The following is a 72,089-nucleotide window of genomic DNA, read 5'->3' as shown; positions in this document are numbered from 1 at the left end:
TCAACATTTAATTCTACTATGGAAGTGAGAACCTTATATAAACATACCAAAATAGCAGCTGTGGTGATTTTAAACCAGTCCAAGTGGGCATTGAATACAGTAGACCCTCAATTTAACAGACCCCAATTTAATGGACATCAGAAATAACAAACCTCCCTCCGACCCACAGTAAATAAATAAATGCCGGTGACACACCAGAGCTGCCAGGGCAAGAGACACCAGCACTGGAACCGCCCGGGCTGGAGAAGCTGCCAGGGCCACTGCAGCAAAGCCGCCAGGGCCAGAAGAGCTCCCAAGCCTGCCAGTTCTGGAGCCACCATGAGCTCTTCCTACCAGGAGTGGGAGAGGCTCATATGCGAGTGTCACCTGCCCACACATACATGCCCCATCGCCAGTGAGAGGAATGCACGGTGGCTCCAGAGGCCGCACCAGATCTGGCAGCTCCTCCAGCCCCGCTGGCCCTGGTGGCTTCTCCGGCCCTGGTAGCCCCAACCACTCTGGCAGCTCCTCCAGCTCTGGCAGCTCCAGCAGCTCTTGTGAGTCACCAGCATTTATTTGGGGGTGGGGGCCAGGGCTGGGGGAGCCAGGCTGGTGGGGGTGGGGGGGAGCGCCGTGGCAAATACTGTTGTGTACAGTGCAGTAAACCATCATTCTGATTTACCAGACTTTCAGCATTAACGGACACCCCTTTCCCCCATTAGTCCATCTACTCGAGGGTTTACTGTGAGTGGCTGTCACTTGTTTCACTGGCACCGATGTTTCCATTTAGGACATATTTTTTAACCAAAATAGTTAAAGTGGAGAAAGCCACAGTGTGAATGCAGTTATACAGGTGAAAAGGCAAACTACATTGGTATACTTTAGTCTGCTTCTTGAAATGGAATAAACTATTCTTTGATACCAGCACTGATATTCTACTAGCATGACTATACCCAAGCAGAAGAGGTTTCTTGCTTTAACTATACCAGTGTAGTTTAAGCAGCAAAACTTTTCAGTGTTACCTTCCTTTTGAAGACATAGGAGAGCAGAGCACAAACACAGACATTTTGATGAACATGAGCATGATTTAATAGTCAAAACACAGAGCTGTGCTTTTTTGTGCTGTTACACACCAGTATGGCATACTGGCACCCTTAATCAGCGTGCCCAGCCAGGATCCTGTGACTGGGGCTGCTGGCAGGGCTCTGCGCCCCAGCTAGCTCCCAGCCAGGGGGCTGCAGTGTCCCCGTGCCCCAGGCCAGGATTCCGTAGCTAAGGCTTCTCGTGGGGCTCAGCCCCCTGAGCCAGCTCCCAGCTGCAGTTCCCCCCACAGCCAAAGCCAGGGATCCTCTGGCTGTGGCTGCCGACGGGGCTCCACATCCCAGCTGTCTGCCTGTCCCCCACACCCCAGGCAGGGTATGAGTACCGGCACCTTTTTTTTTTTAAATACAAAAGAACAGCATTGATACAAACATTCCTGTTCTGAAACTTACTGCTTAGCATGATGGGAGCAATAATATTTCTAAACTGTTGTTTCTATTTGAACTCTGAAAACTGCAAAATATCCTTTTTTCAGCATTTCACCTTTCAGTGTTTAGGGCCAAAGAGTAAGAGCTTATCTTTCCTTCTGAGGGAAACCAGCTCCATGCATCCTTTCCTGGATTCATTCCCGTTTGGCTGGGGAAGGCTATCAATCATGCAACCTAATCAGTGTCTGCTGCTGTTAGCAGCTGTGAGTGGTATCAGAAGTGTGTCTCATGCATACTAATCTCATTTTATTTAAATCTTTAAACAAATATGATAGCTGCTGGAGAGACTGAGAAACAGGAGACAAGTCATCAGGGTTAATTATAATAAATAAGAGTGGTATGTGCGGTAGTCTTGTAATGAAACATCTTTTAATCATTGTCCAGTTTCTGGTTCCTCATGAAGAAACAATGACACAAAGTTAATAAAAGAGATCCAAGCACACCAGTAACTCCAGCTTCCCTTCAATAAATTATGACCAGTTTGATATTTCCCTCCTGTAATTGCTGATACTGTATATAAAATATTAATCAGCTTAGGCTCATACTTATCGAGCTGGACAGCTGGGGAGCCCTGAACAAAAATGCTCCAACAAGATTCAGGTCATTTTCCAAAGATATCTCTGGGGACTTGTCTAAGTAGTTCAGAGCTGCAGGACAAATGGGATAAGACAGTAGAAATTAGAGTGATTTCATTGGTTAAGTCAGCTGAGAGAGGTGGCTTGCAGGCGGCACATTAATTCCTGTGCTGCCTTCAGGTCTGTCAGTTGAAATTAATGACTCACTCCAAACTACAAACGATTGTTTTGTGTGTGGTGTCATAAGACAAAATAGCTTTGCAAGGTCACTGTGTGTAAGCGCCCTATACTTCATTAACCTCTGACTGGACTAATCAGTGGTAACAAATAAAATACAAACATGGGCACACAATAAAAATACAGCAGGATTCCGTTATATTGAGGGGGGGAGGTGGAGACAGAGAAATGTCCGTAATCTGTTCATTTGTGTGAGCCAAACTCTGTCCTTAAATAAACACTCCCTACCTCAGCTGAAGTCAGAGGTAGTTGAATGTATTTACTTGAGGATGGAATATTACCCTCTGGTATTAATGTTGTACAATGCAAGCTACAGCTATTCAGGCATATCTACAGAATGAACAATGAACAAAAAATCAAGACCCTGGTATGCAGCATAATGGACGGTTCTAGTAAGAGAGACAGACCCCACAGAAAATGGGTGGATGATATAGTAGATTGATGTGGAGCTAGTCTGCAGAAAATAACCCACTCCACACTGGCCAGGAAAAGATGGAAGGAAATAGAGAGGGAGGCTTCAGACGCCAACGAGCACTGAGCCCAGGGTTGTTGATGATTAGCGTCATAACAATTGTTAAAAGAATTATTTCTATATTAATTACAAAACAGACTCTCCTTGGAAGCCTTTACTAATTTTCCTACCATTTTTGAGTCAATCTTCCTTACTCTGTAAAATGAGGATAAGATTTTTTTTCTCACTTTTTGTCTGTCTTGTCTATTTAGTGTATAACCTCTTCAGAGCAGGGACAGTCTCTTCCAGCATGCATGTACAGTGCCTAACACATTGTAGTGTGATCTTTTTGAAGCCTCTAAGTGCAAATGTTTGATAAAGATTAATTAATCATATTCACTGTTCATCTGAAGATTGTGATACACTTGACCACATTAACTACAGGTTGAACTTCTCTAGCCCTACACACTTGGGACCTCACTGACACCAAATGAGAGAATTTGCTGGACCACAGGAAGTCAGTGTTGTCTAGTAGCATTACCAGTGCTACCACTGCTTTTTGGGCTCTTACAAGACATTTAGGGGTAAATTAAAGCTAAATAACAGCACAGAACCCTGAAAGCCACAGCTGGTGGCTGTAAACAAATGTCACAGGACTATGGGAAATGTGGTCAAACCCATGATAAGTGGTCATCCGTCTAACTAAAATCACACTGGATTCCGGGTGTTGCCAGATGAGAGAGTGCCAGATTAGAGAGGTTCAACTTGTAATTAAGTCCTAAAACACCCTTGTGAACTGCAGCAGGAAATTATTATTTTTCTCATTTTACAGATGGGGAAATTAAGGTATGGAGGGACTAACCCATGAGTTCAGTATCAGATAGTGACCGAGTGTCAGCTTTGGGCACAGAAGGGAGAAGGTAATGCTGACTGAATTAAGTTCTGAGGCATGTATGGATTATACTGTAGAAAAGGAAAGTCAGAGTGCTGCATGCTTGTGGGTGGGACACAGAGTTCTAGAACATAAAAGTTACATTCCCTTTCTAAATGACATGAAATATTAAGAATCCAGAATAGTACAGAGTCTGTTATAGAAATGAAAAAAATATGTTGTTCAGTCTCATTTGCCAAAGTAGTGATTTTTCCTGAAAAGTACCATCAGTACTGGCACAAGCAAGTCTGGGGCTTCATATAAGCTTACAAAAACAATGAGGAGTCTTGTGGCACCTTAAAGACTAACAAATTTATTTGGGTGTAAGATTTCCACTGCGTCTGACAAAGATTACATTTTCAAGGTGCCACCAGACTCATTGTTTTTGCTGAAACAGACTCTGAAACTTGCTGATACACTTATAATTAGATCTATGATTCCATAATTATGTAGACAGACACAGGGAAAAACAACAAGAGAACAGAGTCTAACCAGACCAGAGAAGGACCACACACTCCTAATACTCAACTGATATATAAGTTCAAGGCATGAAAAGGAAAATCTCCACACTGATCTCATCACCTTTTACCCAACTGCAAGCACTGGTAGGCACGGATGGTAGTTTTCATTATTTATTTCCATATGCCTTGATTTTCAGGCTGTAACATGGTTAATCATGCAGAGCATCTGTAAGACTTCTCAGGTTGGTGAGGTCTGAAGGGAGAAAATGTATTTCCTGTTATGCTTAATTGTATTAACTATCTTCAGAGTCCAAGCTCTGATGTAGAAAAGCTGTATGTTTTGGCTAGGGTGAATTAGTGCATCCTTATTTTTTACCAGATTTTAGTATTTAATTTAATCCCCTTCCAAAAAAATCTATGACAATTAAAATATAGGACAGTGTACCACAGAATCTTTGAAGTAAATGACATAGGAACACAACACTGAACTCAGGGTTGCCTGTTCCAATGTTGTTTAACAGTGAACAGAGACTTCCATGGAGCTGGGTTTGATTCGTTTCATTTGATTAAGTAACTTTTAAAAGGGCACAACCAGATTACTCAACCAAGAGGGAAATTTATCTGGGTGTGAAGGCTCTGTGCATCATGTTGCTGCGATGCAGATGAGAGGACTGGCCATATACGAGAGTTGCTATTTGTAAGGAAGTGATGTTTCACACTAGCGATGAATAAACCAGCACGAAGGAAGACTTTGTAGGTAGACTGAGGTAAGGCTCCAGGATCTGTTCCCCCAGGAAAATCATGGGCCTGTGAACTCCTCAGGAAGAGCGTGGAGCAGGAGTCAGCTACCAAAATAGCAAGAACAACCATTTTTTTCCAATTCAGTAAAAAACTCAATAATTCAAAAGCTGCAATGCATGTGAATACGAGACAGCCCTTAATAAATAACATGAAGCCATACTTTTTATAACCCCTGTGCACGGACAATTTCTAATGCAATACATGTTTACATGTTTGCAGCAGGATATTTACAAACTTTTACATATTCTGTTTCCTCATATTTTATGTGTGTTTTCCTGTGTTTTACCACTGTCTTCCTGACTTTCATTCTGGAACCTTTCCAGAGAGGTAGCTGTGTTAGTCTGTATCTTCACAAAACAAAAAAGCAGTTGTGTAGCACTTTAAAGACTAACAAAGTAATTTATTAGGTGACGAGCTTTCGTGGGACAGATCCACTTCTTTAGATCTGGAAATTCTGATGCAAGTTAAACTGGAGAAATGGTCTGAGGTCATTAGGCTAAGTTCAAGGAGGACAAACATGAAGTACTCCAGTTAGGGAGGAACAATCAGTTTCACACATACAAAATGGAAAGTGACTGTCTAAGAAGAAGTACTGCAGAAAGAGATCTAGGCGTCATAGTGCATCACAAACTAAAAATGAATCTGCAATGTGACCTATCATTCTGGGATTCATTAACAGTATTGTTAGGAAGACACAAGAATTCTTGTACTCTACTCTGCGCTGATTAGGTCTCAACTGAAGTGTTGTGTCCATTTCTGGGCATCACATTCAGGAAAGATGTGGGGAAACTGGCAAAGGTCCAGAGAAGACAACAAAATTAATTAAAGTCCATGACCTATGAGGGATGACTGAAAGAATTGTGTTTGTTTAGTTTGGATAAGAGAAGACTGAGAGGAGCTATAACAGCTTTCAAGTACCTAAAGGGGTGTTACAAAGAAGAGGGGAAAATTTATTTTCCTTAATCTATGATGATAGGACAAGAAGCAATGGATTTAATTGCAGCAAGGGATGTTTAGGTTGAACATTAGGAAAAACTTCCTGTCAGGGTGGTTAAGCACTGGGATAAATTGTTTTAAGAGGTTATGTAATCTACATCATTGGAGATATTTAAGAGCTGATTAGACAAACATCTGTGACGGGTGCACAAAGTGTGGGGAGGTGCACCTTCCCAGAGGACTGTAACATTGTGTAAGGGGGGCACAGCATGATGTGCTTCCTCCTCTCCTCGTGGCTTCTGCTGCCTCCCCTGTGACCCCAGACACCTCTGCCACAGCCTCCATTGCCTCCCCTCCTTCCCCCAGGGTCTCCACGGCCACTGTTGCAGAGGGAGTGCTGTGACCAATGGGAATATCATCCCACCTGCTGCAGCATCCTCTGGGCCAATCAGAATGTATAGAGGCATCACCTGCAAGCCCTGTGTCAGGCAACGGGGACATCTGGTGAGCTTCTGGCTTGGTAAGGTGGCCAGTCTGGTCTCCACAGGTGGCTAGCACCCAGGATCCCTTCCCCTGCTTCCCGAGATACCTCTGCAGAGCAAGTGCTGCTGCCCAATGATGGGGGGCGGGGACAGGGGCAGGATGATGCAGCTGTACCATCCCACCCACACACAGCATGGCTTGGGATCACCTCCCTTCTCTTCAGTGGTACCACCGCTGACAGTAAAACAGCAAGGGCAATACCTACAAGGTGGAGATGGTGGTGCAGGTGAATGTCCTGAGCCCTTCCTGCCCTGCCCCCGAGCGTTCCTCCCCCCTTCAAGTTATCCCATGTGCCCCTCCCCCTTTGGGGTACTCCTTGTGCCCCCCACATAATCTCCTGGGGGTCTTCTGAGCATCTCTCCCCCTTGGGGGAGCCCCTGGTGTCCCCCAGATCCTCTTTCCCAAATGCACCTGCCCATGTCCCATCCTGTGGTCCTCCCTCTGGTTGTGGGGGCCCAGCTAATTGCGGGGATGAAAAGTGGGACCCAACATAAAAAGTTTTCTCACCCCTGATCTTAGATGGTGTTTGGTCCTGCTGTGAGTGCAGGGGACTGGACTCAGTGACCTCTCATGGTCCCTTCCAGTTCTAGTATTATTATGATTATGATTCAGGTCTGTTGTGGCTGAATCACAATTAATGGATGCCATAAATCAATATACTTGTAAACTACAGCATTATTTTTGGGGTTGATAAAGAATACTTAGCTGTTGATAGCAATGAACCGGAAATTCAAAACATTTTACTTCTAAATTGAAAAATATATTTCAGTGACAACTATTTCCATAAAACATCTTTTCAAAGAAATAGTGAATGCTTCCAGTATCTTCTCTTCTTTCTCTTAATATAGCTTTGTTACAGAGAATCTGTCAGGTACTTTATTACATTGTAAAGTAGACAAACAGACTTGGTGAATTGGACTATGGTTCCTAAATTGCAACATGACAGCCTATTTTGTCATTTTTATCAACTGACAAAATAGTGGAGGGTTTTTTTATATATCCATTGTTTAAGGATACAGTATATTTTCCATATGTCTATTTTTATAGGAATGACATATTTTGCCCAGTGCACAATTAAGCCTATTGCAGAAGTTTAATGGCTTTTCCCATTATCGCACCATCTCCTAATTCTCTGTCAGCCACAGGGCATGTAAGTGCAAATGTATCAGAATGTCAGAATAATGCCAGGCATGCTGATTCTAACCAATTCTAATACCAAGTGTTTTGAAATTTTATGCTGTGAATAAGCAGTAGGTGACAACAGAACTCTTCATCTTTCCCCCATCTGCAAATTTTTCCTCACTGGAACAGTTTTTAGAGGGCTGATCCTCCTTTTCTATTACAGAATCAAACTTTTTTTGCTGAAAAGAATGTTCTTGTTGCTCTGTTGATAAATCTGTCAGTTACCTGGTAGCAAGATGGCACCTTGAGTGAGAAAAAAGTCAAATCTCTCCTTGATATCTGGCCAGATGTGCATAATGTTTCAATTCACAACCTGTGAGCTGAATCTTTGTCTGGAGGAGTCCTTGGTGAAGCCCAACAGGCAAATACTCATTTTAGTCACAAAATTCCCTGCATTCCACACACAGGTTGTCCTCAAATTTACTGCTGGAATGTATTTACATCGGAATCAAGAATCGTGAAAGCAATGTGTCACACTCTCTGGAATGGCTTGCAACAGTGAGTTCTTCCTTCAGGGCACACTATCAAAAACAGGGCAGATACCTGAAACTGGGGTTATGTTCCATAATTAGATTTTGCCAAAGCAGCAAAAAATGTGAACCCTGGGATCACTATCATAGTCTTTCTATGGTGCCACAGATAGTCCCCTGGGACTCTCCAGTCTAGTTCTCCACCCAGACACACTGGACTTAGTGATAAATGCCCACTTATTCACAAAATTCTGCCTCCACCCCCATGCTCTATTTCAGTTGTATCTAGTGCCAAGCACCTTGTCAGGTCCCTGCATTCTACACACGTTGTGCCCTCATATTAGCTGTTGAAGATTATTTACATGAGAAACAAAGAATTGTGAAAGTAGGAGGGTAGTTGTTTATAGGAAAAAAATAAATTTGATCCAATGTGAAGTTTAATAATTTGTGTCCCTCATAATTAACCTTTGTTACTCATTGTATCCTATATTTAGGCCTTGATAGTTGGAGATTATCACTGTTCACTTATAAGGGGAAGTGTGACGGTAGCTTTTAAATAAACTATTATGAGGTCTCTTTATGAAAGTATCTTTTGAGGCAGACACCTTTGTTAACTACTGACCTGTTTCTGACCTTCTAACCTTTAATATTTCAATAAGAGTTCACTACATATAAAACTTTTTAATTTCTGTATTTTTTCTTGAGTTTATATGTGGAGACTAGAAGATAACAGCAATGGGTATCACTAAAATCTAAAATTAAATGTGAATTTCACTGTAAGCTGGACGCTAGACTGTACTGACAAGATACTGAGACATTCAGAGGAGAGCGCCATGATGTCATCACTATTTCAGAAGTGTAGTGTCAGGGTTGTGGTGGCACAGAGAGTGGCTACTCAGTCATTCTGGAGTAAGGACACTTTGGCTGCGTCTACACTTGCATTCCTCTTTCAAAAGAGGTATGCAAATGAGGTAAGTCAAAAATGCAAATGAGGTATAAAAAGCAGCATCCACACTAGCTTTTTTTCTTTTGAAAGAAGCTCTTAAAATTAGAATATGCAAACAAGGTGCCAAATATGTAAATGTATGCCTCGTTTGCATTTTTGATTCACTCCATTTGCATAACTCTTTCGAAAGAGGAATGCAAGTGTAGACACACCCTTTGAGGCTCAGAAAATGGCAAAGCAACTCATATAAACAAGCCCCAGGCTCCTCAGCCTGGTTTCCGCGGATTCTGTCCTTCCTCATGCCCAAATGCTTAGAGAGGGATTGCAGTCTGCTGAGGGACTTCTGGATTTCTGCTGGGTCTCTGCTTGCAAGGGGAAAATGACTGTCCAGGAACTGGTTATAGTTACTTTAGGTACTACTTGTACTTTAGTACATACAAGTTTCAGACAGAGACTTGACTATGTCCTTTTAAGGTACCTAGAAATTACAATGATGGGGTTTTAATAAATATGCGCATACTAATTAAATAATATTATTAATATACCTTCTGATTTTCTCCTGCCAAAGACTCTGAGCCCCGCGAGCTATTCAAGGATTGCCTCACTGCACTGCACTCCTAGCAGAGCATTTAACTGAATAGAGATTGAGAAAGTTCTGTTGCCTGGCATTTGTCTAATACATTTCCTGAGTGTACAGATGGATCCTTAGAATGAACTGTGCTAGAGATGATGGTGGTTTTCTGCCTATTTGGAGAGGTCTAACCTCACTCTTCTCCCCGTCATGAGACGTTCCTTCTCTTCCCCACTTCATACTGAGTATGATCCGCTGACCTTTTGGGATGGTTCCTTACCATTCATCAAGTCAGGAATCAGCAATGAGAAGGAGGCTGACAGGTGGTGAGTAAAGCTTACATGGAGCTCAAAGCAGGCCAATGCAGGGAAGAGATACTAGCAGTCAAGGGAGGGGAGTGTTAGGGAACTGAGAAATTTGCACAGGGGAGGGTGACCCAGAACTTGGCTTGTAAGCAGAGTCAAGGAGATAAGAAAGATTGGAGGGGCCATATGTTGCTCAAGGGAGATGAGCAGGAGCCCTTGGTAGTGAATGATGACTGAAAAGGAAATGGAGATGAATTAACAAGAGGACAAGTTTACTCATCTTCAGTATCCTAGGGGAAAGCTTACAGTCCACATTTAAAAGCCCCTCAGCTGTCATTCTGTGCTAGCTCCATGCTCCAGTGAAGTTCATGGTACCTGTAATGGTGATGTCACAATGCAGCTGCTTGGGTGACTCTGGGGAGAAGAATATTTTCTCATTTATATTCTCATTGTCCACTGTCCCAGTCTGATAGAGGACACCATTGTCCAGCACTCACAAATACATATAGTCCTCATACAGAGGAATAATCCTTGATGCCACCTCTTGTGAGTAAGGACTGTTCTGATGAGTAAAGGTGACATGGCTGAGCTCATATCTCCACTGTTTATCCCAAATAATAATCCATCTTTGAACTCAATTTTGCACATAGTGGAAAGAAAGTGACATCTTCTGGTCAGAGGACAAGATGCAGCGTACCCAGACATTTTTATTTGTACCTAGAATGCAACATGGTTAAAGAGGGGAAGTTTTTAGAATTATATAACAAACATAATATGCCATTAATATCTTTACTGCTATTTTTCTTTGAATTTTTCCCAAAAAATTTGTTTTTGACTTTTAATTATTTTATTCTGGTATCCAATAATGGATAATTATAATACCCTACCATTCTCTATTTTTAGCCCTGACATTTTAGAACCAGATTGCATTAAACAAGTAAATATTTGAGAAGTAAAACTGTTATTTTTTTCAAAAGCTTTTGCCTTTAAAGGGCATTTTATGAAAATTCAGGTTATGGGACCAAACTAATAATCTATTTGAAATGATAAGATATGATAATTCAATTTTAATCTAGTAATCCTATCCCAGTTGCCTTGCTGGATGCAATCTACAAGTGCTCAGCATGAAACAAAAACTAGCATTCAAATCAGTGCAATGTAATGTCACCCAGATAGCAAAGTCTAACTCCCACTCTTCTTTCTACGCTACAGAGTCTGGAAATTAGTGGATAACCTAGTTTGGATAATTCATTTCAACTTTCCTTTATGAGTTTTTAATCCAGTTTTCATAGCCTTGTGTTTTCAGAAACCGTCTACAAAAATACTCATTGAAATGACACCTAGGGGTGCATCTACATTAGCTGGCTACTTCCAAGTAGCTGGCACAACATCGAAATAGCATGTGTGGCATCTACACACGCCGTGCACTATTTCAACGTTGAAATCGATGTTAGGCAGCAAGACATGGAAATCGCTATTCCTATCCGAAGATGGGAATAGCGCCCTACTTTGACATTCAATGTCTAAGTAGGGCGTGTGTAGTAGATCCGCATCCCGCTGCATCGAAATAGCGGGGTCCTCCATGGTGGCCATCAGCTGAGGGTTTGAGAGACACACTATCCAGCCCCTGCGGGGCTCTATGGTTGCCGCGTGCAGCAGACCTTAGCCCAGGGGTTCTGGCTGCTGCTGCTGCTGCTGCAGCTGGGGGTCCATGCTGTGTGCATGGGGTCTGCAACCGGTTGTCGGCTCTGCGGACCTTGTGCTGTACAGGCCGAGCATGTCTGGGAGGAGCCCTTTAAGGGAGCGGCTTGCTCTTGCCCCAGAAGGGCTAGTCCAGCCTGTGACCCTGCCCAGAGGCTTTGCTGGCCCCTTATTTCGATGGGGAGCGCTTGTGTGTGTGGATGCTCTGCATTTCCTTCTGGGGTGGCTCCTTTCGATGTTCCCTGTCACTACTTCGATGTTGAACATCAACGGCATCAGCCCTGGAGGACGTGTAGACAATATGCGTCGAAGTAGCCTATTTCCATGTTCTTACTTCGAAATAGGCTAATTCAACATAGTGTGCTAGTGTAGACATAGCAGGATGTGTCTACACTTGCATTCCTCTTTTGAAAGAGGTATGCAGATGAGGTAAATCAAAAACACAAATAAGGTACAAATTTGCATACCTGACACCTCATTTGCATATTCTTATTTCAAAATAGCTTCTTTCAAAAGAAGAAAACCAGTGTAGATGCTGCTCTTTCGAAAGTAAACCCCATCTTCAGAAGAACCCTTCTTCCCTTTTTTTATGGGAAGAAGGATTCTTTCAAAGATGGTGGGTTTACTTTTGAAAGAGCAGCATCTACACTGGTTTTCTTCTTTCAAAAGAAGCTGTTTCGAAATAAGAGTATACAAATGAGGTGTCAGATATGCAAATTCGTATCTCATTTGAATTTTTGATTTAGCTTATTTGCAAACTGCTTTCGAAAGAAGAATGCAAGTGTAGACACAGCCCTACTGTTGTGGACACTGGCAGATGGAATTACTGGTGAGAGCAGAGGGAATTCAGTTGCTTTTTTTTTGCTGTTTGAGTCAAGCAACAGCTCCACCTTATACTCTTTTTGGTCTACAGAAACTGCCCTCCTGGAAAGCTGCTAGTATCTTTGAGGTGCCCTGATACTCAGTAACTCAGAAAAATTGATGATTTACTCTAGGGCACCTGCACTTGAATGGTGGCCACTAAAGGAGAAAACTTGGCATTTTTTTTCTTCTCACAGCTAGAATAAATAGTCAAAACAAAAAGCAGTCAAGTAGCACTTTAAAGACTAGAATAAATAGGAGTGTTAGTGGTCAAGATGACCCAAAATCACTTTAGAAAAAGAAAACTGTGTTCTATTCTTTATAAAAGATAATAACATACTATACCTCAATCCCATTTAAATCAATGGGAGTTTTGCCATTGACTTAAATCCAGCAGATGTCCTAGCTAAACATCTGCTTAAGGGAAATGTCCATTAGTCAGTGACCACTGCACTAAAAGCTAATTTCTTTCAGGAATCATTTCTGCTCTCTTCTGTTCAACAGTAAGCTCCCTTTGCCCTCCCTTTGCTGAACTCTTGCCTAACAGGGCATGTTTAGGCTTGCTGTTACAGAAGCATGGTGGCACTGCTGTAGCGCTTTGTTGTAGATGTTATCTGTACCAACAGGCAATTCCCTCCTAGGCTATGTCTACACTAAGACACTACAGTGAAGTAGCCTTTTTCAAAGTAACATCATCGAAATAGGCTACTTTGACGCATACCATCCACACATCCTCTGGGGCTGGTGCCGTCAACGTTCAATGTCGAAGTAGCAATGGGGAATGTTGAAAGGAACTGCCTCAGAAGGGCTACGTCTACACTAGCCCAAAACTTCGAAATGGCCATGCAAATGATCATTTCGAAGTTTACTAATGAAGCACTGAAATACACATGCAGTGCCTCATTAGAATGTGGGTGGCCGCGGCACTCTGAAATTGACGTGGCTCACCGCCGTGCAGCTCATCCAGACAGGGCTCCTTTTCTAAAGGACACCAGCAATTTCGAAATCCCCTTATTCCTATCTGTTGTTGGCCATTTTGAAGTTTTGTGCTAGTGTAGATGAGGCCAAGGAAAAGCAGAGAGTCCACATACACAAGCACTCCCCATCAAAATTAGGGGCCAGAAAAGCCTGCGGATGGGGTCACAGGCTGGACTAGCCCTTCTGGGGCAACAGCAAGCCACTCCTAGACACACCCAGCCTGCACAGCACAAGGTCTGCGAGAGTGTGACCGATGCACAGGAGCTAGGGACCAGCAGCAGCAGCAGCAGCAGCAGCACCTGGAAGCCTTCCAGGTAGTCACCCTGGGAGCAAGCACCCTGCTACGTGCTGCATGGGAGGCTGCCCAGCAGCTCCTGCCAGAGAAGTCCTCCCAGGGGGCAGATGGGGACACCCCGATCCCTGGGCTACCCTGTTCCTTCCCCCGACGGGTGCTCCGCCTCCTCTGGAGCTACCCCACCAGCTCCAAGTGGTGGGAGCAGCTGGTCACGGGGGAGTGGACAATGACCAGTGGCTGCGGAACTTCTGCATGCACCGGCAGACCTTCCTGGAGCTCTGCCAGTGGCTAACCCCCATACTGAGGCACCAGGACACATGGATGCGGCGTGCCCTCCCCGTCGAGAAGAGGGTTGCAATAGCTGTCTGGAAGCTGGCCACTCCAGACAGCTACCGCTCCGTGGGACACCAGTTTGGAGTGGGAAAGGCCACGGTCAGGGCCATTGTCATGGAGGTAAGGAGGCCCGGGCATGCACCCACTGGAGAGCGGGGGACCAGGGAGGGGGCCGGGTGTGGAGCTGAGGAGGGAGAGGTGCCAGGGAGGGAGGGGCTGGGTGGGGGGTGCCTGGGGAGATGCCTGTGAGGGGGGCTTGTGGGGAGGGGTCTGGGGCACCCTGCACACCCTCATGGGCCATAGTGGAGAGCCGGGGCTGCTTCCAGATGTCTACATGGGCTGGCCTGGCTGTACACATGATGCCCACGTTTTTAGGAATTCAGGCCTGTGCTGCTGGCTGGAGGCGGGGACATACATCCCCCAGAGGGAGATCCCTCTGGGGACACCACTGTGCCCCTCTGCCTCATGGTGGATGCGGCCTACCCCCTCCAGCCCTGGCTCATGCGCCTGTACACCAGCCACCTCACCACCAGCCAGGAGCACTACAACGCCCAACTGAACCACGCCTGCCAGGTGGTGGAGAGGACCTTTGGCCACCTGAAGGGCTGCTGGCGCTGCCTCCTGGCCCTGACGTTGGCCTCCAGAACATCCCCCAAGTTGTGGGCGCATGCTGCATGCTCCACAACATTGTTGAGCGCAAGGGGGAGACCTTCGTCCAGGGGTGGGCAGCTGACACCAGCATGGGCTTCCCCCAGCTGGCCACTGCACCCAGTCACCAGTCCAACTGCGAGAGGGTACAGGTCTGTGAAGCCCTGTGGGCCCATTTTGATCAGGGAGACCCCTGAGCACCTCCCTGGCCTTCCCTGGAGGGCCTCCCACACACTGCTCCCACTGCCCCCACACCCCCCCCACTGCCCGCACACCATTCCCCCAACAAGCACATGTCTCAGGTTCTTTGGAAAATAAAACTGTAGATTATTGAATACTCCTAAAACTGTCTTATGTGCACAACCAAAACTGGAACCAATATACAAAGGGAACACCTATATACAAGGGGGGCAACTATATACAAATGGGGGGGCCAGTGGATGGCTCAGCCATTGGCCCATCAATGTGCGGTAGGGGTAGAGGGGCATGACCCCCCGGCGGATACGGATTGTGGTCCCCTCTTTGTCCGTGGTCCCTGGCGCGGCCGGCTGGGAGCCGGGAGGACTGGCAGGTACAGCCAGGATGCCTCCACCGGCCGATCTTCAGCCCCAGTGGGCTCTGGTCCTGGGAAGCTGGCAGGCAGAATGGCAGGTGGTGAGGCAGGTGGCGAGGCAGGCAGTGCAGCAGGTGGGGTGGCAGGTGAGGCTGGTAGGGCAGCAGGGGGGCAATGGGTGGAGTGGTGGGGAGGGTGGTGGGGAGGCGACGGGGGGTTTGAGCCAGGAGACAACCTCCCAGAGTGACCTGGCTATGTCCTGGAAGACGCCTGGTGCCAGGTGGACTCCTCCCTATCAAAGTGGAGCCTCTTCTCAGCCACCTCCATCTGCCGCAGGAGAGGTGCCAGGAGCTGGGGGGGTCCATGGAGCCATCCCCTGGGTCTGGCAGTGGTGTGCACGTCCCACTGGCCTTGGAGTTGTCCCCAGGTGCTGGGGATGCTTGACCTCTGGTGGGCTCTCGGGGACCACAGAGGGTGCCTGGCTGTCTTGGGCCTTGGATGGTGCAGCTGCAGAGAGGGAGGGGAAGGCTGTTAGTACTGTGCCCTGGCCCGTGGCCCATTCCTCCCCTCCCCCCTTGGGTGCTGGGTCTCTGTCCCCCATCGGTGGGTGCGGTGTCCCTGTTGGGTGGCCCCCTTGCATGGTTCCCCCGCCCCTGGGGTTAGGGCACAGTGCTGTCAATGGGTGTCGGCACTGACGGGTGTTGATGGCCATGATGACATTCTGGGACCATGTTGTGTCTGGGCAATTGTGGGTGAGGGTCTGCTGGGGGTGTGTGGGGCTCCTGGTCATGTCTGGTGCCCCCACCCTCTGTCCCGGGGATGTGTGCCTTGTGGGGTACGTACCTGAGCATCCACTGCCACTGTCAGGGGAACCCCAGTGGGCAGATGCCTGGCTGGTGCTCCAGGAGGGGAGGTCTATGAGGAGCTCCCACCTCCTTGCTGCTGGTTCCCTCCTCCACCGTCCTGATGGGTCATCCTTGGGTGGACCCTGGGGTGCCAGGCTGGCCTCTGGGCCAGACTCTGGCTCCGAGGCCTGCTGGGACTCCTTGGATGCGGTGTCCAATGTGGCCTAGGGGCAGGAGGTGTCCTGGGGGCCCAGGCTAGCCATGAGCTTCCTGTAATAGGGACAAGCAGCGGGGGCAGCCCCAGACCAGCTGGCCAAGCCCCAGGCCCAGGCGTAACCCTGCCACAAGTCCTTCACTTTGCTCTGGACGTGATCTGGAGTGCGGGCAGGGTGACCCCGGGTGGCCAGGCCCTCGGCCAGTCAGGCAAATGCTTCCGCATTCCACCACTTGAGCCCCATCACATGGAGCACCTCCTCCTCACCCCAGATCCCCAGCAGTTCTCAGAGCTCTGCCTCTGATCAGGAGGGGCCCTGCCACTTTTTGGCCCCCGATTTGGCTGACGGGGGTCCCTGGGTCCCCTCGGGGGGGAGCCTTGGGGGCACTCAGGGGGCTGGCTCGATGCCATGGTACTGCGTGGTCGGGTTGGGGTCCGTAGAGGGCGTGCAGGGCTAGCACATGAGTGTGCTGCTGCCTGCATGCTCTCAGCTTCCTGCCACAGGAAATCTGGGTCCGTGGGTCTTTAAGGGCTGCTGCACATGGTGATCATATAGCCCCGCAGGGGTTCGACAGCATGTCTCAGCCACTCAGTTGATTGCCGCCATAGAGGACCCCACTATTTTGAAGTAGTGGGACACGGATCATCTACACACACACTACTTTGACATTCAACATTGAAGTACGGCGCTATTCCCATCTTCGGACAGGAATAGCGATTTTGACATCTCGCCACCTAATGTTGATTTCAATGTCGAAACAGCACACAGCGCGTGTAGACATGATGCATGCTATTTCGACGTTGTGCTGGCTACTTCGAAGTAGCCAGCTAGTGTAGATGCACCCCTATTGGTGTAAGTAATTCACCTCCCCAAGAGGTGATAGTGAGGTTAATGGAAGAATTCCATCAACCTTGTGCTGTCTACACAGGGACTTAGGTCAGTTTAACTTTTTCAGATCCCTGAATGACATAGTTAAATTGAGCTAGCTTTGTAGTATACACAAGGCCTTAGATAGAGTTTTACAATATGTCTTGTCTTACATTTGGGAAAGGGCAGATTATCTCTTTGAAGTGATTTTCTGTGACTCCGTCTGACCCTTATGTGTTATGATTATTATTAATCATTTATGTTATGGCAGCATTAAAAGCCCTCAGTTAGAATGGAGGCTACAGAGTTCTTTAACCAGTCCAAAAGAAATAAATTTTTAACCCAGTGAAAGCCTGTCTCATTCAGACAAATCTCAGCTGCCGTGTGACCCTTTCACAGCTGTCTGCAGTCTCCTGTGCCCCACTCCATTTGCAGGCCATCACTCCTCAGTTGTGCCTGATCTTCCTGGATCCTTCAGACTCACCTCAGAGTGTCTGCTCCTCTGCACTTCCAACCTTTTATCAGGCCCCTTCCCAGAGAAAGGGCCACTCTTCTTTGGGGTCTCTTCCTTTCAGACCATCTTTTCCTCCTCTGCTAATTCCATGTGCTTCACCTGATCATGTTCTCCTTAAGTACCTAGGGTTGCCATGACTGAAGTTATTCCAGGAGATTTTTTTTTCACAATATGATGAACCATTTTCTTGAAATATCCTATTAACATTTCCAGGATTGATGTCAGCGGTCACCAGGAGATTGATGCTGACTCTGGGAGATGGCAAGCTGATCCTGGAGGGATGGCACTTCTGTTAGTACTATCTAAAAATAACCCACCAAACCAGGGGGAAAGGCTTTCCTATAAAATCTCTCTAACAGCTAAAAGAAAAGGGAATGATGGATATTGTTAAAATGAAAGCCTGACTTATTACTTTATATTTCAAAGTTTTGACTGTTTATCTTTCTTTTCCCATATCTTTAATTAAAGAATTTAAAAAATGTAGTGGTGTTTGGTACAATGAGGGTTGCTAAGAATACCTTGGCACAGAATTCTGGACCATACTTAATTGTTTAATGCTGTAGCAGTGAATACAGGTATTATTGGTATTTAATGCCCAAATAGGCCAAAGGTACTCTCTTGTCAAGACAACAGGCTGCAATAGCAGCCTCCATCATTAGTTCTGACTTGACTTAACTTAAATCCTTGTATAGCATCTACAATTCTCCTCCGTTTCACTCTGTCTTGGGACAAAACTTCTAAATAACCCCAGGAGTGCCCCATTGTTGTCCTTCAGTCTCAGTAGATCTTCTCTGCGTTGTCTGAGGTGTTCCTGTTTTGCATTTACCTTGCAGGTTCCATGAAAGAACTTGACAGTTTATGCTGGATGATGGTTTTCTGAGGGTGTGGCCTAGCCATCCTCACTTTCGTGTCTTGATTTGAACTTCAAGTGGTTCTTGTCCTGCTCTGTTCCAAAGCTCCTCATTTGTGACCAAGTCTTGCCATTTGATGCAAAGGATATATCTCAGGCATCTGTTTATTACTGTCTGTAGCTTGTGATTTGAAGACTTTTTAGTACTCCAGGTCTCACGTCCATACAAGAGCACACTCTTCACATTTATGTTGAAGATGCATAGTTTTGTCTTCGTAGATATTATTTGTGAGGGCTATTGAACTTCTCTAGCAGCAAGTCTCATGTCTCTTCAATGTACTCTCATTTAGACACTTACTGACAAAATATAGACAACAATTCATCAGCACGAGATAATTTAAAATGGTTCAGAAATCTGGAGAAGTTTTCAGTACCAGCTCAGAATATTATTTAACTCCCTTATTGGAATACTTTATTACTTGTGATAATGGAGAAGATCACTAGGACTATTGTCAGCTATAGCTATTTAGTTCATCATCAAAAATGGCACCTGTACTTCTGGGGATTATTTTAGACACCTTGCCATTTGTTCTGTCTAGGCCAATATAATATATATCAGGACCAGTGTCTCCTCTAAGCTTTTCTACCCCTGAGCAGAACGAATTCCCTTTTGTGCACTAATGTGGAACTGATGTACAACACATCATTTTCATATTGGTGTACATAAAATTCATGTGGTGGGGTGGGGACAAGGAATTCTGAGTGCAGGAAGAGGCTCAGGACGGAGGCAGAGAGTTGGGGTACAAGGGCTGTAGCGATGGGTGTAGGCTCTGAGGTGGAGGTGGTCATGAGGATATGAGGGTGAAGGAAGGGGGTCTGGTTTAGGAGAGGGGCTTGGGGCTGTGGGTTGGGATGTAGAAATGGGGTACTGGTGCTGGGTTGGGGGTGTAGGCTTTGGGATGAGGCTGGGGATGAGAACTTTTGGATGCAGAAAGGTGTTCAGGCCAGTGGGAGCTCAAGGTGGAGTTTGGGATTGGAGCTCGCACTTACCTGGGTGGCTTCATGCTGGGCCCAGTAGAAAAGGGCTCCCCTCTACTGGCCATGGCTGCTCCCTGCTGGGGTTGGCAAGAACTGGCTCCATTCTACCAGCCCCAGCAGCTTCAGGGCTTGGGGAGAGATATCAGCTCTGAGCCCCTGAGTGGAACCTATTGGAAAGCTGTGTGGCTATACTTTTATAATTATGATCAGGACATTGCTATCCAAAATCCATATCCAGAGTAACTGATCTCATAGGCTTCGTCTACACTATCCCAAAACTTTGAAATGGCCATGCAAATGGACATTTCGAAGTTTACTAATGAAGCGCTGAAATACATATTCAGCACCTCATTCGAATGCCAGCAGCTGCAGCACTTTAAAATTGCTGTGGCTTGCCACGACACAGCTCGTCCAGATGTGGCTCCTTTTCGAAAGGACCCCGGCAACTTCACTATCGCCTTATTCTTAACAGCAGATAGGAATAAGGGGATTTCAAAGTTGCAGGGGTCCTTTTGAAAAGGAGCCCCTCTGGGCGAGCTGTGCAGCAGCGAGCCACGTCAATTTCGAAGTGCCGTGGCTGCTGGCATTCTAATGAGGCACTGAATATGTATTTCACCACTTCATTAGTAAACTTCGAAATGTCCATTTGCACGTCCATTCATGCAAATGGATATTTCTAAGTTTTGGGCTAGTGTAGATGTAGCCAATAGGAATAAGGGGATTTCGAAGTTGCCGGGGTCCTTTCAAAAAGAACACCCGTCTGGATGAGCCATGCAGCAGCGAGCGATGGCAATTTCAAAGTGCTGCGGCTGCCGGCATTCTAAAGAGGCGCTGAATATGTATTTCAGCGCTTCATTAGTGAACTTGGAAATGGCCATTTGCATGGCCATTTCAAAGGGTTGGGATAGTGTAGACACGGCCGTAGAAATGCTCTTATTTTTGACTCTGACACATATGATGCCCATATTATTTATTTATTTATTTGGTATTAGTTTTCAAATATTATGTACACATAAAAGAACAGAAAGAGGCCAGGAAAAACATCTAGATGCAGCCCACTTGTTTGAACTGGTGTATAGCACAGGATTTTCTTACTCCTAGTATTTCTCTTTCTCATTTTAAACTGCTTCAGTCCACCTTGAATCTCTCTATATAGATTTAACTTTAGGTTCCTGAAGTTAAAAATGTTGGCCATAAAAACACTAATTCTACACCAGACCTTTCATCCATAAATATGATATTGTCAAGGGAGTATTCTATAGTTTTTATCCAATGTACAGCATTTATTGCACTGCTGCCAGCAGTGGTTTATGTCTATTTTCTGAGCTCTGTAGAAGGGATTTGTTTCAAAATTTCTTGAATGGTATTAACGTAAGCTGCCAGATTGTTTGTTTGTACTGGGCATTACTTTCAATAGATAGATAGATAGATATTTGCTTTCTTCAGACCAATGTGCACCTCAGTGAGGCTGTCTTCATCACTATATCATCACTAGTAATAAAGAATATAGACCTGTAGGGAGCAGGTGTGGCCACTCCCTGAGGCAGAAGGGAAAGAATCCCTCCCTGCACCCTGGGGGAACAGAATTTAGTCCCTCTCCCTTAACTGCCTGGAAGGCAAGGGGTGGGGCTACCAGTATAAACCCCCTGGCCCAAAGCTCAGTAGGGTCCCAGCCCCCAGTGAGGCCAGACTGAAGCTCTGGGCTAGGAGGATACTTTGCTCTGGGAGGCTGAGGACTGGCTTGGACCACTGGGACCCCTGCCAGATGACCTTGAGGAGAAGCTCCCCTTTGTGGCTGAGGCACTACAGCCCCCAGAGGGGCCCAACCAGTGTTAACCAGGAGGCTGAGAATTGGCCCAGGCCACTGGGACCCCTGCTGAAAGACCTGGAGGAGAATCTAGTCATGGTGGCACCTTGCTGGACCTAGAGAAGCTGACTGGCATTGATATGAAAGGGGGAGATACGGAAGTGGCAGAGGAGTCAGTGGGTTTTGGTGTGGAGCCCTGCTGACCCTGGTGGCAGGTCACTGCTGCCAACAGGGCGCTGGGCTGGGATGCAGTGGAGTGGATGGGCCTGTGTCCTCCCTGCCACCCCTAACCTGTGGGTGGTGTCTCTCTCCCCTCTGCCCCCCACTAGTCCAGGCACATGCCTAGGTGGCCCTGCTCTCTTTCTGCTTGTGAGGGCCTGGGCCTGGTTTGTATATTGTCTGTTTGTTCACTGTCCCTGCCCAGCACCACAGCCTGGGCTTTCATATTCTCTTGTTCAATCGCCTGCCTTATTCCAGGGCCTGGGCATAGATTTGGGACTTTGTAGGGACTGGTTGTTGGTTGCCCAGTCCTGCACCTGGCCTTGGGCCATTTGACTTTAGGACTAGGCTAAATGTGGTGCTTGCCCAAAGAGCTTGGCTTTGGTCCACTGAGCCCTGAATACAGGACTAAGCCCCATGACTAAATCATGTAGGGAGCAGGTGTGGCTGCTCCCTGAGGTAACTTGTCTGCAAGACTCCATTAATCTTCTCTGATGGAATAATGAAACTCCTTGGCCGTGTCTACACATGCCCCAAACTTCGAAATGGCCATGCAAATGGCCATTTCAAAGTTTACTAATGAAGCGCTGAAATGCACATTCAGCGCTTCATTAGCATGCGGGCTGCCACGGCGCTTCGAAATTGATGCGCCTTGCCGCCGCGCGGCGCATCCAGACGGGGCTCCTTTTCGAAAGGACCTCGCCTACTCCGAAGTCCCTCATGAGCTCATGGGAATAAAGAGACTTCGAAGTAGGCAGGGTCCTTTCGAAAAGGAGCCCCATCTGGACGCGCCGCGCAGCGGCAAGGCGCATCAATTTCGAAGCACCGCGGCAGCCCGCATGCTAATGAAGCGCTGAATATGCATTTCAGCGCTTCATTAGTAAACTTCGAAATGGCCATTTGCATGGCCATTTCGAAGTTTGGGGCACGTGTAGACATAGCCCTTGACTCCCTCTACTGTTGTAATATTCCCTAGCACTTCCTTTTTGTAGCTTCTACTGTATATTGACTTCATAGAGATGTACAGCACAAGATATTCCAAAGATGTCTCTCTCTAACCTTTTCCATCTCAAATCTGCTCTTTGATCCTGTGTTGCATATCCTGCACCTGTTCAGAGTGTAGAATTCCTACTGATGTCAAGTGGCCTCATTTTATGCCTACATTGTTCCAATCACCCAAGAAAATAAGTATCAAAGAAATAGCCATGTTAGTCTGTACCCGCAAAAACAATGAGAAGTCCTGTAGCACCTCACACACTAACAGATTTATTGGAGCATAAACTTTCATGGCAAAGACACACTTTGTCAGATGAAAGAACATAGAAAGACACACAGAAAATGTGAAAGGATGTACTGTTAGGCTGAAGTAGCTATGGACCTTTTTCTCCATGCATGAACAGCTGAGTGGCAGGTAGATCTTTAGTATCGGAGGGGTAGCCGTGTTAGTCTGGATCTGTAACAGCAACAAAGGGTCCTGTGGCACCTTATAGACTAACAGAAAAGTTTTGAGCATGAGCTTTCGTGAGCACAGACTCACTGAAAAAGTGAGTCTGTGCTCACGAAAGCTCATGCCCAAAACTTTTCTGTTAGTCTATAAGGTGCCACAGGACCCTTCGTTGCTGTTGTAGGTAGATCTTAGTGTTGCATCTCTAGCTGAGAGAGTTTTACAGTTGTATATACCTCAAAGAAGTGGTCAAGACCAAGGGGTCACAACTTATACAAACTAGGTCAGTTCTAGCCTTGAACAATGAGCCAATATTTATATCTGTGGTTATTACAAGATGATACATATCAATTTCCAGCCATCATTTGATGCTCTTTATTTTCTGAGTCACTTGATGGCATGTAAAATACCCTTTGAAAACTGATGTACAGCTGATTTTTGTCTTGTTGGTTACTGAATCCTGAGATTAGTTGTGATATATTTAGTATCATGTGCTGTATTGTCTGGTGGAGAACATCCACACCTGATAGTTAATAACTAGAGTTGTCTGAAAAATTTGTAATGATTTGTTAGATGAATTGTCCATATTTCACATTAGTGAACTGTCTATGGGCAGATCTGTATTTTCTCTGAGTTTATACTCCATTATTCTCAATTACTCAGTGACATTTGTTGCATATTTTGTTCAGAAATGGCTTCCATAGTTGAAATTTGAGCTGGATCTCACTGTTGGGTAATCTCACAGTATCATTCTGATGTCTGACAGGATGAGCAGAATATGGGATTTAGGACAAGTCTGCAGTGATTGGGACAATGTATAAAATCAGCTTCTGCTTCCTCACCATCTTCCATTCACCTCCATTTTTAAGGTAGCATCATGGAATTTAAGACCAGTAGGGAGCACCAGGTCATCTAATCTGAGCTCCTGTCTCTCACAGGCTATCATCCCCACCTGTTCCCTGTACATGAAATTCAGCAACCAAAAGGAGGAGACCCTCTCCAGGAGAGGAAACCTTGGAGAGACACCTGTTGGTCTTGAATGGGGAGCAGACTGTGGTGAACAGATGACCTAGATGCAGTCTCCAGGAGGGGAAACCACTTGAGTAACTATAGAGAGGGCACCAAGACAGGACCCTGCTAAGCGTGTATCCTGGAAGGGGCTGGATCACACTTGAAGCATGCCTCAACTGGAGGGCTGACTAGCCAAAAAGACTGAGTATGTGCAGGCACGCACTCAGACAGACTGGCACTCAAAACAAGTGACTGCCACCCCATTACAAGAACCTGTCGTAAAGAGGAAGTTAGTGTTTCATACCCATACTTATGGGTTATGAGAAACTTCTGGGTACGGTAACAGCTCCGTCGTCCAGCACCCAGGTAACAGTAGATGCAGTTAACTAGCATGCTGCGGAACCAGCAGAGCAGGCCAGCTGGGGCCACTGGAGCAAGGCCATATGCCTGTTGCAGAGCAGAGCCAGCTGCCAGCCCCATTTTGAAAATCTGGCACACTTTTTAATAAGAAAAGCTTTTCATGTAACTTTTTGAATTGTAAACACTGCCACCTACTGGTAGACACTATGTAGTAGCGCTCAAACCAATAGTACAAAAATAGTGTGGGAGAATAACAGTAGTTACTGTCTGAACACTAATTCTGAAAGCAGCTTGTCAGTACATACCATGCATTTACACCATCCCCTAATATAGTCTTCATGAGTGTGCAGCTGTGACTAACGCTTTACGGTTATGTTGCCTCAAACTGTGATTAGGCAGTTGTGACGGAGGGAGGAGGGGAGGCCTACTGGAAATGGTTTTGCTACTGTGGTAAGAAAAAGAGGAAATGAGATTGTCTCCCCCAGTGAGTACAGAAGGAAGAAATTGTTTCTTTCAAGCAATCAGGGTACATAAAAGGTTCTGGGAAAATTACCTTTAAAATTCAATCATTAAAATGATTGGCTGAAATGGGACACGTTCCTTGTGCTCTACTGCAATAGTGTCTTCTCAAAAACAATATGCCATCGTTCAACATAAAAGCCTTAGCCCATCAGTTAGTCTGATTAGAATGTTGTGTGGCTGCTTGATTGAAATTGACTGTGTGGCCTTTGAGAGGCTGTGTGCTGAGCTTAGTGCCTGCTATGCTGGACAGCCAGCTTCCTAATGAAGCTCTAGCCAGCCATCCTTTGAGCCCTTATCCCTTCAGGATTCCTTAGCAAGGAAGAAGGGCTATTCAGGAAGAATAGGAGTTTAAAAAGCCAGCTTCAAAGTGACAAATGACTTGGAACAGCAAACAAGGAAGTTCTGCAGAGCAGTTTAGGGAGGGAGCATGAAAACCACATACAACGTTATTGTCTAAATTTAGGCCAGTAAAGATCCTTCCTCTTCACATGCCCTGCTAAAACAATGAAACAACAGCAAACAAATGCAAAAGTCAAAATGCCAACAGCAGAGTAGGTTCTGTCCAGTTTATTGCACTAAACATAATGTGTATGCTTATCTGTTTGGTGGACAAGCAACCTGTGTACATTCGCTTCCAGTAGCTCAACACCTTCTGAGACTGAGTATGACATCTGGAAACCCGAGTGGCTGAACTGAAGGAGCTGAGGGCTTGAGTACCTGACCGCCAGATGCTGGACTCAACAGTATGGTGTAGCTCACTGAGGAATTGCTCCATTCTCTTCATTCCCTCTAAAGTATCTGGTATCAGCTAGTGGCAGAAGACAGGATACTGGGCTAGATGTGCCACTGGTCAGTCCCAGTATGGCTGAACTTAAGTTTATTGGTATTGTATTTGTACCTTCAATTTGGGTGATTTTTTTTCCAGAGAACTAGATACACATTATGCAGCCTTCTCAACTGTATAGACAGTACTGTCACTTGTCAATACCTGTGTTTCAGTTTTTTCTTGTTGCAGGTCCAATCAACATATCAGAAATAAATGTTCACTATATTACATGTGCCATATAGCTGAGGAAATACAGTAAAATGCAGATGTGACTACAGACCTACATTCAAGGGCTATGTCTATACTAGAGGGTTTTATCGGCAAAATGGCCATTTTGCTGACGAAATTTGAATAGCAGCCAGATTCCCAAGGCGTTCTGTCAACGGAATGCAGCACTTTTGTTGACAGCTGTACCCCCCTCCCCACAAGGAATAACACCTCTGTCAACAGATCTCCTGCTAGAAAGAGGGTCTGGATGTTCCAGGGGCCCTCTGACAGACAGGGCTTCCAGGACACTGGGCAGCCCTGTGGGCTGTGCTTCTTGTTGGCCACTTTGATGAGAGAATGTCTGGGCAGTCCAGCCACTCTCTGTCAACAGAGTGAATTGTTCTTGCTATCTGCTTGACAATTTAGCAGCAATCTGGCGGCAGAAGTTTTGTCAGAAGATACCTTATGACAAAAACTTCTGTCGACAAATCCCTGTAATATACACATAGCTGAGATGTATAATAAGGCATGATAAATAACATTAGACTTAATAATCCTTGAACCAAAAAAAAATTTGTTTTATAGTCGTTTCCTCTGAAACAGGTAAACAAAGATATTGCAAAATACAAAACTGATCTGAATAAAAGCATAGTGTATGAATCACTTCCTGCATAATTTACTGTCAACTTGAAGCATTAATCTAAAAATTGGTCATTTGGTTGTAATGTCATCTGTTGTGCTTTCCCCATGGAGTCATAGTTAAACACAACAGAAGTCTCTTTTATTAGCAAAACACTTTCCAATGAAAAAACACTAGAGTTAGAACAATAGTGCAAATTTCAAGTTTTATAAGCAAATATTTAATAATTTAGAAGGAAAAACAAACTTTTAAAATTGTTAGCAATGGTGAATTCAAAGGACAACTCCCTGGAGTGAAAAATTTTGGGGAGGATTATAGATGTGGACTTCTAATACTATAATTAGGATGGGATCATACCAAATTCAGTCTATTTTGGTCAATTGAACAGTCAAGATTTTAAAAATCATAAAGTTCATTATTCCAGCTATTTAAATCTGAAATTTCAGTGTTGTAATTTTAGGGGATCCTACCCAAAAAGGAGTTGTTGAGGTGGGGTTCACAAGGCTATTAGGAGGCGGAGAAGTTGCATTACTGCTGCTGTGCTGGTGCTGCCCTCAGAGCTGCGCACCGGGAGAGCAGAAATTGCTGACTGAGATCCCAGCTCTGAGAGCAAAATCACCTCCATCAGCAGTGCAGAAGTAAGGATGGCAAGGTATGGTATTGTCAATCTTACTTCAGCATTGCTGATGGTGGGGTGCCTTCTTCAGAGCTGGGTGCCATGCCAATAGCCACTGCTCTTTGAACACCCAGCTCTGAAGGCAGTGCAGAAGTAAAGGTGGCAATACAGCACTATCCATAAAAAATAAAACAAAACCTTGCAACCCCTTTTAGATCAGGACCCCTTTTTAATAAATGCCGCTCACTTTCTCCTACCCCCTGAAGCTAAAATAGTATACATAAGAACATAAGATCATAAGAATGGCCATACTGGGTCAGACCAAAGGTCCATCCAGCCCAGCATCCCATCTGCCGACGGTGGCCAATGCCAGGTGCCCCAGAGAAGAACAGAAGACAATGATCAAGTGATTTATCTCCTGCCATCCATCTCCTGCCCTTGTTCTGAAGGCTAGGGCACCATACTTTATCCCTGGCTAATAGCCATTTATGGACCTAACCTGCAAAAATTTATCAAGCTCTTTTTTAAACCCTAATAGAGTCCTGGCCTTCACAGCCTCCTCTGGCAAGGAGTTCCACAGGTTGACTGTGCGCTGTGTGAAGAAAAATTTCCTTTTATTAGTTTTGAACCTACTACCCATCAATTTCATTTGGTGTCCCCTAGTTCTTGTATTATGGGAAAAGGTAAATAATTTTTCTATATTCACTTTCTCCTCACCATTCATGATTTTATATACCTCTATCATATCGCCCCTCAATCGCCTCTTTTCCAAACTGAAAAGTCCCAGTCTCTCTAGCCTGTCCCCATATGGGACCCGTTCCAAGCCCCTAATCATCTTAGTCGCCCTTTTCTGAACGTTTTCTAATGCCAATATATCTTTTTTGAGGTGAGGAGACCACATCTGCACGCAGTACTCAAGATGTGGGTGTACCATAGTTTTATATAGGGGAAGTATGATATCTTTTGTCTTATTATCGATCCGTTTTTTAATAATTCCTAACATCCTATTTGCCTTACTAACTGCCGCTGCACACTGCGTGGATGTCTTCAGAGAACTATCCACTATAACTCCAAGATCCGTTTCCTGATCTGTCGTAGCTAAATTTGACCCCATCATGTAGTACGTGTAATTTGGGTTATTTTTTCCAACATGCATTACCTTACACTTACCCACATTAAATTTCATTTGCCATTTTGCTGCCCAATCACTCAGTTTGCTGAGATCTTTTTGTAGTTCTTCACAATCCCTTTTGCTTTTGACTGTCCTGAACAACTTGGTGTCATCTGCAAACTTTGCCACCTCACTGCTTACCTCATTTTCTAGATCATTAATGAACAAGTTGAACAGGATCGGTCCCAGGACTGACCCCTGGGGAACACCACTAGTTACCCTCCTCCATTGTGAAAATTTACCATTTATTCCCACCCTTTGTTTTCTGTCTTTTAACCAATTCCCGATCCATGAAAGGATCTTTCCTCCTATCCCATGACCACCTAATTTACATAAAAGCCTTTGGTGTGGGACCGTGTCAAAGGCTTTCTGGAAATCTAGGTATATTATGTCCACTGGGTGCCCCTTGTCCGCATGTTTATTAACCCCTTCAAAGAATTCTAATAGATTAGTTAGACACGACTTCCCTCTGCAGAAACCATGCTGACTTTTGCCCAACAATTCGTGCTCTTCTACGTGCCTTGCAATTTTATTCTTTACTAGTGTTTCTACTAATTTGCCTGGTACTGATGTTAAACTTATCGGTCTATAATTGCCAGGGTCTCCTCTAGAGCCTTTTTTAAATATTGGTGTTATATTGGCCGTCTTCCAGTCATTTGGTACCAAAGTGGATTTAAAGGATAGGTTACAAACCACTGTTAATAACTCTGCAATTTCACATTTGAGTTCTTTCAGAACCCTTGGGTGAATGCACCCAATAATTGATGGTAAAAGCACAAAAGACCAAATTTCATGGCCCATGACCTTTTTTCATGGCAGTGAATTTGGTAGGGCCCTAATTATAACAAACTACCAAGGAGGGTTATGCAAAGATCAGTTATAATAAATTGCAAATGTATGATTGGTGGGGACAGACTAATCCTGCAGTAGATCTGCTGAGCCCATTAAAGATGGTACAAAATAATGAAAATTGCCAAGGCTCTAACATTTATGCCTTATCCACATACACACAGCCATGAAACATGTTTTGCATTTGTGCATGTAAAAGCTAGCGCAGCTATGTAAGTTGTTTTCAACCACCATTAGGTGCCTCCTATAGAAATAAAAGTATTAATGGCAGGCTTCAGTGTAAACCCTCTTTCTTCTTCCACTCAGTGACTATGTCTACACTAGCCCCAGAAGGTTGAAAGGGGCATGATATTGAACCTCATTGAAAGGTGCTAATGAGGTGTTTCCATGAATATGCAGTGCCTCATTAGCACAATGGGAGCCACGGCACTTCAACAGTGCTGCTTTCAATCGTGCATGGCTCGTCTACGTGGAGATTTCGAAGTGTGTGGGGTGCTTTTGAAAAGGGCCCTGTGTAGACGAGCTGCGTGCGATTGAAAGTGGCACTTTCGAAGCGCTGTGGCCACCATTATGCTAATGAGGCACTTTATATTCATGACAACACCTCATTAGCATCTTTTGATCAGGTTCGTTATCATGCCCCTTTTGAAGTTCTGGGGCTAGTGTAGACATAGCCAGCATGTTGTTAAACCATCCTGGATTAGCAATGGCCTATTTTTAGAACCCAGGGAGTATTTCATAAGAATTGAGCTTTCAAAGGTGGCAATAGCCCTAACAGTCAATTCTGAAACTGTCTCATCTCATAGCAGTTGGTGCTCATTCAACATAGAATAACATGGGCCAAGACTTCTCCTCCCATAGAGGAATCTACAGAATTAGGGAACAAGGGTGCAGGAAAATTCCATGAGGTTCCACCTGTGGTAGCTCCTGAAAATCTTTTCCTTTAGTAGGAGATATTTGAGACACTGCTGGTTGGAGATGAGGCAACAGAACATCTCTAGTGAATAAGATAAGATTTGGGTTTAGAGAACATGCTGTATCCAAGACTAGGCAGTAGTCACAATTATCCCATAAACACGTCAACTATTACAGCTAGGTCCAAGCATAAGGATTTGAGGAATTAAATGCCTACAATTAGAACTATGTGTAGGTTGTATTTTAAGGGAAATTGATTAAAGGATGGGTTTGGCTTTCATTCTGTATTGCATGCTTCTCATTACGTGGAACTAGAGAAGTGTTCTTTTCATTGGATTCTTGTCCTTGATGGCGTCTTTAAGGTCAATATTGCAAAACTGGTGATCTAAACTGCCCTAGGTAAACTTAGATTTGCATGTTAAATTGGTATGCACGGGGAACCATTTTTGTGTATATAGAAATTGGCTTGTTCTTTCCATGGAATATCCAGTTGTCTATATCCTGCACTTACTGGATTTCTGATTCGTAGACTAAATGCATCATGATATTTTGCCTGCAGCAACGGTTCTGCATTCTGAAAGGGTACTCTTGTGTCAGATTATAGTGGACTAGAAAACTGAGGTGTTTGAATGCTAGCAACACCCATTTTTCCTGGAGATTCTTCAAGATGTGAATCCCACTTTCTCAAAACTGCACTGTCATTTCTCGATAATGGATCGCATCCTGAGAGGTGCTAAGCATGAGACACAGTCCTGTGAGGTGCTCTACTCTTAGCAAAGGCAAAAGGATTGCAGGTGCTCAGTCCTCTTTGGGATTTAACCTAGCAATTTTAATACTGGGTGACGCTACAACAGCAGTTATAATAAACAGGCACTGTCACCTGGGGGAACATAAACAATATTGTTCTTTGGGGTTTTACTCACAACCGTCATCACCATGATTTTTTTAAACATTTCTAGGCATTTTCTAAAATGCAGGCTATTCTAAAGTATACTGCAAACACACTATAAATTTTTTATTCAGTAATTTTGCATTAACTTGTCTCCCAGTCTCTTTTCCCGACGTACTGGAGGAAGTGTGAAATGTAGTATTTATGCATTTTTGATGCAAAAAATTTTAACCATGAAATTTCCATTAGCCTTAGCACAAATTTCAGACTGAAGCCCCATAGTTCAAATTCAAATTTATACCATTGATGTAAATACTGTTATTTGTTTATATTCAGGACATATCAATTATGTATAAGGTAAAAATTTAGAGGGATTCACTTTGATGGAGAAGGGAAAACCAGACATACAGTGTAATCGTTCACCATAAACCTCTCTTTCAGGTACTGTCTTAAATTGTCTTGCCTGGATGCACTCCTTTATAGGGACACTTGCAATTGTATAACGCAAACTCTGCATGTTCGGTGGTTGTGCTGCGAGTGTCTCGGAGACACAGCATGTAATTATATGGCAATATGTTAAAATTAATGTTTAAAAGCAGAAAAGCTTCTTTTGTATTATTGGTTATATTCTTCTCCAGGAGACATTACTCCCACTGATGTTAGTTTGGGAATTGAAAGCCAGTATCAATGGTATAGTATTAACATATCAGAGACCCAATAGACACAGTGGGTCAGATTTTCCAATGTTTGGATTATACTCCTAGCCTCACTCAGATCAAAGACAATGGCAAAATCTAATCGACTTTAGTTGGAAGTCTGGTGGAGGGGTTGGTAGGATTTCACTCCTTAACTCCAAGGGAATTTTGAATGCACCAACAATGTGGGACTGGATCCTGCATAGAACAGTTTACTGCCATGAATAATGGTCCTTATCCCTAATGAATGGCTTTTTCAATCTCATGGAGATTTAATCACCCAGACATTTGTTGGGAGACCAATACAGCAGGCAAACAATCCAGGAAGTTTTTGGAGAATGCTGGGGATAACTTCCTGGTATAAGTGCTGAAGGAACCGACCAGGGGCCATGCACAGCTTGACCTGCTGCTCCTAAACAGGGAAGAAATAGTAGTAGACATAGAAGTGGGCGGCAGCGTGGGCTGCAGTGATCGCGAGATGGTAGATTTCAGGATTCTGACAAAAGGAAGAAAGGTGAGCAGTAAAATACAGACCCTTCACTTCAGAAGAGCAGACTTCTACACCCTGAGAGAACTGATGGGCAGGATCCCCTGGGAAGCTAATATGAAGGGGAAAGGAGTTCAAGAGAACTGACAGTATTTTAAAGAGGTCTTATGGAAGGAACAGGATCAAATAATCCCAATGCTCAGTAAGAAAAGCAAATATGGTAGGCAACCAGCTTAGCTTACAAGGGAAATCCTTGGTGAGCTTAAACTGTAAAAGGATGCATATCAGAAGTGGAAACTTGGACAGATGACTAAGGAGGAGTATAAATATATGGCTGGAGAATGCTGGGGGGGCGGGGTAATAAGGAAAGCGAAAGCACAATTGGAACTGCAGCTAGCAAGGAACATGAAGAGCAACAAGAAGGGTTTCTACAGGTATATTAACAATAAGAGGGTTATGACAGAGGGTGTGGGGCCATTACTGGATGAGGGAAGTAACCTAGTGACAGATGTGAGAGAGGCTGAAGTACTCAATGCTTTTTTGCCTCAGCCTTCAAGGACAAGGTCAGGTCCCCAGCTATGGCAGTAGACAATGCACTATGGGGAGGAGGTGGGCAGCCCTCAGGGGGTAAAGAACAGGTTAAGAGCTATTTAGAAAAGCTAGATGCACACAGATCCATAGGTCTGGATTTAATGCATCCAATGGTACTGAGGGAATTAGCAGATATCACTGCAGAGCCTTTGTCTATTATCGTTGAAAACTCATGGGGCTTGTCTACACTAGCTCCCTACTTCAGAGGGAGCATGGTAAGTAAGGGGTCGGGAGATTAATGAAGTGCTGCCTTGGATATGCAGCACTTCATTAAGCTAATTCTCCCCTATGAGAACTCCAAAGTGTTAAACTTCGAAGTGTCGGCTCACATGTAGCCGCGGCTAACCCACCGGTACTTCAAAGCACCTGGGCAACTTCCAAGTCCCTTTACTCCTTTTGAGTAAATTTTGAGGAGTAAAGGGACTTGGAAGTTGCCCAGGCACTTCGAAGTACCAACAGGTTAGCTGCAGCTACACACAAGCTGGCACTTCGAAGTTTAACACTTCAAAGTTGCCACAGGGGAGAATTAGCTAAATGCGGTCCTGCATATGCAGCACAGCACTTCATTAACAACCTCCCAACACCTTACTTACCACGCTTTCTTCAAAGTAGGGAGCTAGTGTACACAAGCCCATGGAGATTGGGAGAGGTCCCAGATGATTAAAAAGGCAAATGTAGTGCCCATCTTTAAAAAAGGAAAGAAGGACAATCCAGGGAACTATAGCCCAGTCAGCCTAACCTCAGTCTCCAGAAACATCATGGAGGGAATCCTCAAGGAATCCATTTTGGAGCACTTGGAAAAGGGGAAAGTCATGAAAAGTAGTCATCATGGCTTCACCAAGGGCAAGTCGTGCCTGACCAATCTGATTAGCTTCTATGATAAGGTAACTGGCACTGTGGACATGGGGAAGTCAATGGATGTGATACACCTTGACTTTAGCAAAGCTTTTGATAGCGTCTCCCACAATATTTTTGCCCACAAGTTAAAGTATGGATTGGATACATGGACTGTAAGATGGATAGAAAACTGGCTTAACAGATGGGTCCAACGGGTAGTGGTCAATGCCTCAGTGTCTGGTTGGAGGTCAGTTTCAAATGAAGCGCCCCAAGGATCAGTTCTAGGGCCAGTACTGGTCAACATCTTTATTAATGACCTGGATGAAGGGATGGATTGCACCCTCACCAGATTTCCAGCTGGAAGTAAGCTAGGGGTCAGGTGGATACATTGAGGGTAGGAATAGGGTCCAGAGTGACCTAGACAAATTGGAAGACTGGGCCAAAAGAAATCTGAGGTTCAACAAGGAGAAGTGCAGAGTCCTGCCCTTGGGACGGAAGAATCCCAAGCACTGTTACAGGCTGGGGACCAACTGGCTAAGTAGAAGTGGAGCAGAAAAGGACCTGGGGATTACAGTGGATGAGAGGCTGGATATGAGTCAACAGTGTGCCCTTGTAGCCAAGAAGGCTAATGGCATACTGGGGTGCATTAAGAGAGCATTTCCAGCAGATCTAGAGAAGTTATTATTCCCCTCTACTTGGCTGGGGTGAGGCCTCATCTGGAGTATTGTGTCCAGTTCTGGGCCCCCCCAGTATAGAAGGGATGTGGACACATTGGAGAGGGTTCAGCAAAGGGCAATGAAAATGATTAGGGGTCTGAAGCACATGACCTATGAGGAGAGACTGAGAGAGTTGGGCTTATTTAGTTTGCAGAAGAGAAGACTGAGGGGTGATTTGATAGCAGCCTTCAACTTTCTGAAAAGGGGCTCTAAAGAGGATGAAGTGACTTTTCTCAATGGTGACAGATGACAGAACACGGAGCAATGGTCTGAAGTTAGAGGGAGAGGTGTAGGTTGGATATTAGGAAAAACTATTTCACCAGAAGGGTGGTGACGGACTGGAATGCATTACCAAGAGAGGTGGTGGAATCTCTATCCCTAGAGGTTTTTAACCCCTGGCTTGACATAGTCATGGCTGGGATGATTTAGATGGTGTTGATCTTGCTTTAGGCAGGGGGCTGGACTAGATGACCTCCTGAGGTCCCTTCCAGCCCTAGAATTGTACAATTCTGTGATATTTTCTTAATTAGAATATTATGCATGGCAGTATTTTGTTGCAAACAATATATTCAGTCTACATTATACAGTATCTAATAAAAAGCTGTGTAATTAATGTGGAAGCCATCTTACATAGAACCCATTTCACATTTCTTATTTCTGCACAAACACAAGCGCTTAAACTTTTTCTCACCTATTTGGGAATGGCAGGGAGGATGAGCTCTATGTAATGCGTTAATGAACTGTTTGGATTTGGGGCTCCTGCTCCCTGACACCTGTTCCTCCTTGCTGATAACAGTTTTCTCTCTGAAAATGATTTATGTTTCTCTAACTAATTGCCTCTGACGTTGGACTTGTTTGTGTAAGGGTATAAAATACTAGAGTTAGCTGCATCAAGCAGCCTTGCTGGATCTGGTTTTACCATTGTCCAGTTTGGCTCATCTGTTGCCTTACTGAATTCAATAAAGCTGAATGCTAGCCACCTAAACACAGAAGTCTTTTGCTTCAACAATCATCATACTTTTAGCTGCTATGCTTTCTAAAATAAGCCATATTAGACTATCATATTTTCACATGATCAATACACAAGAAGTCAAATATTTTCTTTAAGTTGAATATACATTTACTTGTTCTAATAATAAATGCAAATCTACCCACAATAAAATTTCACATTAAAACCTGTAATTAAGTTTTGGCTTCATGTGCAGGGCACAGAAAGTTTGAGGCTGAGTGTAATTATGCACAATATCTAGACAAGGGAAATCTTTATCAGTGATCAGTCTTTATCCAAGTATTTCATCTTCTGCTCCGCTCATTGTTTTTACTTTGGCTTTTATACATGTGCTGATTAGGCTACAAATCGCTGGACTCATATTCTGTACTTTCATTTAAAAACAAGTCAGACTGGATATTGATTTACAACAACCCACAATGCCATCAGCAGCTTCAGTTTCCAGACACATGAAGATTGTAAATGAGGCTATATTCCTTTCGAATCCTCTGGCTTGTTTTTTAGGCTGGGTCTACACAGCACGGCTTTCCTGGCATGCCCATGCTAATGAGCAGCCTCAAAATTGCAAATGGCTGCCCATTAGCATGGTCCTGTGGCTGATTAGCATAGCTGCGCAAGAGCTCAGTCTCAGCAGATGGGAGTGCTGGCAGTGAAGAAGCCGTGTGGACGTGCCCCTGCCGGCAAAAAGCCTCTCTGTCGCCATCCCCTTATGCTGTGCTTCTTCCTTCTGGAGGAGTATTGCACCAAAAAATAAAAATTCTGTGTACTATATTAAAATTCTGAAAAATTCTGCATATTTTATTAGTTAAAATAATACCATATCATATCACTTTTCATTATTTTGGTAATTTATTTCAAAATACTTGTCAGCAAGGATGTCTGTAACAAGACAGACAACAAAACTCAGGAAATATTTTTGACAACTAGATTTCTTACTAGGTATATTAAAACAAAATGCTGAGTAATTATGTTAAACTACAATTCAGAAGCAGTGCAAAGGGTTGGGGGAGTCAGGAGTAACCAAGGAGCTGAAGGAGAGGGGAGTAATTGCTAGGAAGGAGCCTAGGAGTGAACCTTGAGGACTGTTGTGTGTGGGTGGGTGAAGTACCGAACAGAATTTTTGGGGGCAGAAGGGGGGAGGGATTGTTGGGGTGTTGGGAAGCCTCCCTCATGCTGATGATGGCTGAACACCAGCCACTCCCATTCTGTCAAGCACATCTGCACTTGTCCTAATGGATCCTTGCAACCCTCATATTCTCATGTGTCCTGGCACTCCCACTCCCATTCAGACCTGGGCTCATACTGTCACTTCAGTAGTTCCTGTGCACCTGCCTCAGTCTGTTCCCTCCCCTAAACCCTTCTATGTGATTGTTCTCAGCAGCCCCATGTGCCGTTTTTTTTGTTTTTGTTTTTTGGTCTTCCCTGTGTCCTGTGCCTTCTCAGCTGGCCCCACAGGCAGGAAACTATGAGGAAGGCTGTCTGCCTGTCTTCAGTCTGGCTGCTCTAGCCCTGAGCTGTCTACCTTATCTTATGGTGACACCCCTGGTGGGCAAACGATGTAACTGCAGCATCTGCCCAACAATCTATTTTCTGTGGGTAGAAGAAAAATCTGTGGCGACATGAATTCTGAAGGTATGCAGTGGCAAAGAATCCCCACAGGGGAAGATCCTGCCAATCTTATTAATTAAGTGGAATTAAACCTGTGCTGTACTCAAATGGGTATCTATCAAACAATAGTCAGGATTCTGCAGCACAGAGGTAGCTACAACTCTAATCCTTGGAAGTGCTGTCCTTTAGATAACAAGAGTGGGGCCCTGTCAATTTGTAATCACTGAAGACTTGATGGCATTTTGGGTAAGAGTAAGAAAATTAACCCAAATGTTCTGGTTACATGCAAATTTGTGTGATTATGTTCCACCTAGATAACAGAATATTCTCCCCTAGATTTGAAAATCATAAAAGGTTATTATTCTATTATGATACTTTATTTCACATTGTTTATTTTCATTCACTTTCTGCCCTAAATACGCACTTTGAGATTCTTTGGGATGAAAGGGAATATGAAAATATGTGTTCCACTAAAAGGACCAACGTATATGGTCACTTAAGGTATTCTTGTCTTCTGAAAAAGACAGAGAAGAACTGAACCCATTTCATGTGATGAAATTTTGTCGAAACGTGAGGTTGCCTACTCAGGGCAATCTCATAATATATAAGTCAATGGTAGGACCTTTCAACATCAGTCTTATGTACTCATTTTTTAAATAATGTATAAAGAACAAAATGTCACATTATTGTACCAAAAAATGGCTCTGCATTAGGACAGGAAATCTTAAGGCAATGTGTATCATCTTAAAGTTCCAGAGTTCACCATCTATTTTTTCTTAACTGCAACTGATGCTAAACAAATTTGGGTTCAAGAATCTTACTACAAGAAATGATAAACCCCTTAATATTTTGTTAGAAATATGATAAAGATCCCCCTTTGATTTTTTCTTTTGGTGTAAAAAATGGGTTTTGTGTGTTTATATATGCTTTGTCTACCAATAGGCTATTTTCTCTGTTGTAAGATGTTGTGAAGCTAAACTTACATTTTGAAACTTACTGTCAGCTTACTGGTCCTGATCTTGCACTATCTGTTCACTCTCAGTGAAGTCAACAGGGGAGTTGGGTGACCTATTAATGCAGGATCAGTCCCAATGTAGGAAGCAAAAATTACAGGCTACAGTTACATTAGCAAGTTTGGCTGGCAAAACCCTGGTTTTGTCAACAAAAGTCATGGAGTGTGCACACACAAAATGCGTTTTGTTGACAGTATCTGGGCAAAACACAGCACTTTTGCTGGCAGCATTCTGTTTCAAAGTTTTGAGGAATACAGCTGTTGCCAACAGATTCTATCATCAAAAAAGCTATGTGGCTGCTCTGGTGGGGGCCTTCTCTTGACAGACAGGGCATCCAGAACAATGGGCAGCACTGTCTGCTGTGCTGCCAGGTGCCTGTTACGTTAAGTGAGCAGTCAGACAATCCGGCTGCTTTGTCGACAGAGCTAAGCGCTCTTCCGATTGGCTTTTGTGGGTGGCCGCACTCTGTCAATAGACGTTTTGTTGGGAAATATCTCCTGACAGTAACTTCTGTTTACAGAGTGCTGTAGTGTAACTGTAGCCATACAGGTTAGTCTTCTAAGAGACTGGATGGAGGCCGGAAAGTCTTGAGTAGCATAAAGATTGACTCTTACCAGTACGGCGACACAAACACAACAATGGACATTTCAGAGTACATATGTGTAATATCAGAATACAGTATAATCTTTATAGAATATATTGGGCAAAGAGGCAGTTTTATGTGTATATTTTAAAAGCAGAAGAGGAGATCTTCATTATTTTGTTACAAGTCTAGTGAGCCCTAATTAAAAGCATTGTAGATATTTGAAATGCATAGCTGTGTACATCTTCCTGAAGTTTTGTGATGGTCAAATGATATTTCCTTTTTGTTGGCTTAAAGTCTCCTGAATTAAACAGAACATACAGATTATTGTTTATTGACACAAATGCATTCTATGAATTACTTTATGCCTATCGTTTCCATTCTCTAATTTCTTTATTTGCTCTCCAACTTCATTCTGACTCAGTGTTGGATTGTGGTAAAAGTATTTAAAGAAGCCCAAGTCCCATTTTACAAAGTGATCTGGGCCCTTAGGAGCATTCAAAAGCTAATGGAGGACTTGAGATCCTAAATCAGTCAATACATTTTTGAAAATTGTATCTTTAATCCCCTTCTCCTCTGATCCAGATGTTACTCACTTCCCAATCCTCAAACACACAGGGTAGAAGCTTGCCACAAGTCCTCTGCTACTGGAGAAGAGCCAGTAAATGTACAGCCAGGAGAGCCACCTTGAATGCCAACCTCCCAAAAAGAGACTTATATCACAGAAGGCATATCAGATACAGGGAGGGGTGAACAGGCTGAGTGCATACTATGGTCTCCAGCTGGCAGAGAGTCCTTTAGGAAAAACTGCCAGCTGGCGTAAGTTCAAGTAGTCTGTACCAGGACTGTAATTAGGAGACAGAATCAGGCAGGTGGATTCCTTTGCTGAATTTTCTCTTTCTCTGAACTGCCATTTGCACCCTTTCAGCATTACCCACTCTTGTCCTCTACACCTTGCATCACTTCTTTCACAGTGACCAATTTGTTGTTTTCTCTCTCATATAGTTCTTTACTTCCCTCCCAGTCTTTGCTCCCTGTTGCTGATGCCATGTCATCTGCTTTGAACTCTGTTTTTCCCACTGTCCTTGGCTTGTTCATTCCCTACCATCATGGTGCTAGTTACCCCTATTGTTTTGAGGCCTAATCCTGCAAAATCTTAGTACGTGAGTAGTCCTTTTACAAGCGAGCAGTCATGTTATCTTTCATGGGAACTGCTGATATATTTAAGGACCACCCACATAACTAAGGCATTTCATATTTGGGCCCAATTGTTTTAAAATTTTGAGTAAATTTACAATGCTGCATAAATGTAGTAAAGTAAAAATGATGGTGATGATGATAAAAATGAGTTAAAATATAGCACTCAACATAGCACTGAACTTTGATATCTGAGTTCAATGCTAATGGCCTTCATTTCTGAATTAGATGTCCATATTATCTGGCCCTGTTCTATGCCACTCCCACATAAAGTCTACAGAAAATAAACAAGATAAGGACACTAGAAAGATTATTTTTGTCCTTTGAAATCTTCTGCTTCATAATGCATCTCTAATACATCTTCTCTTTTACTTACCTTCCTTTAGGAACTGACTTAAACTTTTCGGTGTCTGGTGGTGCTGTTTTCCACACCATTGCTATCTTCTGATTTACTGAAGAAAGAAACAAGTTTAAATCCAAAACTCCAAATAAGCTTTTAACATACACAGCCTGTACAATAAAAATCATTATATTTATCCCAATTCAATGATCTGATTACCTAGTATACACTAAAACCATTTTAAATTTTTCCACTGTGGTGTTACCTGGAAGCATGAGAAAAAGGGAAAGAGCAAATGTGTATCTTTACATTAAAATATGATTATAGTAAATAGATTCAGTCCTGTAGTTAGACACAGTCTCTCTTGAATATCCAGAGTAATCTGAAGGATTCTGCCACATGTTATAAATATTTAAAAGTTTAACATTTTGGCCACTTTTAAACCCAAAATACCAAAAACTGATGAACTATACCGACCAACTGCAAAGTAATTTAATATCAGTATCTTATGTTTTATTTATGTGTGATTTTAATTTTCTTTTACCTCAGCTTGGCTACGTCTACACTAGCCAAAAACTTCAAAATTGCCATGCAAATGGCCATTTCAAAGTTCACTAATGAAGCACTGAAATACATATTCAGTGCCTCATTAGCATGCGGGCGGCCGTGGCACTTCGAAATTGATCCGGCTTGCCGCTGCGCAGCTCATCCAGACAGGGCTCCTTTTTGAAAGGACCTCGCCTACTTCAAAGTCCCCTTATTCCTATGAGCAGATAGACACTATCTAAGGAGCCCCGTCTGGACGACCCATGCAGCGGCGAGCCACGTCAATTTCGAAGTTTTTGGCTACTGTAGACGTAGCCAAGCTGAGGTAAAAGAAAACTAAAATCACACTATTATAAATAAAGCATAAGATACTGATATTAAATTATTTTGCAGTTGGTCAGTATAGTTCACCAGTTTTTGGTATTTTGGGTTTAAAAGTGGTCAGAATGTTAAACTTTTAAATATTAATAACATGGGGCAGAATCCTTCAGATTACTCTGGATATTCAAGAGAGATTGTGTCCAACTACAGGACTGAATCTATTTAGTGGCTATTTTTCTAAAGGATATTAAAAATGAATTGTTATTTTTTAAGTGGGGAGTGAAATCTATTATTATGAAGAATGACAAAGAGGCAGTCCTCAAATCCAGACCTGTCTCTTAAGTATATAATTACACTACAAGCCATGAAAATACATGACTTCCAATGTATCCAACAAATTCTTGAAGCACCCCCTAAGGGAGAGTGTGTACTTTATTCTCCATAGTATTTATTCCTTAGCCTCTCTCTAATGACTGCTAAAATGAGGAACATGAGCACCAAATGCTCACACTTTTTTGTGTGATGGTAGGAAAATAACTAAACCTATCATTTAATATAGTCTCTCTTTACAATCCCTATAGCTATTAGAAAGGAACTGCTATTGGTTACCACAGACCTAGGCTAGATTTAGCTAGCAAAACCATGAAATGTTCTGCTGCTCCCATTACTTACTCCTGAACCACCCAATACTTTTTTTTGATGAGGCTATTATTTATGTCACCAGCCAAAAGTATTCAAAGCAGCAATACACTTTATAAAAAGTTAAGAATCTGATGATATAACTCCAAAAACAAAATTCTGGGCCATCTGGTACATAAGTCTGTGCATTAAACAGCTATTAATATATATACTTTTAATTCCAGAGAGCTTTAGTAATCAGGCAAACAGTACACACTTTACTAAAACTCCCTAACTGTGTGTTTATCCAGTAGGGTAGAATGCCAACCTTAGAAATAAATCACGTATTAAATAAAGATCAAATGGCCTCAAAGGAGCCATTTAGACTTCCCACTGAAAATAAAGTGTTTTTTCTATAGCACGAGTAAGAACTTACTTTGTTCTCTTTTAAAAATAATACACCTTAGTTTCTGAAAGAGTCTTTGTGACGAAAGTATGGCAATGTGATGCTAAGACCACTACTTAATCCTCACTATAAAACATGCCTACGCTATCCCAAAATACTTTCAAGGGTAATAAACATAATAACAGAGCTAACTAAACAGCAGTGCTGAAGAGCAACTAAGGAGTATAATCAAGGGAGAAAATACATATTTTTAACTGGCTTTGGAAATGAGCAGGAGGGGGCAGGATGGAACAGGAGGCTCAACAGTGTAGACATCATACAGCAAGACAAGGAGGAGATCAAGCTCTTGATGAATGGAAAGAGCAAGGAGGGGAATAGAGAAGAACGAAGTACATGAGAACCTAGAGCTGGGGTGGGGAAGGTACACACAGCCTGCGGGCTGCATTCAGCCTATCAAGCTGCTGGATTCAGCCCACAGACCACACCGCTGGGACCTTCAGGCACACAGCTTAAAGAAGCATGGGGAAATGGGAAGCCAATGGAAGAGTGTAAGAGCAAGTGACTGTGCTTTTTAAGGTTAAGTATAGCTTATTTCAATAACCTAGTATATTAATTCTGGTACAAACAAAGATGTTAAGAAAAGCTAAACCTTGTCTTTATTGTGCAAGTGGAGTTCTGTAAGCCCCTGATAGAGGGAATTCACCTGAAAGCTACAGAGAAGCAGCAAAGCTGCCTCCTACTTGCTTCTTCAGCCCCATTGTGGGCAGTACACCTTGGGGCTGGTGTACTCTACTCCACTGCATAGATGGGAAAATAGCCAGTGCATCCAACTAGCTTCACATCTACAACTCCTCCCGTAACCTCCCTGAAAATCCACTACCACAATGGCTTGGTGAGCCCAACTCCCAGTAAAAGCTTTCCAAATCATCACCATACTATCCTCCACCTACCCTTCCACCACTGCAAAACCAGCCCACACCAGTTCGACTGTATGACAGGTCTTCCATGTAATATATATAGAAGAGGCAGCCTGCTGTGCCCCATAACGCAGACCAAATTAAAAACATAATTTAAGTGAATGGATGAAAGCATTAGGAGAAGATTTTTTATCTGAGAACCATCTCCCTCATTCTTAGTAAGCTATAGTCTTTGATGGGCACAGGGATGGGATTGGCCATTCTAGCAGCTCGATTTTGTGATAAACAATAAATTAAAACACCCCCTACCATGGGAAAAAATGCCAGAAGAAAATAAAGGGCAGACAGCGCAGCATTTTACGTGCTGCTCTTACAGAAAACTGATAATTAAGACCATGTTCGGGAATTTAATTAAAGCAATACTTTGGAATTAATATTGTTACACCTTGCACTGACTTATGTTCAGACCAACACATTGTTCTTGATTCTGAGTTACTTAAAGTCAAAGTTGTTTAATATTGCTTTAAATGTTAGTACTGTACAGTCTAAATATATATTGCAAAGGTAAAAGTCACTACTTACAGTTGTTCAATTTGTTCAAATTCTTTTTCATTATCTGTGGGACAAAGAAACTTTAAGGCTATTGTATTAGTTTGTATTGTAATATGTGTTTTATGGTAAAAAGTTATTTAAAACTCAAACTACATCAACTTTATTTTTATAACTAATTAACTGTATAACATATAAAAGAATCAGTAAACAAATAAGCAAGGCAATTCTGTACTAAGCAGCATGTAGGTTTCATGGCATATGTACAATTTTACTATAATCCCTTTTCCAAAATACCTTTCTTCATCCTGCCTAAGATTAAGCTATTGTATTTCCCACACACTCTTCATACTATGAAAATTTGGGATTTATATGCATTGACCTTTTTCTCTGTATAGAAATTACATTTATGTTACTTCCCATCAATGGTCCTGAACACACAGTCATTTGTCTCACACAGATGTGCTTTGGCCATTTCACACCCTTGGGATAAATTCAGGCCTCCAGGTCTGGTCTACACTGACAAATGACTGAAAAGCCACCACTAAACTATGGAATACATCTCTAGCATCCTATTTCAAAATCCATTGAGACCACACTCAGAAGGTCTGTCCCAGCTCAAAACATATATCTGAAAGAGATATTTGGGCTCAGTGACTGTGGTCAATGCATTTTGTTTTATTACAATGCTACCTTCCCCCTCTCCATTATGATGATTTTGGCCTGAGTAATCTCTATCAGTGCCCACTTTTCTGGAAGCATTTAAAATCAAGCCTTGAAGTCCTTATCTGCTAATCTTACTTACATGGATAAGGTTGGATTAGATCCTACAAAGGCACCCGGGCCCATACTAAAAGCATTTAGGACATGTATTTGACTCAAAATATTAGGAAAATTAGAAGTGATATAATTAGTGATCAAAAGGAGATGTTTTCATTTAGAGAAAAATACATAGACAATGATCATGAAGAAATAGGAGTTACATTTTACCATTTACCCTTTACCCATTTAAATTTAAATGATGTGTGGAGTGTACCACTGTATCTAACAGATGATTGTATTAAAAAGTGCAACAAGTGTTATTTTAAAACACAAAGCATGCCTACCTGAGTGTGTCTGCTTCTTTTTGGAGTACATCTCATACAGGAAAATAATGGTTACTAAAAAGATAACTTCAGCACTTATTACAAGAAATGGTTTGAGTGGTACCATGTAGGTGAGAACTTTAAGGGATACTTTTCCTTTGCTCTCTCCTAGTTTAAATACAGCTTGGCACCAGTATAAGCTATCATCTTTCTCTGTGATCTTCAGAATCTTGAGTTTTGTAGTGTTGGCATACTTTCTGTTGACCATATACTTATCTGGCATCAAAGAATCATTAACAGCAACCTGATATAAAAAGACATTTAAAAATTATATGATTGCAATGTCAAAAATGCTTAGCAAAATCATTTACATGTTGAAAGTTGAAAATGCCTGTATTTACAGCAGGTAAAATTAATTATAATATTAAATGGTGTTGCATATGTAGCCTACTTTATGGAAATGCATCCATTCCAAATGTTTATGCAGGTAAGCACACTTTTTACAGCAGATGGAATTGGGGTAAGGGAGACAAGTGAACCCCACTGCACTGAAACAGGAGGTGCTGCTGGGAAAGAACAGCAGAGAAAACATGGAGATTCACAAAGGACTGAGAAATGGAGAAAGGAGGACAGGGGAAGCATGAGGAACAAAGAGGAGCTGACAGTGATGGGCTTCACAGTGTGTGATCAATTTAATATAAGGCACTAAATAATAGTATGTGAACATTTAGTTACAGAATAAAGACCATATGCTACTCTAAATATCTGTGCAAACTACAAGTGATACCAGTGAGCATTTCACTTGGCACAGGATGGCCCATATAGGCCTGACTTTCTTTTTCAGTTCACAGACCAGAAACATAAAATCCTTCCTGTTGTTCCAAATAAGTTTGACATCCCTGCATTACCTATAACCAAATAGGAACAAGGGGATTTCAAAGTGTGGGGTCCTTTTGAAAAGGACCCCGTGTAGATGAGCTGCGCATGATTGAAAGCAGCACTTTCGAAGTGCTGCAGCTGTCATTATGCTAATGAGGTGCTGCATATGCATGACAGCACCTCATTATCTTTCAATTAGGTTCATTATCATGCCCCTTTTGAAGTTCTGGGGCTAGTGTAGACATAGCCTGAAAGTATTGTGAAGCTACTGGACTCTATACAAAAGCACCTACACTTAATACTCCTGAGGATTAAAAGGGATGGCTAACTAGGTTCCACAATAAGATGATTAGTAGGAAATTGTCAATTGAACTGTGAACTAATACACTTTTCCCTGTTGTGGACAGTATGTCCCTCAGTTTTTATTTCAAAAAAACTCCCACAGGAGTCAACAGAAGTTTTGACTGAATGTGAATAAAGTTAGCACCTTAGGATTATGTTCAGTAATCTGTTTTGTTTTAAATTCATTAGACTGTAATTACACGGTATATGACCTTGGTATTTATGATAACGAGTGCCAACAGACTGCAGTTTTGTAATGTGTGGGACTTCACATCAACTCTATCTGAAGAATAAGGTAGGATTTGCAAAAGCTGCCTGTGTGCTTATGAAGCATACATTAATTATACTCCACAAAATGACAATGTGCTTGCAATCAGTTGTTTTATTGTTTTGCATGATGAGGAAATCTTACCTGATCACTTCCATTACTCATGTACCAGATCCAGCTGATGGGAATATATCTGACACTTTTACATACCAAGACAACAGAATCCCCTACATAACTGACTACATGCTGGTCTTTTCCATCAATCTGAGGTCCTAAGAATAAACAGAGAAAATGTTTACTATGTGAGCTCTAAAGATTTTAACTGAAATACATATCACATCAAACCTTTTCATGTTTAAGAACATATTAGTAGCAAGTCCATCCTGTTTTCATTTCTGCAATTCACTTGCAAATTGTCATGTAGCACAGTGTTTCTCAAATGGGTCCTGGTACACAGGCCTCACTGATCAACTCCTTCCCCTCCTCCCAGCACCTTCTGCATGCTAAAAATCTGATAACACAATGGGGCTAAGATAGACTTTCTACCTACCCTGACTCTGGGCAGCTTCCAACAGTGTCCACTGGGTCCTTGCAGTCCCTGCGGGGAGGACCAGACGGTCTCTGCATGCTGCACCCACCTAGAGTGCCAACTCCACAGCTGCCCCTGGCCAGGAATTGCAGACAATGGGAACAGTAGAGGTGCTGCCTGCAGGCAGGGGCAGCATGCAGAGAACCTTTTTGCCCCCCTTCCAGCCTAGATGCTGCTTCCAGTGGGATGTGCAAATTGCTTTTGTAAGCTACCCGAAGTAAGCACCACCTGGCCAAAGCCCACATGCCTCACCCCATCCTGCCCCAGTCCAGATCCCACACCCAAACTCCCTCCCAAAGTCCGCACCCTGCACCTGCTTCTGAACCACATCCTGGTGAAGTGAGTGAGGGTAGGGAAAAATCAGCAATGGAGGGATGGAGAAAGGGGAAGGAGAGGAGAGGCCAGGCCATGGCCTGGGGGAGGGGCAGGGCAAGGGCTGAGCAGAGGGGTTTGGAAATCCCTCAAAATTTTTGTATCAAAATGAAGGTCCTTGGGTTCCTAAAATTTAAGATCAGTTGGGGGTACAGCATATGGGTTCTAAAGCATGTGCTATGGAAGGGTTACTTCTGAGTGGTGTGGTATGCCACACACAGATTTTATAATGATATCTATGGGAATTCCACTTCCAGATCAGTGGCAGGATTTGGCATCAATGTATGGTAGCAGTAGTTATCAAAAAGTAACTTTAAAAGCTAAAGTATTAATGGACTTGTGGTATTCTCACCACCCAACTCCATACCCAGCTGCGACTAATGCATGATTCAGATTGTAACAATCCATATGAATATATAAGCCAAGCATAAAAATGCATACAATCTCCAAAACTGCAAGTCTTCTTTTCAGGCTATAATAACATGAAATAATACCATATGGTCAGTTTTGTGTGCTGAGAAATATTGTTGCAGAACAGTTTTCAGTTTGTCTTGTTTGAAAAAAATATCAAAGATGACAGAAATGTTACAGAACAATAAGAAGTCTTGTGGCACCTTAAAGACTAACAGGTATTTTGGAGCATAAGCTTTCTGAGAAATGTTATAGTTTCAAACGTAGACATCTAGAGCTGGGTCTACACGTGAGCGCCCTTTCGAAAGGGCAAAACTTGAAGTTCGGCAGTTGAAATACTGGCTGCTGAAAGGGGGCTCCCACCCCTATTATCAGATCGGCATTTCGATCTGCTCTTTCAAAGTGCCGCTGCAGGTCTTTCGAAAGAGAGCATCCACCCAGCTCCAAGCCCTCTTGAAAGAACGGAGGCAGAAAACACCACGGACAGGGTCCCATGGCCAACAAGCCCTTCTGGGGCCGCAGCCAGCCGCCCCCTTTAAAGGGCCCCTGCCTCCACTCTCCCCTCCGCACGAGCTGAGTGCTACCTAGCCTTTCCCAGCCAGGCAGAGCCCACCCGTGCCCACGATGGAGGCCCAGCAACAGCTTCTGCAGGAGGACACCCTCATTATGGATGCCCTGCTGGCAGTGCTGTGCACCATCGCTGCAGCTGCATCTGCGCCCTGCCACACAGTGCCGGCCAGTACGTCAACAGGAAGGGCTACCATTTGGTGGTGCTCCAGGCCCTGGTGGATGCGAGGGGCCAGTTCACTGACCTCTATGTGGGCTGGGCCAGCTGCACCCACGATGCCCAGGTTTTCCAGAACTCCAGCCTCTGCCAGTGCATGGGGACTGGCACCTTTGTCCCGCAGCGGGAGATCCCCGTTGTGGAGGACGTCACCATGCCGCTCTGCATGGTGACAGATGTGGCATATCCCCTGCAGCCATGGCTCATGAGGCCGTACATGGGACACCTCAACCCCACCTGGAAGGCATTCAATCAGTGCCTCAATCATGCCTGCAACATTGTGGAGTGGGCCTTCGGGCGCCTAAAGGGGTGATAGAGGTGCCTCCACATGTGGCTGAAGGTCGGAGTCCTCAACGTGCCCCAGGTGGTTGCGCCTGTTACATCCTCCACAATGTTGTGGAGTGAAAGGGGGACGCCTATGTCCCCGGGGGTCCCTCCGGCTGGCCCCGGCCACGAGCGGCTGGGCACTGCCCCCATCCGCCAAGCCCAATGGGACGGCCACCGCATCCGGGAGGCCCTCAGGCAGGCCTTTGCCGATGGCCACCTCAGACCCCTCACGCACACCCACATCCCACACACATCTGCCACCCACTGTTCCCGCCGCCCCCACCCCCACCAGCACCGTACCCACACATCCACCACCCACCATCCCCCTGAGGAGCACAGCATGCAGTGGTGAACCATAAAATAAACATTTATCTACACTAGTCTCGTTAACTATGTACAGGGGGTGGGAACCTAACTTGGAGGGGGGGCGGGGGAACCTAACTTGCAGGAGTGCAAGGCACTCATTCCAGGGCAGGGGTGGTGGGCCGTGAGCCCCGTCAGCCCCTGCTTCCCCGAGTGTGGGGTCACCGGCAGGGAGGAGAGGGTGCGGGTAGCACCGGCAGATAATACTGGTGAGTGGGCCTGGTGGGGGCAGAGGGGGCAGGCTTAGTGGGGATGGGGTGGCAGGCTCAGCGGGGGGAGCTGCCGGGGAGCCAGAAGGTGGGCAACGGTGGCCGTACGGTCCCAGAGGGTGTGGCCAATGTCCTCCAGGGTGGTCAGTAGCCTCTCCCACGCTGCCCTCCTCCATTCCATGTCAGCCTGGGTGAGCCTCAGATGCTGCTCGACCACCTCAGCCAGGCGCTGGCTGGCTGGGTCCTCCTCCGCCCAGTGGGGGTCCCTCCAGCCACGGCCCCAACGGCACGCTGCCTGGGGTGGCATCTGCGTGCCTCCAAGGGCTGCGAGGGAGCTCTTGGGGACAAGGGACGGCGCAGGGCTCTCCCAGGCCCCGGATGGTGTGGCTGTGTGGAGAGGAGGACAGCATGTCAGTAATGTGCCCTGAACGGAGGGGACCTGACTGTGGCCCACCAGCTGGAGCCCATCCCATGGGGCCCCCTTCCCCCCAAAAGAACACTGACCCCCCTGGGGCCACCAATCCACCCCCCCATGGCCTGGACCTCCTGGCCAGGGAGTGCATCCAGGGGTCTTTCATGCAGGTGGCTCTTCCCGGCCTGCGGTGTGCAGGCCCCAGGTGCTGTCCAGCACTGACCAGCCACCACCCCCATGCGGCTTGTGGTGCTGTCCACTGAAGGCGGGTGCTGGACATCGCTGGTGGGCCACCACAGGGTGCCGCATCCCATGTGGGGGGTGGCCTTTCTGCAGCCTGGGACCACCGGTCCTGTGTGCGGATGACTAGCCATTGCATCGCCCCCACCCTGTGGAGCAGGCGTGCGCCCCTCCCCATACATACCGGAGGGTCCCTCAGCGACGTCCAGAGATGTCCGATTCCTGGCTGCCCAGCTGGAGGAGCGGGAGGGGATGATGATGGTGAGGTCCCCCTCCTCACTCAACCACTCGATGGTCCCCTTGCCCTCCTGGGTCCCCGGTCTGGGCTGCTCCTCCTCCTCCTCTGGCTGCAGCTCCTCGGCAGATGTGTCCAGGAATGCCAGGGGGTGGGGAGCTGTCCTGGGGCCCCAGGATGCCCTAGAGCTCCTGGAAAAAGGGGCATGTGGCTGGAGCTGCCCCGGAGTGGCAGGCCTGGTCCCTAGCCCGGGCATAGCCCTGCCGCAGCTCCTTTACCTTGGAGCATACCTGCTCTGCGGTATGCTCTGGGTGGCCCATAGTGGGGAGGCCCTGTGCCAGATGGGCAAAGGCAGTGGCATTGCGCCACTTCACCCCCATCTTGTGTAGGACCTCCTCGTCCTTCCAGAGGCTAAGGAGGTCCCACAGCTCCCACTACGTCCAGGAGGGGGCCCTTTTTTCTTCCTCCCCCTGGGAGCCCAACAGGGGCTCGGAGGGGGAGGGGCTGTGGGGCTCATGGGGGGGCTGGCTGCTGGCCATGCTGTAGTGCTGGAGCACGTGGCTGGAGCACGTGCAGAGGCTGCTCCTAGCACGCTCTCAGCTTCCTTCCACAGGTTTCCTGCGTGCATGCAGCTTTAAGGCAGCCGACCATAGAGCCCTTCTGCTGCTGGCTGGAGTGGCCCCGTGCTGCAGCTGACCAGCACCATGGCGGACCCGTATTTCGAAAAAGCGGACTGTGGAGCATCTACACGTCTACTCTTTCAATTTAGTATTTTATAAAGGGGCCGATCCTCCTGATCTGGGATCGAGGTTCAGATTTTGAAGTCTGCGCCTCATTCTTTCGATTTTCTTTCGAAAGACGGGTTTACACATGTGGACACTCCTCCCTCTCTTTTGAAAAGGGCCACTTATTTCAATTTTTTGTTCACGAGTAGACTCAGCTTAGGTGTATAGACTAACTGAAGGACTAATAACCCAACCCTGAAAGACATAGTGCAGGGCCACAAAAAACTATGCATATGATATTACTTTGGAATTCATTGTGCTGTGATTTTTATCATCAGTATAGATGACCTAATACCTTCCCAGTGCAGAAACCTATGTACCCAGCTGAACATATTGCTGCACCCCACAGATATAATCAGAACTCAGAAAATAAACCATGACAGATAATTTATATGATGAATGTCACCTTTTTTTTCTGTTCTTAAATGTGTTTCATTTGAAATTTTATTCCTCACATTTCACTGGCTCTGGCTTCTTATTTGGAATCTGAGATGACATGTTTAGTGATGCTTGCTATTCCCATAAGACTTAGCAGATCAACTCGATGCCTTCAGCAGAGCTGTGATAATTTATATCACTGCTTACTACATCTGCTTCCAGTTATTTTTTTTCTCTTGCTCAATAGGATGAGTGTAAATTTTATAAGTTTTCTGTTGTGGATTTAAATAAATAAATAAAGTTAATATTCACTTTCTGTGACTACTCAAGCTTGCAGTCATCAAATTCACTTTCCAGGTACATCCATGCTAGTAAAATGTGATTGCTTACATACTCTCTGATTGCAGGAAAGTGCACAAATGTGACTGAAGCAATTCATATAAAATGCAAATGAAAATTCATTAACATTTTTCACTAATTTTTCAACTGTAGATGAGCTTTCCTAGCAGAAGCTTAGCTGCCACCATGGTTAGCAATGTATATCAATCCAGCTGCCACCACTGTCCCCCACAATTCCATATTTTACACCTCAATAAATCAATGTATCTTTAAAAAGAGCTTTCAAAGGCAGACAGCTTTAATCACGAGCCCATTTTTGTAAAAAAGGGACAACATCAGTAAAAACTGTTGCAATTTGAAGGAAAAGGGCAAAAACAAAAAAGGCCCAGATAAGCAAAGGAACTGGCACATTAATAAACAAGGCAAATATGACTAAAAAAACTCACAAAACCCTTGTATTCTTCAAGACGATTTCTACTGAAGTACAAAGTATCATCATATGGCAGAATATGATCCTACATATTACAGATACAGCTGCCACTGACAATTAATACATCAGGGCAGCCATGCACATAATTCAGACAGGGAAGAGAGTGTCCAGGCTTTGTCCAGGCTTCTGCATGGTCATTTTTGAGGGCTACCCAGACTTACAGCTCAGGGAAAGGCAGTGGCTGTTACCAAACTGCTCCGCCCATGCAGCACTTGGGAGGCAAAAGGGATGCTGGGTAGGCTATGATTCTGAACCCCCTCTACTTGTAGTTCCAGATTGCTCCCTTCTCCATTTAACTGGAGAGCCACAATATAGCCCTAAATATGTATGACAAGTTACAAATGAAAAATAAGCATCTCCTTCTAAGGGACAATGGGATTTGAATTCTTGCTAGGAAGGTAACCAACAGTTATAGGTTGAACCTCTCTCATCCAGAATCCTTGCGCCCTGAACGGTACTGGACAAGAGAAATTGCCGGATGACAGGAGGTCAATATTTTCTAGACCATTACCAACACTTTCACTGCTTACTCAGCTGTTAGAAGACATTTAAGGGTAAATCATAGATCAGTAACAGCACAGAACACTGAAGCCGTGTCTACACATGCATGCTACTTCGAAGTAGCGGCACTAACTTCGAAATAGCGCCCGTCACGGCTACACGTGTAGGGTGCTATTTCGATGTTAACATCAATGTTAAACGGCGAGACGTCGAAGCCGCTAACCCCATGAGGGGATAGGAATAGCGCCCTACTTCGACGTTCAACGTCGAAGTAGGGACCGTGTAGACGATCCGCGTCCCGCAACATCGAAATTGTGGGGTCCTCCATGGCGGCCATCAGCTGAGGGGTTGAGAGACGCTCTCTCTCCAGCCCCTGCGGGGCTCTATGGTCACCGTGTGCAGCAGCCCTTAGCCCAGGGCTTCTGGCTGCTGCTGTGGCAGCTGGGGATCCATGCTGCATGCACAGAGTCTGCGACCAGTTGTTGGCTCTGTGGATCTGGTGTTGTTTAGTGCAACTGTGTCTGGGAGGGGCCCTTTAAGGGAACGGCTTGCTGCTGAGTCCGCCCTGTGACCCTGTCTGCAGCTGTGCCTGCCACCCTTATTTCGATGTGTGCTACTGTGGCGTGTAGACGTTCCCTCGCAGCGCCTATTTCGATGTGGTGCTGCACAACGTCGATGTTGAACGTCGACGTTGCCAGCCCTGGAGGACGTGTAGACGTTATTCATCGAAATAGCCTATTTCGATGTCACTACATCGAAATAAGCTATTTCGATGTAGCATTCACGTGTAGACGTAGCCTGAGAGCCAGGACTGGTGGCTGTAAACAAACTTTATGGGACTATGGGAAACTTTGCCACATCCATGATAAGTGGTCATCCAGGACACTAAAATCATGCTGGATTACGGGGCTCTGGGCTGGGGCTGATGAGTTAGGGGAAAGGAGGTATGGGTATGCCTGGGTGTGCAGGCTCTGGGGTGGGGCCACAGATGAGGGATTTGGGTACGGGGGGCAGTCCATGTTGGAGGTTGTGGTGTGGGGGAGCTGATGGCCCTGGCTGGGGTAGGGTTGTGGATAAGGGGTTTGGGGTGACACTGCAGGTGACGGGGTTGGGGGTATAGGAGTCCAGGTTCCTAGTGGTACTTACTGCAGCTCTCGAGAAAAGGCCACCATGTCCCTGTGACCCCTATGCAATCAGGAAGCTCCATGTGCCTTGCAGCCACAGGCACTGCTGGCTCTCCTCCCCACTGCCCCACACCCCTTATTGGTTGTGATTCCTGGCCAACGGGAGCAAAGGAGTTGGCCCTTAAGCAGGTGCAGCATGCAGAGTCTCCCTGGCTAGATATGTATCTAGGGGCATCAGAGACCTGGCAGCTGCTTCTAGGAGCAGCGTAGAGCGAGAGCAGCTTTGGGTCCTGGCTGTGCAGCCAACCAGACTTTTAATGACCTTCTGGGCAGCGCTGACCATAACTGCCAGAGTCTCTTATTGACTGGGTGCTGCAGTTGAAAACTGAATGCCTGGCAACCCTAGCTATGACCCTTGGCTTTCAGACTCTGACCCATCTCTCAGTTTGACCCCGACATTGACTCTGACCCTTACCTTAAGTTCCTGAATCTGAGTCATGAAACTAGTCCTGCCTATCTTTGCTCAGGCTCCTGATGCTCCTATATCTTCTTGCTTATTGTACATATTTATACGTGTTGTGTGAATACTTAATGAATACACTCGAGCTCTCTATGGCTACATTTACATTAAGAAAAATCTTCGAAATGGCCATTTGTATGGCCATTTCAAAGATTACTAATGAGGCACTGAAATGCATATTCAGGGCATCATTAGCATGCCGCCAGTGTGGCTCTTTGAAATTGCTGCGTTTCGCTCCCGCGCGGTTCATCCAGACAGGGGTCCTTTCTGAAAGGACCCCGAGAACTTCGAAATCCCCTTATTCCTATCTGCTGATTTCAAAATCTGGGGATTTCGAAGTTCCTGGGATCCTTTCGAAAAGGACCCCCGTCTGGATGGGCCGCGCGGGAGCAAAACGCGGCAATTTCCAAGAGCCGTGGCTGGTGGCATGCTAATGAGGTGCTGAATATGCATTTCAGCACCTCGTTAGTAATCTTTGAAATGGCCATTTGCATGGCCATTTCAAAGATTTCTCTTAGTATAGACACAGCCTGTGTGTGTTAGTGCCTGCATGCTCTATGATCTCTTTCTGTACTTCTCTTACATTTTCATTGTTTCTTCCAGGCAGCAAAGGGAAAATCCTGGTTCCAATAACATCAATGGAAGTTTTGTCATTGACTTAAGGATTGAGGATTTCAGTCCAGGTCTTTTTCACAGAATTCTAGCATTCAAATTTTAGGAGCTGTTAATGCCAAATTCATCCCTCATTTGTCATCATGGAGCTAACTATAGTAGGAATGACTTTAACACATAGTGCTAAGTAATCAGATATCACTTATCACTTGTGGCTTGGAAATTATTCTCACCATGTTAGTAACTGGAAAATTCAGATCTCAGTCTTTCCACACTTCCTGCACTGGTATCGCTCTGAGAGAATGTCAAGTCAGTAGATTTTATGGCATCAAATGTGGCACCTTTTGACTATTCTGAAGCAATTCTCCCACTTCATGGTGATAAAGCAACCAATCCCTAGTCATTGCACTTTGTCATAAAAGACGTCTTTGCTTAAATTTTATCGATAGCTATTTTATATTTTCAGAAGAGTTCTGTTGGCTTATTTAAAATACAGATGCTCATAAGAAAAATGAATCTATTGCCAGTCAGATGATGAAAGGGAGTTTGAATAAAACAATACACTTTCTTCTCACCCCAGAAGTAACTGCCTTGTGTCGTGCTTCTATGAAAGACTGTAGTATTATGGAGAAAGTTTCATATTCTTTCTTTTTCAAAAGTATGTGGTGGGGTCTTCAGCTGATATAAATCAGCATAGTTCCACTGACTTCCATGGAGCTGTGCTGGTTTATATTAGCTGGTTAGTGCGAGTTCTGTATCATTTACAGTATTGTATTTATTTATTTCACAGCATGTATCCAGGCAGAATGCTCCTCCATACTGCATACTGGCTCCACTGGTTTTCTTAACAAACCAGTGAGGTCCTTAATAATTTCTTCTTTGGTTGGTTACATGCTTGTTGGTTTTGGATAGTGAGTAGAAGGGGTCTTGTCATTGTTCCTCAAGCACACTTCGCATGTCCTTATTTTAGCTATTCCTATCATTTTAATGGTCCCAAAAGTGAGCAAGGACAGAATTTCTTTTGTATGAAGTGTCACAAAAGTTTGTATTCCTTTCATTTCACCTGTTTTCCAGTCACCTGAATTTCTTACTTACTTGTATTTGAGGTATAGCCTTAAAATTTCTGAAGTGTTCTACATATTTAAATGGACAAACTAATACAATCTACACAGATAGACAGATTCTTCCTAAATTTGCAAACGTTTGCTTGAATCTCAAATTGCCAATATTCATCCAAATCTGAATTTATCCCAACTTCTCAACTGTACAAGTCACCAGTAATTTTCCTGTTAAACTCAATTAAGTTTGGAGGTTTAATTTTTCAAAAGTAACTAGTAATTTGGTTGTCTCACTATTTCTATGTCCAAATTCATTAAGAGGTCCGAGTTTTCTAAGAGCAATTTTCAAATTCCAGTCTCTGAAAATCAGACCATTTTAATATGCCACAAACTGGGCACCTCAAAATGTAGGTTTTAGTTTTAGTTTCAGGGTTTCTTTCATGTAAAGGAATGCACTGATATTGTTACATAAACTGTTAGCCTTCATTTCACATTTTACAAAGGGCTAGTATGGATAATTATTCCAGATTCTTAGAAGTGGGTCTGTCCCATGAAAGCTCATCACCTAATAAATCATTTGTAAGTCTTTAAAGTGTTACATACTGCTGTTTTGTTTTGTTAGAATACAGACTACACAGCTACGCTCTGTAACTATTCAAGACTCTTTGTTAGCCTAACTGGTATAGCTACTACTGGTCAATATAAGTGTTGAGGTTCTAAACCCTAAGGAAACAACAGCTTTCAGTTTGTATGGATAATTATTAAAAGTTACAAAATATGAAAACAGGAGTTCAATGCATTATATGGCAGGTCACAGTAGATAATCACAATGCTCCCTTCTTGCATTATAATCTACAAAGGTTTATGATTTTCAAGTGAAACATCCAGAGGTTATGCAACTTGCCTTGTATATGAAAGGTGGCTTTCACTTCTCCATTTTTGAAAGCACAAGTGTAGCTTCCCATTTGATTTCTGTCTCTGACATTCAACCTAAAGTAAAATAAAAATAAAAATGCCTGTACCTTTGCTTTTGCACATTTCAGATATGTATAGGAAAAGGAAACCAGAAAAGATTAGTAACAGAGAGGGAGCCGTACTAGTCTATATACTATCAAAACAAAAAAAGCAGTCAAGTAGCACTGTAAAGACTAACAAAATAATTTATAAGGTGAGCTTTCGTGGGACGGACCCACTTCTTCAGACCATAGCCATACCAGAACAGACTCAATATTTAAGGCACAAAGAACCAAAAACAGTAATCAAGGAGGACAAATCAGAAAAAAATGATCAAGGTGAGCAAATCAGAGAGTAGAGGGGTATAAGCTGGCGGGGAGGTCAAGAATTAGATTTAGCCAAGTTTGCATACCTGGCTTAACCTAATTCTTGGCCTTTCCCCCTGCCCTTATACCCCTCTACTCTCTGATTTGCTCACATTGATCATTTTTTTCTGATTTGTCCTCCTTGATTACTGTTTTTGGTTCTCTGTGCCTTAAATATTGAGTCTGTTCTGGTATGGCTATGGTCTGAAGAAGTGGGTCCGTCCCACGAAAGCTCACCTTATAAATTATTTTGTTAGTCTTTAAAGTGCTACTTGACTGCTTTTTTGTTTTGACAGAAAAGATTAGTATTATAAGATAAAATACAAGCTGTTAAAAGTGTGGGATTCAGGTTCCATGCAGTCTGACAGAAAAAAAAATAAATTGTATAAAATATAAGAATAAAAAAGGTATGCATGGATGTATATACATGTCATATGTTGTACTCTTTCTGTATTTCACAAATACACACATGCCTCCACACGCACGCATACTCAAGACTGGGTATATTTCTAAATTATGTCCTCTAATTCAACCATAAATTGAGGGACTATGTGCAAATTTACTGAGTGAGATCTATTGCCAGTTTTACACAGCAAGTCAGACCACACAAGCTCCTTCCAGCCTGAAAGTGTATGACTCTTCATGAAACCTATGGATCTTGCAGCTGCAGATCACCATACAGAATAATTTTTGAAGAGATTTCGTCCCATTGCCTGGGAGGGAATCAAGTGCTGGACTCCCAGCTGGCTCTGTCACACCAGCATGGATGTTCATGTAAACTGTGCATTCACCTATGCAGTAGTGGGGAGCTGTGTGGCTGCACAACCCCAATATTCCCAACCCCATTTTCTATCATAATGGAGAATTTGTAGTGTGATAAAAATGGTGGGTCTCTGAACACTTTTGAAATACCTGATTAAAGCTTCTGAAATGTAGGAAGTTTTAACACATTTCAATGTTTTCCCCCAAAATATATCTACTAGGAGATACACCGAAGAGGCATTAGAACAGTAGATGAAGTGGAGGGAGAGGAAGGGCAAAGGGTTCCTCCATGCCTTCTTCCTGCGGTGATGAAGAAGTGCATCAGGAGGAGAGAGATTGGTTTAGGAGAAAAAGGCTAGTGGCTGCTCCCACTGCCTGAAGAAGAAAAAGCCAACTCCTCCCTCCTAGCCAGCCATCATTGCTTCCAGATATTCCCCTCTCAGTTTCTGCTTCCTGGAGGAGTGCTTTATTTACCTGCTAGAGTGGAGAGGAGACTGAGGGTATGTTTACACAGCAGCATTATTCCGAAATAAGCTATTCCAGAAGAGTTATTCTGGAATAGCTTATTTTGAAATAACACTCCTACACACATAATACATTTTGAAATAGCATTTACGTATTTCAAAATACAGTGTCTACACACAATACAGCCTATTTCGAAAGAGAGCCATTGGACGCACTGCGGCTCATTTGGAAATAGGCAATATTCTCTGTCTGCACAGCCCCTATTTCAAAATAGCTATTTCAAAATAAGTGCTATCTTGTGGAATGAAGTTTACCTATATTTCAAAATAAGCCAACCACTATTTCGAAATTATTTCGAAATAGCAGTTGCTTTATGTAGATGCTAGCAAAGCTATTTTGAAATAACAGCTGTTTTTGTAATAACTTTGTTGTGTCGACATTCCTAGTTACCTCAAGACATAGAGAGGAGAAAGAGCTAACCCTAAGCCTTTACTTAATCCTTGGCTCCCAGGTATGGGTCATGGGAACAAATTAGCCCTAATTGAGCCTCATTCAATGTGCACTTTTGAAAATGTCTATACCTTTTGTAACATATCTATTTTTCTACACATCATACCTTTAAATTGAAAGCATTTTCGTAAGATTTGTGACAGTACATGCAGCTCAGGTAGATCATAGTTACTGAACACCAGCTGTATTTGATTTAATTCCTTCAGTTGACTCACATATATTGGGTGCTCCAGACATTTTTGGTTTCATTAAGAACAGCAACACCATAGTCAACTGTTTCATTATCCTTCTTCCATCTCACGTTAATGGATTCTGAATCAGAGGTCCTAGCCAAGCTACACGAGAGTTGAATGTTAGCTGGATTCTCTAATGTGATATATTCTTCCCTTGGAGCACTGGAAACTCCTATCAAAGATAAAACAAATGAAATTATCCAAGAGAAACATCTTACTTCCTTTTAGGAGGGTTGAGATACTTTTCAATTATTGATTCAAACTGTGGTTTCATTGACTTTGGTGAAAATACAGAGGAATTGCACTGACTGCAGTGGAGTTAACCTGGATTTTACAAACAAAATTGATATAACAATTTGGTGCAGTTTCATATATATATATATATGCTATCCAATGTGAAGAGAACCACAGTGTTAGACAACCATGCTTTTAAGACAGCATTGATGTAGAAAAGAGCACTTTGCCTAAGAAAGACCACAGAATCAGATCTTTACGTTACAAAGGAAACTACTGTTGTCACTTTCAAAAGTGCCCAAGTGACTTAGACACACATAACACTGAAGGTCAATAGTATTTGCACACCTAAGATATTTAGATGCTTCAGCAAAATTCCACCCTTGAATCCTTTTGTGTCAATAGTTTTAGATATTGATTCTGTGTCCAGTGAAGTCAACAGCAAATCTCCCAAATACACTGCTGATAACTTAGGCCCATAATACTGTTGTTACTTGAGCCAGTTGTGTTATTTAAGACATCTTTAGATCCATCTGCTGCTGCTGCTATCCCACTGGCAGACTACCAGACTGCAAGCAGCAATGTGAGAATATCCCCAAGCCCACAGCAAAAATTACACATATTTGGTTTTTAACCAGTTCCTTTTGAGTATAATAACTTGCATAACCAAAAGGTCTTGATTTCAAAGAGACATTTTCTACAGGCTGAAAAATATATGACTAATAAGCCTTCTGAACCTGAAATATATAAATAAATCTGTTTGACTTCTTTTCTCTAAGCTCTGTTTTGACATTTTATTCCTTCTTGGCTTGTTGCTATGGCCTGGCTGTATGTCCAATGGTGTTTTGCTCCCTGGAAGCAAACCCTGCATATGAAAATTGCATTGCACCACACAATTCAACTCCTTTCTAAAAACAGCATTTGAGAGGAACCCATAAAGCATGTCACACTAGTACCAAGGAACTGATAAGTTAGATATAACACAGGAGGTGGAAAAGCATCATTCCACAGGATACAAGGCCCCACCACAAAACACTTTTTTCTTCATATGCTTCTGACATAGGCATTTGAGGCTTATAGAACAGGGAGCTTAAAATTCCACAGGTGGAATGTTAAAGCCCCAGATCAAGCAATATTAAAGTTTAAGTATAAGGCCTAGGTCTTGTGTTTTCTTCTGCAGAAAAGTGGAGTTATAACTACAATCCTTTTGGTAAAAATAACTAGTTTTTTTTTCTGGTGACATATTTAAGATGCAAAAATATAAGTAAGAGCATTAAATCTGTCAGATTTATGTATCAGCTTATACCCAATGTAATTCTTCCAAGGGTTTTTTTTCTCCATAATGTAAATTCTGCAATCACATGAATCATGAAGGTTAAAACAATATGGGTGACATTCAAGAGTCACTATTTTTAAAATGCTGCACTCCAGATGAATAGGAAATGTTAAATCTAAAAATTTCTATCACCATAGTATAGGAGTATGTAGAGGGAATATAGAGTACTGAGAGATGTACAGTAAGGTCTCAGAGTACACGACAGTTCCGTTCCACACACCCTCGTGTAAACCAAGATTTCACGCAAGTTGGAGTCTGGCTTTTTCCCCAGCAGAACACGTGTTCTGCAGCCAGGGAAGCAGCTGAAAGGTAAGTCCTGGGCTGGAGGTGGTAGTTGGGGAGGGTTAAGCCTGGCAGTGGGTTGGGGCTGTGGGAGGCGGGTGGAGAGGTGAACTAAGCCTGGGGTGGGTTAAGGCTGCAGGGGGGTGATGGGTGGAGTTAAGCTCTGGTGGTGAGCTGGGCTGCTGGGGGGGGTGGGGGGGGAGGGGGAGGATGAATTTCACATAATGGTATTTCACCCAATACTCAGCACCTTATAGAACTTGGAAACTTAGAAGCTGCTGTTTTAAACCGTTCTATTTGAGGATGGCTTGGGTTTTTGTTCCTCCTACAAATGTTATAGCTTCCAGTTGGCTAACTGGAAATTTTTGCCTTACATGACCTATCTGTGGCTCATCCTCCTAGAGTGGCAGCTCTGCTGAGCGTCTCCTGCAATGTGTGTGCCCTAAACTTGTCTCTAGATGGATTCACCAGAACAATGTATGTCTCCAATGCTTGAAGTGATTTATGGTTCACACATTTTGTCATTCCTAGCAAAATACTTTTTGCTCCAACTTGTTTTTAATAAAATGGTGAGTCTGACTGTCTTCAGCATAACAGTTATTACAATGCAATAACAATGAATAATGGGCCCAGCTTATTCATCTTTCCTCTGCCACAAAGCATGTAGTTTAGGATTTTGCCTATTGCTACGTTACTAGTTAAACTGTGGATAAGGGAAATCCTGCCTTCCACAAAACAAAGAAGCAGTGCAAGCAAATAATGTGCATGATCACAGCCATCTGATATTACAGAATAACTGGGAAAATCATTCTTACATTAAATATACTACAGGGTGAAGAATAAACACACTTACCAGATAAGGATATGCTATATACCACAGATGTGAGATTAGATATATTCCCTTCAGTCTGGTTATTAAAATCCTGTGTAGTGAAATACTGACCTATCAAAAAAGAAAAGTTGAAGTGGTAAGTTATTATCATATAGCTATTGTGATTCCGCAAAGTGTTACTGATGTATTACAACTGACTAGCAGGGCCTGCCCCTTTGTGGCAGTTACACCTGAAGTAACCTTATTTGCACAGGTAGCACTGGTTGTTTCTAATATGTAAACCAAGTATCTCCTGTTGGTTTTTCAATCCAATTTTATTTTGTCCCATATAAACACTATATCAGTCTTTCCTATAAGCACTCATTACCTCTATATCACTTCTGCATACACATTTCAGGTAAACACATTCTTAGACCTAACTTGGTGTCCCATGGAAAGGGTGCTGATTCATATGTATCTTGAGGTTTCCAGGATTGCCTACATGACTGATAGCCACAGATAATTGGCCATGAGTAAAAAATGGTACAGGCAAACATATTCCACATTTCTCTAGACTCTGGTACTGACTTTTGTTTATAGTGATTGCAAACGCTGGCCTGATGGGAAATTGTCAGTGCTGTATAACATATGGGAATATGCTAGAACATCATCTCCCTATTCTGCAACTGAACAGCTGGACCCCGTGAGCAGGAGGGAGGTGGCAGCGAAGTAGTGCATCTCGCACACCAGGGAGTGTCTTCAGGCTGCCTTGCCAGGCAGGGGGAACCACTGCTCCCTTTTTCTCCAGAAGAAGGGACCCGCAACCAGGAGCCACTGGCACCATCAAGGAGCAGCAGACAGAGCCCGCACAAGGGGTGCCCTGGGCTACTCGCTGCATCACCCGGCAGTGCGCTTGGGAGGAACCCAAAAGTGGGGCCCAAAGTGAGTACCCAACAGCCAGCTCGCTGAGGAGTCACAGGAGCAAAGCTGGGCTGGACAGACGGCTCCTGGCTGGATGAGGAAGGTGGAAGGGGCCTCGGGTGCTGCAGCTGCAGGCCAGTGAAGGAAGCCAGAGGAGGGTTGTGCCAACCCGTCAGTGAGGAGCACAGCGTGGCTCCCAGCACATGAGCATGCAAAGAGATGGGCTGGCGGTGAGCTGAGGAGAGGGCTGCAGACAGGGGAACAGTGGGCTGGGCTGGGGATGCTGGAAAGGAGCAGAGAGATGTAGCAGGAAGAGGGGAAATGGGGAGAGGGTGCAGAGCTAAAGAAGTGGGGGGATGGGTGAAGTTACAATGGGGAGGAGGGTCAGGGAGGCTGCGAGAGGGAATACCAGTGGTTTTGGGTTGGTGAAGCCTGGAGGCTGCAGGAGGGAGGCATGGGACAGGGGGACAGTTCCCTTCCAAGAGCTGCCACCTCACCAGGGGACACAGGTGGAGCCTCCCCACGCCAATCCCTCTGCAGCCTTGTGTGCATCTGGACAGCCCTGGGGAATGTTCATGACTACAGTGGGACAGACAGCTGGACAGAACATTCTCCTTTTATAATAGTATAGATTATTGTTAATAAACCTAATAGAAATGCAGGAACCTTGTAGAAGCCTAATTTCCATTTAGCTTCTTTGCCAGGTGCCGTGTGTTGAGTGTCAGAGTCTGAAATTACTGGTGGCCTGAGATCACCATTATCATTATGCCATTAGAAAATGTTAATTTCTGGATGTTTGCTACAATACTGCAACCACAATCATGACAAGTGGAAAGTGGAAAATTTAGCCACACTAGGACCTGATTCATCAAAGCATTTAAGCACATGCTTAACTTAAAGGGTATGAGTTATCCCATTCTATGTGTAGTACTCAGAGGCACTGAGACCTCATCTGGGATGAGTGAAGTCTCTGCTCTACAGCCTTGGCTGAGAGCCAGCTGGCCTTCTGCTCATGTAGTAGAGCTCAGGGCTTTAGACCCTATGCTAGCAGGTTCTATCCCTAGAGCTGGCAACCCAGGTCTGTTGGTGTTACATATGTATAGAACTACTCAAGTGAATAGATGTTAGTCTCATGCTTCCAGAGAGAAGACAATGAGCTGTTCTGATCTTACCAATTCAGAGCTCTAGATAGCCTTCCTAAGGAAGGAAATAAGCAGCTGTCATGCAAACAGTAATCACCATGAAGTACAAATTCTATTTCTGTCAAATTCAATAGTACTGTTTGCTCTCATGCATTGTATGTATTTCAGGAATAAAGCAGGGAAGAAACTAAAACAAGAAATTGTGTCTTTGAACAACAAATCCATTTTGCACAAGACATTTTTTGGTTAAAATAATTACAAACTGAAATTATCCCATATTAACAAAACAGACAATTGTGTGTGCTCAAGTCAATGATTAATAAAACCCAGTCTGGAGAGGTGTCAATGACTGTCAATAGACTCATTAGAAACTGAGGCTGGGAAAACGTCAGCATGAAACCTTTGCAAAATCATAGCAATTCAAAAAAATGGCTTGCAATTAACAAGGTTTCCAAAGTTTGACCATGAGGATTAGTGCATTTCATTTTAAGGAAAAGTGTTAAAACGAGGGAATTAAAATACAGACTTGAGTAATTGGTCTACGAGGGACTGAGGTGTAGCTTATTAAGCCTGGGCCATGAAGTTAGAGACATGGGGTAAAATCCTAGTGCCACTGGAGGCAAAGGAAAATCCCCAATAATTCAGGATTTCACCCATGAGATCAATTTCTGATTTTTACAGTGACTTGCTGTATGACCTTGGACAAGCCACTTAAACATTTTGGGCCTCAGTTTCTGCTTCTGAAAAATGTAATGCATGAGAGATACTTTACTTCATTAAGATTTAGTAGACATCATACTTTCATGGCCATTTGAGAAAGCAGTAACTGGGAAAATGAATTATAAGCTGAAGAATACTGAGGTATAACAATTAAAATTTGTTTTGTTACCAGATGTAGATAAGTCATGTTCCTTTACTGTATGACCTGAAATGCTCTCTTGAGTTTGTTGATTTATATCTCGTGTTGTCATAGCTGTATAGGGGAGAAAAAAGAGTTACAATTATTTTATTCCCTTTCATTTGAAATGATGGGACAGATATTGCTGACTTACAAATTGTTTCTTTTCATTAGCTAAATAAAAATATAGGTTGTCAAATTGCAGTCTGGCCAAGTGTGCACAGCTAGAGTTATTTTCCTGAAAAATTTCATTCAGTCAGTTTCCTTTCTCACATATCAATTGTCAGAGTGATATTAGTGGTAAATCAATACTGTGAGATCTTCATTAAAATTGCTGTGGGCCAGATTCTGACTGGCCCCACATTATTACACAGGAGGGAGGGAAGCCACAAAGATCCCTCCCTCCCCACACGCAATTCATAGGGATAGAAACATTCCTGGTATGATACTTAAGATATGGAAGGAGATGCTCTGTCACTCTTCCCCTGGGAATGTCTGGTGCCTGAAGCTACTGGAGAAAGATAAGGAGCAATTGGGGTCTCAATTTCAGCTATTCCCATACACTGGGTAACAGAAGGAGGCTGTTTTGCAGTAGATTTGCTATCTCTGCATGCTAGGGAGGTCTCAGAAGCATTCAACCTCTCCAAGGCTTCCTCTGGGGTATTTTGGCTCTACTAAATGGCACAATCTCACCCAAAGTTATTTAAAAATTATCATTACATGGGTAATGGCCCCAAACAAGCGAAAGCTGCATTTATGACTAAAAAGCAGAGAAAGAACAAAATTTGTGCATGTCTATAAATGGCTGAAATTGGAGCAAAAACCAGAATTTGCTAAACAGCCACGACTGTAGCAAAAACAGGATGTAAAAAACTGCTGCCCTTTGAGTAACTGTGAGTGGGGAGGTATCTATGGAACGAGACTCTGTACTTCCTCAAGGAGTACGGCACAGGCAGAACATTGGCCAGGTCCACAAAGTGCTTTCCTCTTTCTGCCCACAGCACCGAGGTCCAACACTGATTGAGGAAGATCTCCTTGACTTCTCTTACAGCTCTCTGCATCACAGGATCAGAGGCACTCTTTGTGCCAGAATCGTGCTCTGAGTTGTCTTACACCATCTGTGCAAATTCTTTGTCTTCACACTTCAACCAGCATCTGTTACCAGTGAACCAGTTTGATCAGGATGATGCTGAGGGACAATGTAGTTAGGGTGCCTAGGAATTAATGATGGTCAACACCGCATATTTCACCATTAATCAGTACACTTGACCCATAGCCAAACAGCTTTCAACAACAAGGCATCAGATGGTAGGTTTTGTTTTTGTTTTTTCCCTGTTTGATATATTCCTCGAGTTAAACACTTCAGCCCTCTTTATGAGAGTGTCAGGACTCTGCTTGAGAAAGGGGGCTGATTAACAAAGCCTGGAATTTGGACTGCTTATCTTTTTCAACAAAACAGAGGGTCAGTTAGGTCCACCTGCCTCTATCAAAAAAGACCCTGGCAGCACACGATGGAAACTAGGGATAAACGACACAAGGGCATCACTACACATTGCAGGAAATAATAAAGAGGCATGGAAAAAATCCTAATCCATCAGGTAAATGAGGTTAAGTGTTGTTATGGCACTTGGAAGCCCAGAACTGCTGCAGGTGATTGTTCTGACCAACACAGGGATTGTCTCGAATTCTGTCAGGCAGCAGGGTTCTAATCTCCAGGGAAGGACAGCATGTACATGCTGCTATATAGACCTTAATACACTTAGAAATGCAGACGGTTTGGAAAATTATGGAAAATTTAGTAGAAAAGGACTCTTTCTGTACTGACTTTTTAATCTTACTTTTTCGTAATTAAATTATCCCAAGGCCATGCCATATCTACCTGAAGAAAAATATGTGGGGGAAAGACAGACACTCCAAGAAACTATATGAGTTTCACATTGCACAGACATTCAAACAACCCTGTCATGGTGGAGAGGTTTGTGAAAACATATCTCCTTTTACATGCCTCTGCTCAGTTTTCATCACCCCCACACCAATCTATATGCATTACAAGACAGGACTGTATAATATTTTAATTAATAAACCATAAATAACAGCAATTAATATGTTCACTCATATGACATGTATTTTTGGCTGTCGCACAGAGCACGCCAAAGTATGGCAGAAAGCATCAAAGAAGTCATTGACCTGAACTTTCCTTCTATTTATTATCTATCCAGTCATGAAAAGCTTATTTCAAGGCAGAAACCTTTGTGAGCAGGCTGATCTTTCCTTGAAATAGATGGGCAGACCCCGGAGTTGCTGAGAACCATGTTAATTACATGCAGGGAACAGACAATAACCTTTGGGTCCTATTTCACGGGCATTGTTTAAGTGCTGAATTTTAAAAAAAAATCGTGATTTCCAAAAAATAAATAAGTAAAGAAAGAAAGAAAAAAGAAATAAAATCTTCACCAGCTGCCAAAAACAGCCTGCCACGGATATTCTCATGATTAATTTACATGGAGTCTCTCCAACAATGGCTTTCAGAAACTGCCTCTTGCATAAAACCACTTAACTGATAATGTTGTCCTCAGCCTAATGATTCTTAGACCTTTTTGAGGCACTTGGAATTTAATTAATCCTCACAATAAATCTGTGAGATAGAAAATTTAAACTCTTAGATTAGACTGGATTTTACTGTCCAGCACGCCTAGGGGTAACCTGACACCCTAGAAAAAATGAGGAGATTGGCTACTAAACACACGTGACCTGGAAGGGGCACTAACTACACATACAGCCAAATTACCTCTCCCCACAGATCGCAATGCAAGACCCACTTTACACTTTCCACCGAGCCACCCCGAGCCTCTTTTCTTAAAGTTGAAGGAGAAGAGAACTCCCCAGTCCCTGCACAAGCTCAGTGGCAAAAGATCCAGTGCAAAGCGAAACAACTGTGGGGTCCAGTCTTGCAGCTTCTGCTCCAGGAGATGGTCGGGGAAAAGGGCAAAACAAACCCCCCTGCCCACAACCGCAGCACAGCACCAATCTGACGTGCCTATAGAAGGTGACTGTTTCCCTTGCGGCGTGCAGGAGATTGACACTCCTGTAGCTCCGGGCAGGGCGGAGCTTGGCTTGGCGGCAACAGACAGGTAGCCAGGCCGCCGTACCCCACCCCCCCGTTGTGGTCCCCCCAGGGATCCCTTCTGCACTGAAGCTGACCCAGCGAGGGGGCCACGCCACTTGCCGGAGCGCCGCTGGCCTCGCTCGCCCCGCACGCTGCTGCCCTCCAGCGCTGCGTAAAGGACGCCGCTGCGGCCGCCGAAGGGGAGAGCGACGATCTAGGTAGTTACCTGGTTCGGTAGCATCCGACAGCGGCAGAGCCGCCAGCGTGAGCAGCAGCCGCAGCCGCACGGAGCCGGGGAGGCGCATGGCGCGGGTCGGACAGCTGCAGTACCACTGCGGAGAGACGCTGCCACCGCTCTGCTGCCGCGCCGGAGTCAGCAGCGGCGCCTCCCGCCCGCCAGGCTCCGCGCGCGTAGGGCTCGGCGCCGGCCAGGGACACGAACAGCCGCAGTGACGACACCCGAAGCCGCTGCCCGGCACCTGGTCTCGTGCCCTCGCTCGCCTCCAGCCTCTGCAGGGCGGGAAAGAGCCCCAGGTGGGAGGGGGAGCTAGCAATGGAGGGGAGGGGGCTTAAGCTGGGCGGGGGGGGGACAGGGCTGTGCTCCTCCTCAGACCCTGCAGCTCTGAGCTCCTGCCTAGCCATGGCCTGGCGTGGCACCCCCTCCTCTAACCCTGCTGCATCAGCAAAGCCCTGCCTTGCAAGCACGGTCCCCTTCCCCCAGCCCACTGCCACTGCCCCTTGTGTTGGTACGTGGCAGCCTGGCTCTCCTACCAGCCTCAGCCTTTGCGAAGTGCTCCACAGAGAAAACCAACCAAAGTGCCCTGGAGAAGGGAGCCCTGGAACAGGGAGGATGTGGCTGCACTGGCCCATGACCCTGGGCACTCACCAGGCGCGAGAAAGTGGTTGGTACAAAGCATGAAAGCACTTGGATGTCCAACCACCATCCCATGTAGGTGATCTCTACACAGGGGTATAAGCCTCAGGTACAATAAACTGTTTCCTATCTCACTGCCCCAGGACCAGGAGGTTGCCAGATATTCAAATATTCAAGATAATAGAGGAATACCTAGCAATGCATAACACCAGAGAAAAATGAGATTAGATATTAAGAAACAAAAATGTATGCAGAGTACTTTATTGACCAACAACAGTAGTAGAGGGACCTGTAAATTGAGACTATTTGCTAAGCAACAAGATGTTCTGTGGCACCTTATAGACTAACAGATATTTTGGAGCATAAGCTTCCGTGGGCAAAGACCCGCTTCGTCAGATGCACCTGACAAAGCGGGTCTTTGCCCACGAAAGCTTATGCTCCAAAATATCTGTTAGTTTATAAGGTGCCACAGGACTTCTTGTTGTTTTTGAAGATACAGACTAACACAGCTACCTCTGATACTGTATTTACTGTGTTTATTTGTATTCACTTTCACTATACTGTACTTATAGAAAACATAACTAAAATTTATTGAGGGTTAAAATGCTGGTTATTTGAGAGTTACAGATCATAGAATGCTGGATATAAAAGAGTTTAAAGATGAATGGTTAAACTCCTTAAGAAAGTGAGAGTAGGCTTCTAACCACTGGAGCTTCTTAAATAAGCCTAGCTTTAAAGTTTTGGTTAATCTAGACCTCCTATTCTTTGGTGATGGCTCTAATCAGAGGTAGGTGGGGATCCTTAACAGTCAGTTTTCCCTAGGGGGAAAAAAAGGTTTTCTTCAAAGCGGTAGTGCTAGAACTAGAAGTGCTGGGCATGCTACTGCATTCCCTGACTTGAAGTCATCCTAAACACTAAATACATGCTTTTCCCTCATCAGCACACCCACTACAAAATTGTTCCAGCTCCCCTGCTTCAAGGACAGTCCTTTAGTTTTAAATAATGCACCTGAGTTTTGTGCATAACTTCATAACTTCATAATTGTTTGCAGTGTTGTAGGTGTGTTGGTCCCATGATAAGAGACAAAAAAGGTAGGATGATTATCTACTTCTGCTAGTGGAAGTGACACTTTTGAGTTTCACAGAGCTATTTTTCAGGTCCACAGAAAATAACCAGGCTTCTGTGTCTTTTTAAGTTACAAAATGTTTGGAAACCTACCTCCCTCAAGTAATTATACAGCTCCCCTTGTGGGGTCCTCTCATTCTCCACCCACAGAAGTTACATTTGATGGTGTGAGATTATCCCCACAGCTCTGTTTTGGCTCATAAATCTTCATACCACAGGAATCTAGGCAAGGCTGATCTCCCTGTCTCCCAAGAACTGTCAGATGATCTCTCCTTATCTTCCTGATTATTCAGGGACTTGGGGTCTTCCAATCCTCCAGTCTGCATCTCATCTTTTCTTTGGCATTCTGATATAGGGGGCTCTAAGGGACCCTGGTCCTGTGTTAAGGAGCTCTGGTTATTTTTCTCCCATGCCCTATTTCCTTGATTTTCTTTCCTGCCCCCTGAGGGGACTCTTCCTTCCTCCCTTTTGTCTGAACTCATGATTTGTTGTCTGGTGGCATCTACTCCTTCTTCCTCTGGATTCTCCTTTTCTCTCTGTTGGGTTTTCATTTCTCCACCCACTGGATTCTTTTTGTCCAACTTGGCCTCTGCACCAGCTTAGTTTTTAATTGGGAAAAGGGTCCAGTCAGTGCACCAAAACAATGGGGTAGGGAAATCACTCCACTAACCCCAACCTATTTTCGACAAAACTTGTCCCATACATCCAGAGGGCACTTGTGCCTCCAGACACCATTTCTTATCCCCATGGATTCATTCAGTATTCACACTTGTTTCTGGAATGATCTAAAGGGGTTTCACCATCTCCTTCCAGACCAAAGAGCAAGCTGAAGCTGTATCTATAAGGTCCCCTTTGACATTTTCTCTCCAACATTACCTGAAATAGTGGACAGTTTCTGTCCATTTGTTCTCCTCCAGTGTAGACCCTGTCGCAAAAACTTGGCAAAACTGCATTCCATGGATGGGCAGTTCTTTTCATGTGTTCCTGGTACCCACCCTGGTAACATGTACTGGACCCAGCCAGAGCTCATCTAGATTCTTCCTCTTTATACCCTTCCCAGGTGTGGGTTCTCCAATCGACCTCCCAAAAGTCAATCTCCTATATAGCTGGGCCTTTCCTAGGGACATCTACCTCTGCAAATTCCTCTGTCGGTTTCACAGCTGCATCCACAATTTGCCATTGATGCCACCTGACCCATGTCTGTATATTCATATATAGTCTGTGTCTGGCTGCCATCCCCAGGCATTGGGCTCACTACCTTCTGCAGAAGCTGCAGCTGTATGTTGGCTTGTTTTACAAAGTCTTGCAAGGTTTTTCATTACTTTGTCTGTCAGATGAGCAAGGTAGCAAGACCTAGCTTTCCAGATGAGGCACATTAGAAACTTTGAAGAGTCTTCCACATTTCCCCTAGTTTTGTCACCAGCCACTAGCCATTTCATGGTCCCTATGCAGTCCACTGTACCTTTACACCACCTTCCCATATCTAATTCTTTATATATTCAGACCTGGACCTATATACCAGGATCAACAAACTCAAAGCAGCACCAGACCTTACCATAACAATACACGAAAATACTCCATACATGTCTCCATTGCTATGATAATTAATATTCTCCAAAAACATCTTGCAAGTTCCTTGCCCCTACACATGCCTAGCACAAGATGAGTTCTACCTCATCCAGTGTACTAAATGCCCCCAATAAAAACTGTGCATATGAAAACAGACAATTGCTATGCTCTCAGATTCAGCTTGCACTGAAAAATGATAAAAGACAAAAACATCACATATGGGTGATTACTTCTGATTACAAAGTAACCATTCCATGTCTAACCTCTCAGTTCTTGCCCTCAAAGGAAAACTGCACAGCACTTGAGTATCCTTCCCAAACAAAATATTGATAGATTATTTCACAGTATCATTTTTAGAAAAATTACTCATTTTTAGAAAAATTAGTCAAATGACTAACTGCAGTCAAAGGGATGTTTAAACATATTTGAAAGGAAAGGAATGCTTGTAGTTTTGAAAGATATATAATGTATTTGAAATCTCCTGTTCCCTTTGAAGGGCAGTATCAATTTCTGATGATTGAAAGATGCCTGTGGAAAACTGCTCCCTACTAGGCAAATTCAGAGGACTGAATTTGGGGTGGAATCTATTTCTATATGGTATGCCTCTGAACTTTTTGAAATTGCATCTTTTGGATCAGGGCTGAGGAAAGAAAAA

General features: G+C 44.1%; 1 protein-coding gene across 1 annotated transcript; it reads right to left on the bottom strand.

Annotated features, from left to right (window-relative positions):
- Positions 1-36,875: 36,875 nt before the first annotated feature.
- Positions 36,876-68,271, bottom strand: EMB (embigin). Its single transcript, XM_074994297.1, has 10 exons — positions 68,093-68,271; positions 64,752-64,835; positions 61,842-61,931; positions 59,119-59,308; positions 56,752-56,837; positions 46,243-46,370; positions 44,631-44,913; positions 43,558-43,591; positions 40,204-40,279; positions 36,876-38,931 (listed from the first exon to the last, which is right to left on the bottom strand). The coding sequence occupies exons 1-9, from the start codon at positions 68,169-68,171 to the stop codon at positions 40,222-40,224; spliced, it is 1,032 nt and encodes a 343-aa protein (XP_074850398.1). The 5' UTR covers positions 68,172-68,271; the 3' UTR covers positions 36,876-38,931; positions 40,204-40,221.
- Between the last annotated feature and the right edge of the window lie 3,818 nt (positions 68,272-72,089).

This window comes from Carettochelys insculpta, chromosome 5, assembly GCF_033958435.1.
Source record: "Carettochelys insculpta isolate YL-2023 chromosome 5, ASM3395843v1, whole genome shotgun sequence".
NCBI classification, from domain to species: Eukaryota; Metazoa; Chordata; order Testudines; family Carettochelyidae; genus Carettochelys; species Carettochelys insculpta.
This window is presented reverse-complemented; position numbering and strand designations above follow the sequence as displayed.

What these genes read in the sequence shown, in the direction of transcription:
- EMB (XM_074994297.1), bottom strand. Translation starts at nt 68,171, where the DNA reads ATGCGCCTCCCCGGCTCCGTGCGGCTGCGGCTGCTGCTCACGCTGGCG. An exon ending in ACATGACTTATCTACATCTG is followed by an intron (nt 61,932 to 64,751) that starts GTAACAAAACAA and finishes CTTTTTTGATAG; the next exon opens with GTCAGTATTTCACTACACAG. An exon ending in ATATAGCATATCCTTATCTG is followed by an intron (nt 59,309 to 61,841) that starts GTAAGTGTGTTT and finishes TATCTTTGATAG; the next exon opens with GAGTTTCCAGTGCTCCAAGG.